Source organism: Nerophis ophidion, linkage group LG12, assembly GCF_033978795.1.
Source record: "Nerophis ophidion isolate RoL-2023_Sa linkage group LG12, RoL_Noph_v1.0, whole genome shotgun sequence".
NCBI classification, from domain to species: Eukaryota; Metazoa; Chordata; class Actinopteri; order Syngnathiformes; family Syngnathidae; genus Nerophis; species Nerophis ophidion.
In genome coordinates, this window is record NC_084622.1 from 14,945,950 (window position 1) to 15,018,038 (window position 72,089).

Genomic DNA, 72,089 nt, shown 5'->3' on the forward strand with positions numbered 1-72,089 from the left:
CCATGCGCGTAACCACTTACTTACGGAAGAAATACACTAATGTAAAGCATATCACCTAGGAACTCCAAATTTATCATCAGCTCAGTTTTGACCAAAATTGAGTTACTGGGTTTTCCCTTTGGACGGGAGACCTGTGCACACCTGTGCTCTTTTGACTTGACCAAGTGTGTTCCCAGGCTCAGACCCAACATGTTCTCCTACATGGGCACCAAGGACAAGCGAGCCATCACGGTGCAGGAGATCGCTGTGCTCAAGTGAGTGTGTTTGTATTTGAGGCATCTGGCAGGGGAAAACCTTCTCTGTCACTGCAGGATCACAGCAGAGAGGCTGGCCCACCTCAACAAGTGCCTCATGAACCTCAAGCTGGGCAATTTCAGCTACAAGAATCACCCTCTGAAGCTGGGGGAGCTGCAGGGCAACCACTTCACTGTGATCATCAGGTATGTAGGATTGTCAACCACCAGCTTTAGTTCAACCCCAGCACTTCCAATGCGAGGTCTGTGCGTCAGGAACATCTCAGGAACCGACAACCAGGTGCACCAAGCCGTGACGTCCCTCAAACAGACGGGCTTCATCAACTACTACGGCATGCAGCGCTTCGGCACCACAGCGGTGCCCACGCAACAAGTTGGCAGGTACAGGCGTTGCATGGACGCTGCTCACGCTTCGTGCTAAACGCCCTTCCTCTCACTCCCAGGGCCATTCTGAAGAACGACTGGAACCAAGTGGTGGATTTGATTCTGAAGCCTCGACCCGGAGGTACTGAGTCCTCGTCCGTCCACCCGTGACGGGAGTTTTTGTCGCCTCGCTTAGCATTTGGTGTCGTACGCAGCGGAAAAGGAGTTCCTGGTCCGCTGCAGGGAGGAGTGGGCCAAGACTCAGGATCCAGAGGCGGCCCTGAAGAAGCTTCCCAACAAGCGCTGCGTGGAGGGCCAGCTGCTGCGAGGCCTCTCCAAGTTCGGCAAAAAGAACATCGTCACTGCGTTTGGACTGGTTAGTTTTTCGTTGTAGCCCAAGTGTCTATCATGTTGGCAAGCAATAGGTGTCTGTAGGGCAGGGGTGTCAAACGACCACCCCGCCAATTGATTTAATACAAACCCCGTTTCCATATGAGTTGGGAAATTGTGTTAGATGTAAATATAAACAGAATACAATGATTTGCAAATCCTTTTCAACCCATATTCAATTGAATGCACTTCAAAGACAAGATATTTTGATGTTCACATTTTTTGCAACTAATAATTAACTTAGAATTATATGGCTGCAACACGTGCCAAAGTAGTTGGGAAAGGGCATGTTCACCACTGTGTTACATCACCTTTTCTTTTAACAACACTCAACAAACATTTGGGAACTCAGGAAACTAATTGTTGAAGCTTTGAAAGTGGAATTCTTTCCCATTCTTCTTTTATGTAGAGCTTTAGTCGTTCAACAGTCTTGTTGTCGTATTTTACACTTCATAATAATGGTAGACATGTCTGGACTGCAGGCGGGCCAGGAAAGTACCCGCACTCTTTTACTACGAAGCCACGCTGTTGTAACACGTGGCTTGGCATTGTTTGGCTGAAATAAGCAGGGGCGTCCATGATAACGTTGCTTGGATGACAACATATTTTGTTCCAAAACCTGTATATACCTTTCAGCATTAATGGTGCCTTCACAGATGTGTAAGTTACCCATGCCTTGGGCACTAATACACCTCCATACCATCACAGATGCTGGCTTTTGAACTCTGCGCCTATAACAATCCGGATGGTGATTTTCCTCTTTGTTCTGGAGGACACCACGTCCACAGTTTCCAAATATAATTTGAAATGTGGACTCGTCAGACCACAGAACACCTTTCCACTTTGCCTCAGTCCATCATAGATGATTTCGGGACCCAGCCAAGCCGGCGGTATTTCAGGATATTGTTGATAAATGGGTTTGGCTTTGCATAGTAGAGTTTTAAATTGCACGTACAGATGTAGCGACCAACTGTAGTTACTGACAGTGGTTTTAGGAAGTGTTCCTGAGCCCATGTGGTGATATCCTTTACACACCGATGTCGGTTTTTGACACAGTACTGCCTGAGGGATCAAAATTCCGTAATATCGCTTACGTGCAGTGATTTCTCCAGATTCTCAGAAATTTTTGATGATTTTACGGACCGTAGATGGTAAAATCCCTAAATCCCTTGCAATAGCTCGTTGAGAAATGTTGTTCTAAAACTGTTCGACAATTTGCATACAAATTGGTGACCCTCGCCATATCTTTGTTTGTGAATTACTTAGCATTTCAAGGAAGCTGCTTTCATACCCAATCATGGCACCCACCTGTTCCCGATTAGCCTGCACACCTGTGGGATGTTCCAAATAAATAAATAAATGGGTTGTACTTGTATAGCGCTTTTCTACCTTCAAGTTACTCAAAGCGCTTTGACACTACTTCCACAATTACCCATTCACACACTGATGGAGGGAGCTGCCATGCAAGGCGCTAACCAGCACCCATCAGGAGCAAGGGTGAAGTGTCTTGCTCAGGACGGGGTTGGTACTAGGTGGGGATTGAACCAGGGACCCTCAGGCTGCGCACAGCCACTCTCCCACTGCGCCACGCCCGTCCCTGATAAGTGTTTGATGAGCATTCCTCAACTTTATCAGTATTTATTGCCACCTTTACCAACTTCTTTGTCACTTGTTGCTGGCATCAAATTCTAAAGTTAATGATTATTTGCAACAAAAAATGTTTATCAGTTTGAACATCAAATATGTTGTCTTTGTAGCATATTCAACTGAATATGGGTTGAAAAGGATTTGCAAATCATTGTATCCCGTTTATATTTACATCTAACACAATTTCCCAACTCATATGGAAACGGGGTTTGTATATTATTAAGTTGAATTTAATTTAAACAGTCTGAATGTTTTGCATCTATGTTTTCTGTTCTTTTGTGCAGATCCCGCGAAACAACCGCTTGATGTACATCCACAGCTACCAGAGTGTGGTGTGGAACACCATGGTGAGCCGCAGGATCGACGCTTTTGGACTCAAAGCCGTGGAAGGTGACCTGGTGCTTCGAGGAAGTTAGTATTTTTTTATTACTCAAGATGCGTGCCAACTCCTGGAAATATCCACTAATGTGATGCTCCCCTGAAGCCAAAGCCCACATTCTGTCAGAGGAGGAGGCAGAGAGCCACTCCATCCATGACATCGTCATGCCACTTCCTGGATATGACGTAATCTACCCCTCTCATCACGGTGAGAATGACACTCGGGCCAGCACATCTCAGTGCCAGTGTTTGTTGGATGAGTGTTTTCAAAATATGGCTTTAAAGGCCTACTGAAATGAGATTTTTTTATTTAAACGGGGATAGCAGGTCCATTCTATGTGTCATACTTGATCATTTCGCGATATTGCCATATTTTTGCTGAAAAGATTTAGTAGAGAACATCGACGATAAAGTTCGCAACTTTTGGTTGCTAATAAAAAAGCCTTGTCTGTATCGGAAGTAGCAGACGATGTGTGCGTGACGTCACGGGTTGTGGAGCTCCTCACATCTGAACATTGTTTACAATCATGGCCACCAGCAGCAAGTGCAATTCGGACCAAGAAAGCGACGAGTTCCCCATTTATTTGAGCGAGGATGAAATATTCGTGGATGAGGAAAGTGAGAGAGAAGGACTAGAAAGAAAAAAAAAAAAAATTTACAGTGGGAGCGATTCAGATGTTTTTAGACACATTTACTAGGATAATTCTGGAAAATCCTTTATCTGCTTATTGTGTTACTAGTGTTTTAGTGAGATTATAAAGTCATACCTGTACAACCTGAAGGTCGGCCCCGCACTTTTCTTCAGCACCAGTCGACGCTCATCTCTGCCCTTCGTTAGGGACCTCTCTTCGAAACACGATCTTTTGAAATGATCGCTGCATAATACACTGTACTTTGTGTGTGTGGTCCAATCCAACAGTGTTCGCTTGACCGCTCTGTTCCATAGTAAAGCTTCACCGTCATCTTTCGGGAATGTAAACAATGAAACACCGGCTGTGTTTGTGTTGCTCAAGGCGGCCGCAATACATCGCTTCCCACCTACAGCTTTCTTCTTTGATGTCTCCATTATTCATTGAACAAATTGCAAAAGATTAACCAACACAGATGTCCAGAATACTCTGGAATTTTGCAATGTAAACAGACGATTAATAGCTTGCCACGACGCTAGAACAAAATGTCCTCTACAATCCGTGACGTCACACGCACGTGTCATCATACGAGACATTTTCAGCAAGATATTTCGGCGCAAATTTTAAAACTGCAATTTAATAAAATAATCCGGCCGTATTGGCATGTGTTGCAATGTTAATATTTCATCATTGATGTATAAACTATCAGACTGCGTTGCGTGGTCGGTGGTAGTGGGTTTCAGTAGGCCCTTAGGCTTCCTTTTTATTGTCATTCAAATTTGAACTCTACTGTACAAATGAGAACGAAATTTAGTTGCATTAGCTCATGGTAGTGCAGGATAAAAAAGCAATAAGGTGCATATAAAAATAAATTACTGTACAGATAAATATATCACACTTTTTCATATGCATCCAGGTTAATGGATGTATGTCACATTGTGTCTTTATATATTCCAGCTAGTTAATCCATTTTGGGGAGAATTGAGGGGATAATTATGATGCGTTCAAGAGTCTTACAGCCAGAGGGAAAAAGCTGTTACTGAATTTGTTCAGTGTCTTCAAGAATTGCTGTTGTGTGCACTAGACTGTAACTCTGCCATCTCTCACTTTCTACAATGGGACAGGAAGACACCAATGTTAGCAACACTAGCATACTATTACACTACACTCACATTTGGACAGCAACATCATGCTAGCTTAGCATATTTACCAGGCATGGGATTTTTCCGTCTATAGCCGGAAAGCCATCTTTTTACCTCTGTAGAAATATATAAAAATATATTTTAAGTTTTTCTTCATTTTTTCCCAACTACAATGTGTGGTAATATCTCCATCCGTCTCTTTGCCATACCTGCCAACGACTACGGTTTTCTGGTAGTGAGTAGGGTTTTTGATCGTCCATTGGTAAAAAGTATGGTTTTTTTTTACTAAATGAAGTTAAAAATGGAAGTTTCATAGCGAAGCAACTCCACGGGCAGAGCACAAAATATACATCAATGATGACTGGTTGGTTTACCTATAAGAACATCCATGATTGGTTAGTTGTTTAAAATAAATAGTGTAAAATTCACCTACTACCCAAGGATCTGGAACATAAGCTCTGTGATAATCGAAGGAACTGTGTGTGTGTGTGTGTGTGTGTGTGTGTGTGTGTGTGTGTGTGTGTGTGTGTGTGTGTGTGTGTGTGTGTGTGTGTGTGTGTGTGTGTGTGTGTGTGTGTGTGTGTGTGTGTGTCAGTGGGCAAGGGCTACAAGGAGTTGCTGAGTGCAGACGGGCTGGACGTGGACAACATGCGACATCAAATCAAGGACTACTCTCTGGCGGGAGCTTACAGACGTGTCCTGATCAGACCTAGTGATGTCAGCTGGTGGGTGTTCCTTCTTCTTCACTTCACATGTGTTTCTTCTTCACTTCACATTTGTGTTCTCTTCTTCACTTCACATGTGTGTTCTCTTCTTCACTTCACATGTGTGTTCCTGCTTCACCTCACATTAGTGTTCCTTCTTCACTTCACGTTTGTGTTCCTTCTTCACTTCACATGTGTGTTCCTTCTTCACTTCACATGTGTGTTCCTGCTTCACCTCACATTAGTGTTCCTTCTTCACTTCACATTTGTGTTCCTTCTTCACTTCACGTTTGTGTTCCTTCTTCACTTCACATGTGTGTTCCTTCTTCACTTCACATTTTTTTCCCTGCTTCCCTTCACATTTGCGTTCCATCTTCACTTCACGTGTGTTCCCTGCTTCACTTCACATTTGTGTTCCTGCTTCACTTCTCCTTTGTGTTCCTTCTTCACTTCACATGTGTGTTCCTTCTTCACTTCACATGTGTTCCTGCTTCACTTCACATGTGTGTTCCTGCTTCACTTCACATGTGTGTTCCTGCTTCACTTCACATGTGTGTTCCTGCTTCACTTCACGTGTGTTCCTGCTTCACTTCACATGTGTGTTCCTTTTTTCACTTCACATGTGTGTTCATTCTTCACTTCACATGTTTCTTTTTCACTTCACATGTGTATTCCTTCTTCACTTCACGTGTGTTCCTTCTTCACTTCACATTTTAGTTCCTTCTTCACTTCACATGTGTGTTCCTTCTTCACTTCACATTTGTGTTCCTTCTTCACTTTACATTTGTGTTCGTTCTTCACTTCACATTTGTGTTCCTTCTTCACTTCACATGTGTTCCTATTTCACTTCACGTTTGTGTTTCTTCTTCTTCACTTCACATGTGTTCCTTCTTCTTCACTTCACGTGTGTTCCTTCTTCTTCACTTCACGTGTGTTCCTTCTTAACTTCACGTTTGTGTTTCTTCTTCACTTCACATGTGTGTTCCTTCTTCACTTCACATTTGGGTTCCTTCTTCACTTCACATGTGTGTTCCTTCTTTACTTCACATTTGGGTTCCTTCTTCACTTCACATGTGTGTTCCTGCTTCACTTCACATGTGTGTTCCTTCTTCACTTCACATGTGTGTTCCTTCTTTACTGCACATGTGTGTTCCTTCTTCACGTCACATTTTTTTTCCCTGCTTCACTTCTCCTTTGTGTTCCTTCTTCACTTCACATGTGTCTTCCTTCACTTCACGTGTCTTCCTTCTTCACTTCACGTGTCTTCCTTCTTCACTTCACATGTGTCTTCCTTCTTCACTTCACATGTGTGTTCCTTCTTCACTTCACATGACATGTTTGTTCCTTCTTCACTTCATTTTGTGTTCCTTCATTTTGTGTTCCTTCTTCACTTCACATGTTTTCCTTCTTCACTTCACGTGTGTTCCTTCTTCACTTCACATTTGTGTTCCTTCTTCACTTCACATTTGTGTTCCTTCTTCATTTCACATTTGTGTTCCTTCTTCATTTCACGTGTGTGTTCCTTCTTAACTTCACATGTGTGTTCCTTCTTCACTTCACATTTGTGTTCCTTTTTCACTTCACGTGTGTTCCTGCTTCACTTCACATTTGTGTTCCTTCTTCACTTAACATGTGTGTTCCTTCTTCACTTCACACGTGTGTTCCTTCTTCACTTCACACGTGTGTTCCTTCTTCACTTCACGTGTGTTCCTGCTTCACTTGACATTTGTGTTTCTTCTTCACTTGACATTTGTGTTTCTTCTTCACTTCACATGTGTTCCTTCTTCACTTCACATTTGTGTTCCTTCTTCACTTCACGTGTGTTCCTGCTTCACTTGACATTTGTGTTTCTTCTTCACTTGACATTTGTGTTTCTTCTTCACTTCACATGTGTGTTCCTTCTTCACTTCACGTGTGTTCCTGCTTCACTTGACATTTGTGTTTCTTCTTCACTTGACATTTGTGTTTCTTCTTCACTTCACATGTGTTCCTTCTTCACTTCACATTTGTGTTCCTTCTTCACTTCACATTTGTGTTCCTAATTCACTGCACATGTGTGTTCCTTCTTCACTTCACATGTGTGTTCCTTCTTCACTTCACATGTGTGTTCCTTCTTCACTTGACATGTGTTCCTTCTTCACTTGACATGTGTTCCTTCTTCACATCACGTGTGTTCCTTCTTCACTTAACATTTGTGTTCCTTCTTCACTTCACATGTATGTTCCTTCTTCACTTCACATGTGTGTTCCTTCTTCACTTCACATGTATGTTCCTTCTTCACTTCACATGTATGTTCCTTCTTCACTTCACTTGACATGTGTGTTCCTTCTTCAATACATTTTGTGTTCCTACTTCACTTCACATTTGTTTTCCTGTTTCACTTCACATTTGTGTTCCTGCTTCACTTCACATGTTTTCCTTCTTCACTTCACGTGTGTTCCTTCTTCACTTCACATTTGTGTTCCTTCTTCACTTCACGTGTGTTCCTTCTTCACTTCACATGTGTGTTCCTTCTTCACTTCACGTGTGTGTTCCTTCTTCACTTCACATGTGTGTTCCTTCTTCACTTCACATGTGTTCCTTCTTCACTTCACATGTGTGTTCCTTCTTCACTTCACTAGTGTTCCTGCTTCACTTAACATTTGTGTTTCTTCTTCACTTGACATGTGTTTCTTCTTCACTTCACATTTGTGTTCCTTCTTCACTTCACATGTGTGTTTCTTCTTCACTTGACATGTGTTCCTTCTTCACTTGACATGTGTGTTCCTTCTTCACTTCACATTTGTGTTCCTTCTTCACTTGACATGTGTTCCTTCTTCACATCACGTGTGTTCCTTCTTCACATCACGTGTGTTCCTTCTTCACTTCACATTTGTGTTCCTTCTTCACTTCACATGTGTGTTTCTTCTTCACTTGACATGTGTGTTCCTTCTTAACTTGACATGTGTGTTCCTTCTTCACTTCACATTTGTGTTCCTTCTTCACTTCACATTTGTGTTCCTTCTTCACTTCACATGTGTGTTCCTTCTTCACTTGACATGTGTGTTCCTTCTTCACTTGACATGTGTGTTCCTTCTTCACTTCACATTTGTGTTCCTGCTTCACTTCACACGTGTGTTCCTTCTTCACTTCACACGTGTTTTCCTTCTTCACTTCACACGTGTGTTCCTTCTTCACTTCACACGTGTGTTCCTTCTTCACTTCACATGTGTGTTCCTTCTTCACTTCACATGTGTTCCTTCTTCACATCACGTGTGTTCCTTCTTCACTTCACATTTGTGTTCCTTTTTCACTTTACATGTGTGTTCCTTCTTCACTTAACATGTGTGTTTCTTCTTCACTTGACATGTGTGTTTCTTCTTCACTTGACATGTGTGTTCCTTTTTCACTTGACATGTGTGTTCCTTTTTCACTTCACATTTGTGTTTCTTCTTCACTTGACGTGTGTTCTTTCTTCACATCACGTGTGTTCCTTCTTCACTTCACATTTGTGTTCCTTCTTCACTTCACATGTATGTTCCTTCTTCACTTCACATGTGTTCCTTCTTCACTTCACATGTATGTTCCTTCTTCACTTCACATGTGTGTTCCTTCTTCACTTCACATGTGTTCCTTCTTCACTTCACATGTATGTTCCTTCTTCACTTCACGTGTGTTCCTTCTTCACTTCACATGTGTGTTCCTTCTTCACTTCACATGTGTGTTCCTTCTTCACTTCACATGTGTGTTCCTTCTTCACTTGACATGTGTTCCTTCTTCACTTGACATGTGTTCCTTCTTCACTTCACATTTGTGTTGCTTCTTCACTTGACATGTGTGTTCTTTCTTCACTTCACATGTGTGTTCCTTTTTCACTTCACATGTGTGTTCCTTTTTCACTTCACATGTGTGTTCCTTTTTCACTTCACATGTGTGTTCCTTTTTCACTTCACATGTGTGTTCCTTTTTCACTTCACATGTGGGTTCCTTCTTCACTTCACATGTGGGTTCCTTCTTCACTTCACATTTGGGTTCCTTCTTCACTTCACATGTGTGTTTCTTCTTCACATCACATTTGTGTTCCTTCTTCACATCACGTTTGTGTTCCTTCCTCACTTCACATGTGTGTTCCTTCTTCACTTCATTTTGTGTTCCTGTTTCACTTGACATGTGTGTTCCTTCTTCACTTGACATGTGTGTTCGTTCTTCACTTCATGTGTGTTCCTTTTTCACTTCATGTGTTTTCCTGCTTCACTTCACATGTGTGTTCCTTCTTCACTTCACATTTGTGTTCCTTCTTCACTTCACTTGACATGTTTGTTCCTTCTTCACTTCATTTTGTGTTCCTGTTTCACTTGACATGTGTGTTCCTTCTTCACTTGATATGTGTGTTCCTTCTTCACTTCATGTGTTTTCCTGCTTCACTTCATGTGTTTTCCTGCTTCACTTCACGTGTGTTCCTTCTTCACTTCACATGTGTGTTCCTTCTTCACTTCACATGTGTGTTCCTGCTTCACTTCACATGTGTGTTCCTTCTTCACTTTATATTTGTGTTTCTTCTTCACTTGACATTTGTGTTTCTTCTTCACTTCACATTTGTGTTTCTTCTTCACTTCACATGTGTGTTCCTTCTTCACTTCACATGTGTGTTCCTTCTTCACTTCACATGCGTGTTTCTTCTTCACTTCACATGCGTGTTCCTTCTTCACTTGACATTTGTGTTCCTTCTTCACTTGACATGTGTGTTCCTTCTTCACTTCACATTTGTTCCTTCTTCACATCACGTGTGTTCCTTCTTCACTTCACATGTGTGTTCCTTCTTCACTTCACATGACATGTTTGTTCCTTCTTCACTTCATTTTGTGTTCCTTCATTTTGTGTTCCTTCTTCACTTCACATTTGTGTTCCTGTTTCACTTCACATTTGTGTTCCTGCTTCACTTCACATGTTTTCCTTCTTCACTTCACGTGTGTTCCTTCTTCACTTCACATTTGTGTTCCTTCTTCACTTCACATTTGTGTTCCTTCTGCACTTCACATTTGTGTTCCTTCTTCATTTCACATTTGTGTTCCTTCTTCATTTCACATGTGTGTTCCTTCTTCACTTCACATGTGTGTTCCTTCTTCACTTCACATGTGTGTTCCTTCTTCACTTCACATTTGTGTTCCTTTTTCACTTCACGTGTGTTCCTGCTTCACTTCACATTTGTGTTCCTTCTTCACTTCACACGTGTGTTCCTTCTTCACTTCACACGTGTGTTCCTACTTCACTTCACATGTGTGTTCCTTCTTCACTTCACGTGTGTTCCTGCTTCACTTGACATTTGTGTTTCTTCTTCACTTGACATGTGTTCCTTCTTCACTTCACATTTGTGTTCCTTTTTCACTTCACATTTGTGTTCCTAATTCACTGCACATGTGTGTTCCTTCTTCACATCATGTGTGTTCCTTCTTCACTTCACATGTGTGTTCCTTCTTCACTTGACATGTGTTCCTTCTTCACATCACGTGTGTTCCTTCTTCATTTCACATTTGTGTTCCTTCTTCACTTCACATGTATGTTCCTTCTTCACTTCACATGTGTGTTCCTTCTTCACTTCACATGTATGTTCCTTCTTCACTTCACATGTATGTTCCTTCTTCACTTCACATTTGTGTTCCTTCTTCACTTCACTTGACATGTTTGTTCCTTCTTCAATGCATTTTGTGTTCCTTCTTCACTTCACATTTGTTTTCCTGTTTCACTTCACATTTGTGGTCCTGCTTCACTTCACATGTTTTCCTTCTTCACTTCACGTGTGTTCCTTCTTCACTTCACATTTGTGTTCCTTCTTCACTTCACGTGTGTTCCTTCTTCACTTCACGTGTGTGTTCCTTCTTCACTTCACATGTGTGTTCCTTCTTCACTTCACATTTGTGTTCCTTCTTCACTTCACATGTGTGTTCCTTCTTCACTTGACATGTGTGTTCCTTCTTCACTTGACATGTGTGTTCCTGCTTCACTTCACACGTGTGTTCCTTCCTCACGTCACACGTGTTTTCCTTCTTCACTTCACACGTGTGTTCCTTCTTCACTTCACAAGTGTGTTCCTTCTTCACTTGACATGTGTGTTCCTTCTTCACTTGACATGTGTGTTCCTTCTTCACTTGACATGTGTGTTCCTGCTTCACTTCACACTTCACATTTGTGTTCCTGCTTCACTTCACACGTGTGTTCCTTCTTCACTTCACACGTGTTTTCCTTCTTCACTTCACACGTGTGTTCCTTCTTCACTTCACACGTGTGTTCCTTCTTCACTTCACACGTGTGTTCCTTCTTCACTTCACATGTGTGTTCCTTCTTCACTTCACATTTGTGTTCCTTCTTCACTTCACATGTGTGTTCCTTCTTCACTTGACATGTGTTCCTTCTTCACTTCACATTTGTGTTCATTCTTCACTTCACATTTGTGTTCCTTCTTCACTTCACATGTGTGTTCCTTCTTCACTTCACATGTGTGTTTCTTCTTCACTTGACATGTGTGTTTCTTCTTCATTTGACATGTGTGTTTCTTCTTCACTTGACATGTGTGTTCCTTCTTCAATTCACATTTGTGTTCCTTCTTCACTTCACATGTGTGTTCCTTCTTCAATTCACATTTGTGTTCATTCTTCACTTCACATGTGTGTTCCTTCTTCACTTGACATTTGTGTTTCTTCTTCACTTGACATGTGTTCCTTCTTCACATCACGTGTGTTCCTTCTTCACTTCACATTTGTGTTCCTTTTTCACTTCACATGTGTGTTCCTTCTTCACTTGACATGTGTGTTCCTTCTTCACTTGACATGTGTGTTCCTTTTTCACTTCACATTTGTGTTTCTTCTTCACTTGACATGTGTGTTTCTTCTTCACTTGACATGTGTGTTCCTTCTTCACTTGACATGTGTGTTCCTTTTTCACTTCACATTTGTGTTTCTTCTTCACTTGACGTGTGTTCTTTCTTCACATCACGTGTGTTCCTTCTTCACTTCACATTTGTGTTCCTTCTTCACTTCACATGTATGTTCCTTCTTCACTTGACATGTGTTCCTTCTTCACTTGACATGTGTGTTCCTTCTTCACTTGACATGTGTGTTCCTTCTTCACTTGACATGTGTGTTCCTTCTTCACTTCACATGTGTGTTCCTTCTTCACTTCACATGTGTGTTCCTTCTTCACTTGACATGTGTTCCTTCTTCACTTGACATGTGTGTTCCTTCTTCACTTCACATTTGTGTTGCTTCTTCACTTGACATGTGTGTTCCTTCTTCACTTGACATGTGTGTTCCTTCTTCACTTCACATTTGTGTTCCTTTTTCACTTCACGTGTGTTCCTGCTTCACTTCACATGTGTGTTCCTTCTTCACTTCACATGTGTGTTCCTTCTTCACTTCACATGTGTCTTCCTTCTTCACTTCACATGTGTCTTCCTTCTTCACTTCACATGTGTCTTCCTTCTTCACTTCAAATGTTGCTTCCTTCTTCACTTCACATGTGTCTTCCTTTTTCACTTCACATGTGTCTTCCTTTTTCACTTCACATGTGTGTTCCTTTTTCACTTCACATGTGTGTTCCTTTTTCACTTCACATGTGTGTTCCTTGTTCACTTCACATGTGTGTTCCTTCTTCACTTCACATGTGTGTTCCTTCTTCACTTCACATGTGGGTTCCTTCTTCACTTCACATTTGGGTTCCTTCTTCACTTCACATGTGTGTTCCTTCTTCACATCACATTTGTGTTCCTTCTTCACATCACGTTTGTGTTCCTTCCTCACTTCACATGTGTGTTCCTTCTTCACTTCACTTGACATGTTTGTTCCTTCTTCACTTCATTTTGTGTTCCTGTTTCACTTGACATGTGTGTTCCTTCTTCACTTGACATCTGTGTTCGTTCTTCACTTCATTTGTGTTCCTTTTTCACTTCATGTGTTTTCCTGCTTCACTTGACGTGTGTGTTCCTTCTTCACTTCACATGTGTGTTCCTTCTTCACTTCACATTTGTGTTCCTTCTTCACTTCACATGTGTGTTCCTTCTTCACTTCACATGTGTGTTCCTTCTTCACTTGACATGTGTGTTCCTGCTTCACTTCACACGTGTGTTCCTTCTTCACTTCACACGTGTTTTCCTTCTTCACTTCACACGTGTGTTCCTTCTTCACTTCACACGTGTGTTCCTTCTTCACTTCACATGTGTGTTCCTTCTTCACTTGACATGTGTGTTCCTTCTTCACTTGACATGTGTGTTCCTTCTTCACTTCACATTTGTGTTCCTGCTTCACTTCACATGTGTGTTCCTTCTTCACTTCACACGTGTTTTCCTTCTTCACTTCACACGTGTGTTCCTTCTTCACTTCACACGTGTGTTCCTTCTTCACTTCACATGTGTGTTCCTTCTTCACTTCACATGTGTGTTCCTTCTTCACTTGACATGTGTGTTCATTCTTCACTTGACATGTGTGTTCATTCTTCACTTCACATTTGTGTTCATTCTTCACTTCACATTTGTGTTCCTTCTTCACTTCACATGTGTGTTTCTTCTTCACTTCACATGTGTGTTCCTTCTTCACTTGACATGTGTGTTTCTTCTTCATTTGACATGTGTGTTCCTTCTTCAATTCACATTTGTTCCTTCTTCACTTCACATGTGTGTTCCTTCTTCAATTCACATTTGTGTTCCTTCTTCACTTCACGTGTGTTCCTTCTTCACTTGACATTTGTGTTTCTTCTTCACTTGACATGTGTTCCTTCTTCACATCACGTGTGTTCCTTCTTCACTTCACATTTGTGTTCCTTTTTCACTTCACATGTGTGTTCCTTCTTCACTTAACATGTGTGTTTCTTCTTCACTTGACATGTGTGTTCCTTCTTCACTTGACATGTGTGTTCCTTTTTCACTTCACATTTGTGTTTCTTCTTCACTTGACATGTGTGTTTCTTCTTCACTTGACATGTGTGTTCCTTCTTCACTTGACATGTGTGTTCCTTTTTCACTTCACATTTGTGTTTCTTCTTCACTTGACGTGTGTTCTTTCTTCACATCACGTGTGTTCCTTCTTCACTTCACATTTGTGTTCCTTCTTCACTTCACATGTATGTGCCTTCTTCACTTGACATGTGTTCCTTCTTCACTTGACATGTGTGTTCCTTCTTCACTTCACATGTGTGTTCCTTCTTCACTTCACATGTGTGTTCCTTCTTCACTTGACATGTGTGTTCCTTCTTCACTTGACATGTGTGTTCCTTCTTCACTTCACGTGTGTTCCTGCTTCACTTCACATGTGTGTTCCTTCTTCACTTCACATGTGTCTTCCTTCTTCACTTCACATGTGTCTTCCTTCTTCACTTCACATGTGTCTTCCTTCTTCACTTCACATGTGTCTTCCTTCTTCACTTCAAATGTTGCTTCCTTCTTCACTTCACATGTGTCTTCCTTTTTCACTTCACATGTGTCTTCCTTTTTCACTTCACATGTGTCTTCCTTTTTCACTTCACATGTGTCTTCCTTTTTCACTTCACATGTGTGTTCCTTTTTCACTTCACATGTGTGTTCCTTTTTCACTTCACATGTGTGTTCCTTCTTCACTTCACATGTGTGTTCCTTTTTCACTTCACATGTGGGTTCCTTCTTCACTTCACATTTGGGTTCCTTCTTCACTTCACATGTGTGTTCCTTCTTCACATCACATTTGTGTTCCTTCTTCACATCACGTTTGTGTTCCTTCCTCACTTCACATGTGTGTTCCTTCTTCACTTCACTTGACATGTTTGTTCCTTCTTCACTTCATTTTGTGTTCCTGTTTCACTTGACATGTGTGTTCCTTCTTCACTTGACATGTGTGTTCGTTCTTCACTTCATTTGTGTTCCTTTTTCACTTCATGTGTTTTCCTGCTTCACTTCACATGTGTGTTCCTTCTTCACTTCACATTTGTGTTCCTTCTTCACTTCATTTTGTGTTCCTGTTTCACTTGACATGTGTGTTCCTTCTTCACTTGATATGTGTGTTCCTTCTTCACTTCATGTGTTTTCCTGCTTCACTTCACATGTGTGTTCCTTCTTCACTTCACATGTGTGTTCCTTCTTCACTTCACATGTGTGTTCCTGCTTCACTTGACATTTGTGTTTCTTCTTCACTTGACATTTGTGTTTCTTCTTCACTTCACATTTGTGTTTCTTCTTCACTTCACATGTGTGTTCCTTCTTCACTTCACATGTGTGTTCCTTCTTCACTTCACATGTGTGTTTCTTCTTCACTTCACATGTGTGTTCCTTCTTCACTTGACATGTGTGTTCCTTCTTCACTTCACATTCGTTCCTTCTTCACATCACGTGTGTTCCTTCTTCACTTCACATGTGTGTTCCTTCTTCACCTCACATGTGTGTTCCTTCTTCACTTCACATGTGTGTTCCTTCTTCACTTCACATGACGTGTTTGTTCCTTCTTCACTTCATTTTGTGTTCCTTCTTCACTTCACATGTGTGTTCCTTCTTCACTTCACGTGTCTTCCTGCTTCAATTGACATTTGTGTTTCTTCTTCACTTGACATGTGTTCCTTCTTCACTTCACATTTGTGTTCCTTCTTCACTCACATTTGTGTTCCTTCTTCACTCACATTTGTGTTCCTTCTTCACTTCACATTTGTGTTCCTTCTTCACATCACGTGTGTTCCTTCTTCACTTCACATGTGTGTTCCTTCTTCACTTCACATTTGTGTTCCTTCTTCACATCACGTGTGTTCCTTCTTCACTTCACATTTGTGTTCCTTCTTCACTTCACATGTATGTTCCTTCTTCACTTCACATGTGTGTTCCTTCTTCACTTCACATTTGTGTACCTTCTTCACTTCACTTGACATGTTTGTTCCTTCTTCACTTCATTTTGTGTTCCTTCTTCACTTCACATTTGTGTTCCTGTTTCACTTCACATTTGTGTTCCTTCTTCATTTCACATGTGTGTTCCTTCTTCACTTCACATTTGTGTTCCTTCTTCACTTCACATTTGTGTTCCTTTTTCACTTCACATTTGTGTTCCTTCTTCACTTCACACGTGTGTTCCTTCTTCACTTCACATGTGTGTTCCTTCTTCACTTCACGTGTGTTCCTGCTTCACTTGACATTTGTGTTCCTTCTTCACTTGGCATTTGTGTTTCTTCTTCATTTGACATGTGTTCCTTCTTCACATCACATTTGTGTTCCTTCTTCACATCACATTTGTGTTCCTTCTTCACTTCACATTTGTGTTCCTTCTTCACTTCACATGTGTGTTCCTTCTTCACTTCACATGTGTGTTCCTTCACTTCACATGTGTGTTCCTTCTTCACTTCACATGTGTGTTCCTTCTTCACTTCACATTTGTGTTCCTTCTTCACTTCACATTTGTGTTCCTTCTTCACTTCACATTTGTGTTCCTTCTTTACTTGACATGTGTTCCTTCTTCACATCACGTGTGTTCCTTCTTCACTTCACATTTGTGTTCCTTCTTCACTTCACATGTATGTTCCTTCTTCACTTCACATGTGTGTTCTTTCTTCACTTCACATGTATGTTCCTTCTTCACTTCACATTTTTGTTCCTTCTTCATTTCACATGTGTGTTCCTTCTTCACTTGACATGTGTGTTCCTTCTTCACTTCACATTTGTGTTCCTTTTTCACTTCACATTTGTGTTCCTTTTTCACTTCACGTGTGTTCCTTCTTCACTTCACATGTGTGTTCCTTCTTCACTTCACATGTGTTCCTGCTTCACTTGACATTTGTGTTACTTCTTCACTTGACATTTGTGTTTCTTCTTCACTTGACATCTGTTCCTTCTTCACTTCACATTTGTGTTCCTTCTTCACTTCACATGTGTGTTTATTCTTCACTTGACATGTGTGTTCCTTCTTCACTTGACATGTGTGTTCCTTCTTCACTTGACATGTGTGTTTCTTCTTCACTTGACATGTGTGTTCCTTCTTCACTTGACATGTGAATTTCTTCCTCACTTCACATTTGTGTTCCTTCTTCACTTGACATGTGTTCCTTCTTCACATCACGTGTGTTCCTTCTTCACATCACGTGTGTTCCTTCTTCACTTCACATTTGTGTTCCTTCTTCACTTCACATGTGTGTTCCTTCTTCACTTCACATGTGTGTTCCTTCTTCACTTCACATGTGTGTTTCTTCTTCACTTGACATGTGTGTAACTTCTTCACTTCACATGTGTGTTCCTTCTTCACTTCACGTGTGTTCCTTCTTCACTTCACACGTGTGTTCCTTCTTCACTTCACACGTGTGTTCCTTCTTCACTTCACACATGTGTTCCTTCTTCACTTCACACGTGTGTTCCTTCTTCACTTCACATGTGTGTTCCTTCTTCACTTCACATTTGTGTTCCTTCTTCACTTCACGTGTGTTCCTGCTTCACTTGACATTTGTGTTTCTTCTTCACTTGACATGTGTTCCTTCTTCACATCACGTGTGTTCCTTCTTCACTTCACATGTGTGTTCTTTCTTCACTTCACATGTGTGTTCTTTCTTCACTTCACATGTGTGTTCCTTCTTCACTTCACGTGTGTTCCTGCTTCACTTGACATTTGTGTTCCTTCTTCACTTGGCATTTGTGTTTCTTCTTCATTTGACATGTGTTCCTTCTTCACATCACATTTGTGTTCCTTCTTCACATCACATTTGTGTTCCTTCTTCACTTCACATTTGTGTTCCTTCTTCACTTCACATGTGTGTTCCTTCTTCACTTCACATGTGTGTTCCTTCACTTCACATGTGTGTTCCTTCTTCACTTCACATGTGTGTTCCTTCTTCACTTCACATTTGTGTTCCTTCTTCACTTCACATTTGTGTTCCTTCTTCACTTCACATTTGTGTTCCTTCTTTACTTGACATGTGTTCCTTCTTCACATCACGTGTGTTCCTTCTTCACTTCACATTTGTGTTCCTTCTTCACTTCACATGTATGTTCCTTCTTCACTTCACATGTGTGTTCTTTCTTCACTTCACATGTATGTTCCTTCTTCACTTCACATTTTTGTTCCTTCTTCATTTCCCATGTGTGTTCCTTCTTCACTTGACATGTGTGTTCCTTCTTCACTTCACATTTGTGTTCCTTTTTCACTTCACATTTGTGTTCCTTTTTCACTTCACGTGTGTTCCTTCTTCACTTCACATGTGTGTTCCTTCTTCACTTCACATGTGTTCCTGCTTCACTTGACATTTGTGTTACTTCTTCACTTGACATTTGTGTTTCTTCTTCACTTGACATCTGTTCCTTCTTCACTTCACATTTGTGTTCCTTCTTCACTTCACATGTGTGTTTATTCTTCACTTGACATGTGTGTTCCTTCTTCACTTGACATGTGTGTTCCTTCTTCACTTGACATGTGTGTTTCTTCTTCACTTGACATGTGTGTTCCTTCTTCACTTGACATGTGAATTTCTTCCTCACTTCACATTTGTGTTCCTTCTTCACTTGACATGTGTTCCTTCTTCACATCACGTGTGTTCCTTCTTCACATCACGTGTGTTCCTTCTTCACTTCACATTTGTGTTCCTTCTTCACTTCACATGTGTGTTCCTTCTTCACTTCACATGTGTGTTCCTTCTTCACTTCACATGTGTGTTTCTTCTTCACTTGACATGTGTGTAACTTCTTCACTTCACATGTGTGTTCCTTCTTCACTTCACGTGTGTTCCTTCTTCACTTCACACGTGTGTTCCTTCTTCACTTCACACGTGTGTTCCTTCTTCACTTCACACATGTGTTCCTTCTTCACTTCACACGTGTGTTCCTTCTTCACTTCACATGTGTGTTCCTTCTTCACTTCACATTTGTGTTCCTTCTTCACTTCACGTGTGTTCCTGCTTCACTTGACATTTGTGTTTCTTCTTCACTTGACATGTGTTCCTTCTTCACATCACGTGTGTTCCTTCTTCACTTCACATGTGTGTTCTTTCTTCACTTCACATGTGTGTTCTTTCTTCACTTCACATGTGTGTTCCTTCTTCACTTGACATTTGTGTTCTTTTTCACTTCACATTTGTGTTTCTTCTTCACTTGACATGTGTTCCTTCTTCACATCACGTGTGTTCCTTCTTCACTTCACGTTTGTGTTCCTTCTTCACTTCACGTTTGTGTTCCTTCTTCACTTCACATGTGTGTTCCTTCTTCACTTCACATTTTAGTTCCTTCTTCACTTCACGTGTGTTCCTTCTTCACTTAACATGTGTGTTTCTTCTTCACTTCATGTTTGTGTTCCTTCTTCACATGACATGTGCGATTGATGTGTCAGGGAGGTGATCCAGTACGACGACCCCAAGATCTCTCTGGTGCACACTGACTTTGAGAAGATGGAGAATAAGCCGCCTCCGGTGTTTAACACAGGTGAGTGGCGGCCATGTTTGTGTATGAGCCAGCAGACACGCCTCTTTCTCTTGCAGAGGGCAAGTACCGAGCCCTGCGGCTTGATTTCTCCCTGCCTCCCTCCACCTACGCCACCATGGCCATCAGAGAGGTGCTGAAGTTGGACACCAGCATCAAGAAACAGACGCAGCTCAACACCACCTGGCTCAACTGACGGGAGACAAGGCCAGGTGACCAAGATAATTACATCTCAATTCAAGCAGAAAGTCTACTGTGCAGCGGTACCTAATGAACTGGACATTTTTCTTCTTTTAACCAATTTTATATTTTGTTTTTTTCAAACAACTTTTAATTAATAACATCAGTGTTTGACCTGCTTATACAGTCATTTAAGAGCTTTTTTTCAAAGTAACATTCAGTTGAATGTAAGTAAGTGTTCCTCCTTGAGAGAAATTAAAATCCTTATCATGTCTGTTTTTCTGTTTTTACTATAAAATGATGATAACTTTCTTGAATGATTATGACTTTATTACTGCTAAATAGTATTTATTTTATTGTCATTATTGTAAAATTTTGGTTTGGTCTTACAAAGCCCGTTTCCATATGAGTTGGGAAATTGTGTTAGATGTAAATATAAACGGAATACAATGATTTGCAAATCATTTTCAACCCATATTCAGTTGAATATGCTACAAAGACAACATATTTGATGTAAAAACATAAAAACATTTTTTTTTTGTTGCAAATAATTATTAACTTTAGAATTTGATGCCAGCAACTTGGACAAAGAAGTTGGGAAAGGTGGCAATAAATACTGATAAAGTTGAGGGATGCCCAGCAAACACTTATTTGGAACATCCCACAGGTGTGCAGGCTAATTGGGAACAGGTGGGTGCCATGATTGGGGATAAAAACAGCTTCCATGAAATGATAAGTAATTTCCAAACAAGGATGGGGCGAGGGTCACCAATTTGTAAGCAAATTGTCGAACAGTTTTAGAACAACATTTCTCAACGAGCTATTGCAAGGAATTTAGGGATTTTACCATCTACGGTCCATAAAATCATCACAAAGTTCAGAGAATCTGGAGAAATCACTGCACGTTAGCGATGATATTACGGACTTTTGATCCCTCAGGCGGTACTGCATCAAAACAGACAGTGTGTAAAGGATATCACCACATGGGCTCAGGAACACTTCATAAAACTACTGTCAGTGACTACAGTTGGTCGCTACATCTGTAAGTGCAAGTTAAAACTCTACTATGCAAAGCCAAACCCATTTGTCAACAAGACCCTGAAACGCCGCCGGCTTGGCTGGGCTCGAGATCATCTAAGATGGACTGATGCAAAGTGGAAAAGTGTTCTGTGGTCTGACGAGTCCACATTTCAAATTATATTTGGAAACAGAGGACGTGGTGTCCTCCAGAACAAAGAGGAAAATAACCATTTGGATTGTTATAGGCGCAATGTGTAAAAGGCGGCATCTGTGATGGTATGGGGGTGTATTAGTGCCCAAGGCATGGGTAACTTACACATCTGTGAAAACACCATTAATTCTGAAAGGTCCATACAGGTTTTGGAGCAACATATGTTGTCATCCAAGCAACGTTATCATGGACGCCCCTGCTTATTTCAGCAAGACAAGTGTTACAACAGCGTGGCTTCGTAAAAAAGGAGTGCGGGTACTTTCCTGGCTCGTCTGCAGTCCAGACCTGTCTCCCATCGAAAATGTGTGGCGCATTATGAAGCGTAAAATACGACAGCGGAGACCCCGGACTGTTGAACGACTGAAGCTCTACATAAAACAAGAATGGGAAAGAATTCCACTTTCAAAGCTTCAACAATTAGTTCCCTCAGTTCCCAAACGTTTATTAAGTGTTAAAAGAAAAAGTGATGTAACATGCCCTTTCCCAACTACTTTGTCACGTGTTGCAGCTATGAAATTTTAAGTTAATTATTATTTGCAAAAAAACATTAAGTTGAGTTTGAACATCAAATATCTTGTCTATGTAGTGCATTCAATTGAATATGGGTTGAAAAGGATTTGCAAATCATTGTATTTTGTTTATATTTACATCTAACACAATTTATCAACTCATATGGAAACGGGGTTTGTATATGATAGCTTTATTCCTGTAATTATGTGACTTTATTTTCATCCCTTTTCGACATAGCCTTGATATTCCATTGTTTAAAACCACAATGATGAGATCAGGGGTTGATGAAACTGGGATTCATCAACTTGCCCATCAGACCCAGCAATTAAACTCATCAATGAGTTGCATGTTAGAACACATCAGCAACCATGGCAGTTGTCTGGTGGGATACGTGGCGGTTGTCTCAAAAGGTTTCCCAAATGTTCATCACTAATTTCAAATTCCAGTGGATCTCTGCTGTGTTGAGTCGCCATTATTTGTTCTACCTTTATTGCCTTTTACACTCTGTGTGTCTAGGGGTGTGTGTGTGTGTGTGTGTGTTTGTGTGTTCACTAGAAAGAGAAAAGACTGGAATGTATCTGGAAACATCTGTTGCCATGAGAACAGCTTGATGGCAGCATGACCTCTTCCCCCAGCGTGGAAACAAACACTTCCTGTTTATATTATGTTTACACTGTGAGCCCATGCTGGCCTACAGTACCTAGTACTCATTCATTCATCCACCATCCTTCCTTCACTTCATGCTGGCCTACAGTACCTAGTACTCATTCATTCATCCATCATCCTTCCTTCACTTCATGCTGGCCTACAGTACCTAGTAGTCATTTATTCATCCACTATCCTTCCTTCATTTTATGTTGCCCTACAGAACCTAGTAGTCATTCATTCATCAAACATCCTTCCTTTACTTCATCCTGGCCTACAGTACCTAGCTCTCATTCATTCATCCACTATCCTTCCTTCACTTTATGCTGGCCTACAGTACCTAGTATTCATTCATCCACCATCCTTCCTTCACTTTATGCTGGCCTACAGTACCTAGTACTCATTCATTCATCCACCATCCTTCCTTCACTTTATGTTGGCCTACAGTACTTAGTACTCATTCATTCATCCACCATCCTTCCTTCACTTCATGCTGGCCTACAGTACCTAGTAGTCATTCATTCATCCACCATCCTTCCTTCACTTCATGCTGGCCTACAGTACCTAGTAGTCATTCATTCATCCACCATCCTTCCTTCACTTCATGCTGGCCTACAGAACCTAGAAGTCATTCATTCATCCACCATCCTTCCTTCACTTCATGCTGGCCTACAGTACCGAGAAGTCATTCATTCATCCACCATCCTTCCTTCACTTCATGCTGGCCCTACAGTAGCTAGTAGTCATTCATTCATCCACCATCCTTCCTTCACTTCATGCTGGCCTACAGTACCTAGTAGTCATTCATTCATCCACCATCCTTCCTTCACTTAATGCTGGCCTACAGTACCTAGTAGTCATTAATTCATCCACCATCCTTCCTTTACTTCATGCTGGCCTACAGTACCTAGTAGTCATTAATTCATCCACCATCCTTCCTTCACTTCATGCTGGCGTACAGTACCTAGTAGTCATTCATTCATCCACCTTCCTGTCTTCACTACATGCAGGCCTACAGTACCTAGTGGTTATTCATTCATCCACCATCCTTCCTTCACTTCATGTTGGCCTACAGTACCTAGAAGTCATTCATTCATCCACCTTCCTGTCTTCACTACATGCTGGCCTACAGTACCTAGTAGTCATTCATTCATCCACCATCCGTCCTTCACTTCATGCTGGCCTATAGTAGTCATTCATTCATCCACCATCCTTCCTTCACTTCATGCTGGCCTATAGTAGTCATTCATTCATCCACCATCCTTCCTTCACTTACAAATAAAATCACATTTCACTGAAGTTAAATTGCCACACTTTTCTTTGACTTTTCAGCCTCGCCTTATTTCTATCAAGGAAAATGAGCTTACAACATTTTTTAAAGCTTGCACATTTGTATTATTGTAATTTTTTAATCATCATTGATGACTTTTTAATTTAATTTTTTTTGACAACATTGCATCTTTTTCAATATTTATTAAGTTTTTGTAAATAAAAATGCCCCAAAAATTTAATTATATGTGATCATTTAAAACATTTTTTAAATGATTGTATATTTTTAGTTCAGTGTTTTTTTTTGTTTTGTTTTTTTTGTGTTTGGAGTTCTAGTTAAATAGAGGTTAGTCAAAAAATATATGTTAAAATAACCGGGGGAAAAAAAGAAAAAATAACTGTCTTGGTTTCATAAAGTGGTGCACATTTATAAAACTTTTTTTTTTTGGTCAAATGTTTTTTAATTTTTTTTTTTTTAACAAGTGACCATTTCAATCAAAACATGTATGCAATTTAAGTTGCTTTTGTTTTAAAATAAATATCTATTTTTTTAAACATTAAGTAATAATAAATAAGTCTGCATTTCAGTGTATTTTTAATCCTGGTTAAATGTCAATTAAATACAATAAAAATTGGATAAAGGTCAAACAAAAAAAGTCAAAATATTAATGCTAGTGATAAAATGACAGCTTTTAAAGCTGGTGTGCACAATTATGTTTAATTCTAGTTGAATAAAGGCTATATTAAGAGTTCCAAAATATCATTAAAAAAATGTACAAATTTATAAAAATGGTCTTGTTTTTTTACATATTTTTTTTTAATCTCTGTACTTTTGTTTTAATTTCCTAGTTAAAAATAACGCCACATACTCTCTCAAACGAGGTGCAGCTTAAGTATGTATACTTAATATGATTCAAACCGCAAGTGTATTTTCAGTTTTTGCATGGTCGGGGAGTGTTTGTGTGTCTGTGTGTGGTTGCTTGACTTGTGTTTGTGTCATCTTGTGTGTTTGGGCGAGGCAAACAAAAGGTCTTTACAAACCTTTGTATGCGTGTACATGCACCTCGACTATAGTCTTTAGCATCTGTGTGTGAGGGGAGGCCATTGTGTCTCCTGGGAGGTGTGAGTGTGTCTTTAGATATGTGTGTTTGCAGGTCTCGTAATGGTCTACCGGTGTGGTCTGCTGTGAGAGGAGGGCAGGGGGTGTATCGCTTATATATAACCAAGAAGACACTTTGTATCAGCAAGCAGATTGAAGAGTGAAAACTACACACAGACACACACACAAGTAAGGCTCACTGCGGTGGATTGTGATTGGTTTGCATTCAAGCTGACTGCAGGTAAGTGATTTAATCCAATGTGCATATTTTGTGGTTTCAGTGCTACGTCTTATTGTGCTTTCTATTGTATTGTACATTTCTCTTTGATATCTTTACGTGCAGCGTATGTTCAGGGGTCACCAACGCGGTGCCTGCGGGCACCAGGTAGCCCGTAAGGACCAGATGAGTCGCCCGCTGGCCTGTTCTAAAAATAGCTCAAATAGCAGCACTTACCAGTGAGCTGTCGCTATTTTTGAAATAGTATTTATTTACTAGTAAGCTGGTCTCGCTTTGCTCGACATTTTTAATTCTAAGAGAGACAAAACTCAAATAGAATTTGAAAATCCAAGAAAATATTTTAAAGATTTGGTCTTCACTCGTTTAAATAAATTCATTTATTTTTTTACTTTGCGTCTTATAACTTTCAGAAAGACAATTTTAGAGAAAAAATACAACCTTAAAAATACACCTTTTTACTTTTTAAGTTCCTTCCTCTTCTTTCCTGACAATTTAAATCAATGTTCATGTATTTTTTTTATTGTAAAGAATAATAAGTACATTTTAATTTCATTCTTCATTTTAGCTTCTGTTTTTTCGACAAAGAATATTTGTGAAATATTTCTTCAAAGTTATTATGATTAAAATTCAAAAACATTATTCTGGCAAATCTAGAAAATCTGTAAAATCAAATTTAAATCTTATTTCAAAGTCTTGAATTTAAAAATGTTTGTTCTGGAAAATCTAGAAGAAATAACGAGATGTCTTTTAGAAATATAGCTTGGTCCAATTTGTTATATTTTATTAAAAAAAAAAAGTGCAGATTGGATTTTAAACTATTTAAAACATGTCATCAAAATATTAAAATTAATCTTAATCAGGAAAAATTACAAATGATGTTCCATAAATTATTTTTTAAATTTTTTCAAAAACATTTGAATTAGCTAGTTTTTCTCTTCATTTTTTCCGGTTGAATTTTCAATTTCAAGGAGTCGAAATTGAAGATAAACTATGTTTCAAAATTTAATTTTCATTTTTTTCGTGTTTTCTCCTCTTTTAAACCGTCCAATTAAGTGTTTTTTTTCATCATTTATTCTCTACAAAAAAAACCTTCTGTAAAAGGAAAAAAAAAGTGTGACGGAATGACAGACAGAAATACCCATTTTATTATATATATAGATTTATTTATTAAAAGGTAAATGAGCAAATTGTCTATTTCTGGCAATTTATGTAAGTGTGTATCAAACTGGTAGCCCTTCGCATTAATTAGTACCCAAGAAGTGGCTCTTGGTTTCAAAAAGGTTGGTGACCCCGGTTCTGGGGTGTCCGCGCTCAAACAAGGCCCTAATAATAATGTATATATCCATCTAAAAGTGTGTTCTCTGTTATTATCCAAGATAATTGTAACAATGTACATCATATGTTTACAGCAGAGGAGTTTTCACATCGCACTTAAAGAAATTATGAATATAAATGTCACCTCCTGATATTATTAAGCGATTTACTCCGCATTTATTTTTTAGATACACTGTAAAAAATGTAGTAAAAACTGGCTGCCACAATTTTACTGAGTGTTTTTTACAGCAACTTACGTTTTTTTTCAAGTCAAATTCTGGCAACTGAGCTGTAATATTTAATGTCTTTTTACAGAGTACCATTTGATGGACAACTTGCTTTGAAGTCAGAAGTCAAGCAGTATTCATTATTATTTGTATTTCAACCCCAAAAAAGTTTGAAATATCTGATAGTGTAACATTTGTTGCATTATTTCATAATAAGAATGTGTAAAAGATATGCAATAACATTCATTTCTTCTGTCCAAATTTAGTAAGAAATTACTTTGACGCATATTATTTCAAGGCCTTCGCGGGGCTCATTAAATGCAAGGTGGGCAAGATTTGGCCCCCGGGCCCTAGGTTTCCCACCTGTGGCATACATCTTGTGTTACATATAACCAGGTTTGATGAGGCAGATTTAGGCATGTGTAACATATTTTAGTCTATTTTAATGGCGTATCAACATTCACAATAAAGATGAATGAGTGGGGATTACGTAGCATCATAGCTGCGGATTAATGCCATTAAAGCACTTCCTATTTAAATAAACATGAAGAAACACAAAAAGCTGGGAATAGAATTCCGACCGGCAACCAGGGGAGGATTTACTGCACCATAGTATTGTGTATTTTGAGCCTACTTTCCAACCTTGAGACCTCTGATTTCGGGAGGTGGCGCGTGGGGGGCGGGGCAGGGGGCGTGGTTAAGAGGGGAGGAGTAATATATATAAGAAATACTTGAATTTCAGTGAATTCTAGCTATATATATATTTTATTATATATATATATATATATAAGAAATACTTGAATTTCAGTTTTTCATTTATTTACAGATATACACACACATAACACTCATCTACTCCTTGTTGAGTTAGGGGTTGAATTGTCCATCCTTGTTCTAGTCTCTGTCACAATTTTTCTAACCATATGCATGTACAGTAGATGGCAGTATTGTCCTGTTTAAGAGTGTCACAACATTGCTGTTTACGGCAGACGAACTGCTTTACGGTAGACGAAAACGTGACTGCTGTTGTTGTGTGTTGTTACCGCGCTGGGAGGACGTTAATGAAACTGCCTAAAAATAAACCCACATAAACCAAGAACTCGCCCTAAATCATTCTACAGTTATAACGTCATTGGTCCGATACGCTATTTATATTGTGGGAAAGCGGACGTGAAAACAGGCTGTCGACACGTCACTCAGGTCCGCATGGAGCTGGATGGGACGTGGCCTCCAGCTCCGCCTGAATTTCGGGAGAAAATTTGTCCCTGGTGTTTTTCGGGAGAGGCGCTGAATTTTGGGAGTCTCCCGGAAAATCCGGGAGGGTTGGCAAGTAGGATTTTGGAGAAATATTTTCATACCGAGCTTTTCCTTGCCTCTCCAGATCAGCACATCAAAGCAGAAGATGAATGAGATGGTGGAACTTCCATGGCTGTGCTGAGAGGTGAAGTCGAGGCCGACTTGTCAGACATAATGACCTCTTCTTCACCCGCTCTCTTCCAATGTGATTACACCGACTGGTCTCCCTCCTTGTCCATCATCCCGTCCGTCTACCTGGCAGCCTTCGCGGTGGGTTGCCTGGGCAACGGGCTGGTGCTCTGGGCCTACCTGGACCGAGCCGAGGGCAGGCTATGTCGCAGCCAGCAGGCCGGCGTTGTGTCAGCACGGCGTGTCCTGCAGAAGAAGTGCGGAAGAAGCCGCAGATTCTGGTCCAGCGCCTCCGTGCCACGCCCATCCCCTTCCCTAACGGACACCCTTATAGCTAGCTTAGCGTTAGCTGACATCTGCTTCCTGGTGACCCTGCCCCTGTGGGCGGCGTACACGGCTCTCGGCTACCATTGGACGTTCGGGCAAGGCCTCTGCCAGCTGAGCAGCTTCCTCACCGCCCTCAACATGTACGCCAGCGTGTTTAGTCTGAGCATGCTCAGTGTGGAGCGCTACTGGGTCCTGACGGGACGCTGGCACTCCGCCACCCCACCGGCCCCTGCAGGGCGATGCCCCAGTCGGGCAGTGCGGGTGCTCGGGGGGATGTGGGCGCTGGCGGGGGTGCTGGCGCTTCCCGCTTTGCTTTTGCGGTCCGTCCAGGAGGTGGAGCTGGAACCCGAGGAAGGTTCTGTGGTGTACTCGTGCCAGATGGACTACTCCATGCTGATTGGCTCAGAGCTGGGCGAGGAGGAAAGGGATGCAGCCGAGTTGTGGTGGGCGGCGGCCCTGAGCCTCAAGTCCACGCTCATCGGCTTCCTGCTCCCTCTCCTGGTCTTACTGGTGTGCTACTGCTCGCTGGCCCGCCTCCTTAGCGGACACTTCGGACGGGGGCCTCGACCTGACCGCCGGCGCCAACGCAGACTCCTCCGGGTCATCGTTACTCTGGTGATGGCCTTCTTCCTCTGCTGGCTGCCCCTGCATGTCAACAAGACATTAGCCCTGCTGCTGGAGTTTGGACTGCTCCCATACTCCTGCACCTTAGACCAGATCCTCCTGGCAGCCCACCCCTACGTCACCTGTGTTGCCTACCTCAACTCATGCCTCAACCCGCTCCTCTACGCCGCATGTGACCCCGCATTCCGCAAGAAATGCAAGGCCACTCTTTTGTGCGGGATGAGCTGCAGGAAGGACGAGAGGGGCAATGAGGCAAGGAAGGAGGAAGGCAGCGTGGACTTGCATATGAGGACACGGGAGGCGAGGACACAGGAGGCTGACATGGTCACTGAGGGGTGCGAGGGCTAGAGCCTAAACCTAATTACAATTGCAATTCAGTGGGGTCACTCTTCACAAGAGGCACTCCCAACTGCATGCAAACAAATAATATACGTATATGTAAAGGTGTGTATATATTTATACATACATATATATATACATATGTATACTGTATATATATGTATGTATACATATATACTGTGTGTGTATATATATATATATATATATATATACACACACTTACAGTATACATGTATGTATATGTGTATATATATATAAATACAAATATATATACATATGTATGTATATACATATACGCATACATATTTCTTAATATTTGTATACATAAATATCTATATGTATGAATATATATACACATGTAGATACATACATAGATACATATAAATATACACTTATATATATACAGTATATATATACATATATATATATACACAGTATATATATATATATATACAGTATATATATATATATATACACACAGTATATATATATATATTCATCCATTCATTTTCTACCGCTTATTCCCTTTGGCGTCGTGGGGGGCGCTGGTGCCTATCTCAGCTACAATCGGGCGGAAGGCGGTGTACACCCTGGACAAGTCACCACCTCATCGCAGGGCCAAGACAGATAGACAGACAACATTCATACTCACATTCACACACTAGGGCCAATTTGGTGTGTGTGTATATATATATATATATATATATATCTCCATCCATCCATCCATTTCCTACCGCTTATTCCCTTTCGGGGTCGCGGGGGGCGCTGGCGCCTATCTCAGCTACAATCGGGCAGAAGGCGGGGTACACCCTGGACAAGTCGCCACCTCATCACAGGGCCAACACAGATAGACAGACAACATTCACACTCACATTCACACACTAGGGCCAATTTAGTGTTGCCAATCAACCTATCCCCAGGTGCATGTCTTTGGAAGTGGGAGGAAGCCGGAGTACCCGGAGGGAACCCACGCATTCACGGGGAGAACATGCAAACTCCACACAGAAAGATCCCGAGCCTAGATTTGAACCCAGGACTTCAGGACCTTCGTATTGTGAGGCAGACGCACTAACCCCTCTGCCAGGAATGAAATAGCCTCTGTGTTTTTTCCTGCCCTAACATATATTCCGCTCTACTGTATAACGGATAAACCACAGTAACCTTGGCTATATATATATATATACACTGTAACAGAATATATATATATATATATACACACACATATGTACATATATACACATACATATATATATACATACATATATATATATATATGAAACCCCTCATGAAACAGTTCTGTAGAGATGAAGTAGTCTTGTGATTTTTCCCACACATACACACACACATGATATATATATATATATATATATATATATATATATATATATATATATATATATATATATATATACAGTATATATATATAAAATGCAATCAGGAAGATAAGATGGAGCTAGACTGTTTAGTATTTTGCCCTGCGATGAGGTGGCGACTTGTCCAGGGTGTACCCTGCCTTTCCGCCTGATTGTAGCTGAGATAGGCGCCAGCGCCCCCCGCGACCCCGAAAGGGAATAAGCGGTAGAAAATGGATGGATGTTTAGTATTTTATACGCAAGTAGGAAAACCTTAAAGCCAGTATAGACGTAATATAATCAATCTTTCTTGTTCTTATTAAAAGTCCAGCAGCCGCATTTTGTACCAACTGTAATCTTTTTATGCTGGCCATGGGGAGACCCGAAAAGAATATGTAACAGTAATGGAGATGGAACATACATATACAGTATATATACACATTCATACATACACATACTGTATCTGCATTAGGGCTGCACCTCAACATTTGCCCAAAAATCGAATAGTCAGCGATTGTTTTTTTTAGATAGTCAAACAATTTTTGCCTATGATCTGCTGTGCACCCTTAAATTTGATGTTGGGCTCACAGCTTGATTTAAACTCATTTTTAAAACCTATTATAGCACATTCATTTCCAACAAATGGAAAGTAAATGACTGGGGAATAAATGGTTTGACTTTATTACACAAATTAATAACCACCGGGAAAGTGCAAAATGTCCTGTAAACAGGACATTTTGCAAAATACATGTTCATGCAGTCCTGTTACTCAACTGCAATTATTTAACTCAAGGAATGAAAGTGTAAACATGAACATTCCTGGCAGTCTAGCCATAAAAACCATAATAACTGGCAAGAACAAATCAATTAATTGTTATAATCAACAATGTCGATGAGGTTAAACAATCGTTGCAGCCCTACATATAATATATTTAGGTTTTTCTCACAATCTCTAAAACAACACAATTAATTTTGTTGTTGTTTTTGAATAAAGTGTATACTGTTAACTTGGCGCAAATATATTCCCAAGAAACAGAACAATTGCAAATGTTTTTTTGCAGTAAATTTTGGGTAAAAAATCCATCTGTCCATTTCCTACCGCTTGTATCTGTGTTGGGTCAAAAAAGCTACTATATTTTTGTTGTTGTTAAAAATGTGTTTGTTTTTATTTTTCATGAAACACGATATCTAGTGCCAACTGAATTATTCTTTGACCATAACATGTTCTGTTTTGATGAGACAAATAAAATGTTTTGAACAAAACAAAGTAAAGTAGCTCATAGCTCTACTTGACGATATGTTTTATATTCTATTTTTTACAGTAATATGATATTTGTATGTAAAAAAAATAAAAAAATAAAAACTTTGCCTGACCTCAAACTTTTCTTGGTTTTGGCATTTTATCCTTATGTCCTCCCTGTTTTAAAAATAACCAAATATTACCAAAACCACACCAAACTATGGGATCCCTTTAATAACACAACACAATAACATTCATTTATTTTATTTTATTTTCGAAAAAAAACATCTCATTCACCTGGAGTGGGTAACCATTTGCAAATAAATTTTTACTGATGCATATCTGTCAGTCACTTTTTTTTCAGTCTGTGGTCTGGGAACATAACACCTGCAAAACTATAACTGAATAAATGTGACAACTTACTTCTCCTGCGCATATCCAACATTCGGCTTGTTATGGAAGACATTTAGGTCCAGACAGATCTTCAACTCCATTAGATACAGAATACCCCCAAAAGACTTCAGGGGAGTCGCAGCAACTTGAGAACAATAAAGAAAAATAGATATGTCACACCTGTTGAGTTGCTGTAACTTCAGTTGAGTTTAAAGTCTCAATGAACAGATTGTGGTTCACTCAGTGAGCAAAGAAATACAGCATAGGGCAGGGTGTCCAAAGTGCGGCCCGGGCCCATTTGCGGCCCACAGCTAATTGTTTACCGGCCCGCCGCACATTCTGGAAATGCTATTGCAAAAATAAAAAAACATTAAAAAAAGTGGAATGGAGGTGAAATCTAACTAAAAAAAGTTGCAATGTTGACATAAAGCTGCCATTCAGGCAGTTTTTTTTCTTCTTTTGTCTATTTTTATTTTTTTGCCGTTGCTCAAAAAACAACATAAGAAACAAAGTTATAATGAATTATTCACTTATTCAAAGCTCCAATTATTTCAAATATTTCAATTTAAAATGTTTTCTGTGGAAAACATTGTATATATTGTGTGTTTGCCATACAAACACATCAACATTTTCTTTGACAAAAGAGCATAAGACAAGCAAAATTATAGTTCAAACGTAAAATCGACAGATATATCTGAAGTTGATCTCGTCTCTTAAGTGTTGAAAGTAAAAAATAAAAAAAAATAAAAAAAACCTAATAAAAATGTATCACTTTATGAGTGGGGCACCTTTTGGATCCCAAATATATTTAATGGGATTTTATTTATCTTTTCACTGTAGTACCTCAAAAATAATAATAAATTAAAACAAGTGGTGTCCTGCATTATTGATCTTTTGAAGGCTCTACTTCACATCAAAGATTGCTTTCTGAATACTTTGGGCAGTGGGGGGAACACTGCATATCTCAGTTTTATTATAAAAATCAATCAATCAGTGTTTAGTTATATAGCCCTAAATAACTAGTGTCTCAAAAGGCTGCACAAGCCACAACGACATCCTCGGCTCAGATCTAAAACAAAGTTGTCTTTGACAGAAAAGGCATAAAACATTTAGAAATTTACTGTAAGCGTTAAACCAAAAAAACAAAAAAAATTTGACTTGTTTTTAACATTTTAATGACTTAGACCCTTTATGGTTCCCCGGACCCCTTAAGGTAAAACAACAAACAAAATCCATATATTTTGTTATGGTTTGAAAAAAGGAAAAATATGAAAACGGCCCCAGCATGCTTTAAAGGCCTACTGAAATGAGATTTTATTATTTAAGCAGGGATAGCAGGTCCATTCTATGTGTCAAACTTGATCATTTCGCGATATTGCCCTATTTTTGCTGAAAGGATTTAGTAGAGAACATCCACGATAGAGTTCGCAACTTTTGGTCGCTAATAAAAAAGCCCTGCCTTTACCGGAAGTCGCAGACGATGTGCGCGTGACGTCACGGGTTGTGGAGCTCCTCACATCTGAACATTGTTCACAATCATGGCCACCAGCAGCGAGAGCGATTTGGACCGAGAAAGCGACGATTCCCCCATTAATTTGTGTGAGGGCTCCTCACATCCTCACATTGTTTACAATGGGAGCCTCCAACAAAAAGAGCTATTCGAACTGAGAAAACGACAATTTCCCCATTAATTTGAGCGAGGATGAAAGATCCGTGGCTGAGGATATTGATAGCGAAGGATTAGAAAAAAAAAAAAAAAGTTAAAAAAAAAAAGGCGATTGCATTGTGAGCGATTCAGATGTTTTTAGACACATTTACTAGGATAATTCTGGGAAATCCCTTATCTTTATATTGTGTTGCTAGTGTTTTAGTGAGATTATATAGTACCTGATAGTCGGAGGGGTGTTTCTACGGGTGACTTGAAACCAGTCTCTGAGGGAATTATTCACGGCAGCAACAGCACGACAGAAGTTCCGCTGATCTCCGGTAAGAGGCGACTTTTTACCACAATTTTCTCACCGAAACCTGCCGGTTGACAAGTGCTCGGGATCCATGTTCGCTTGATCGCTCCTGTACCGCTTCGCGGTGCACTTGCTGCGCGGAGTTGCATCATCGTGGATGCACACACGACCAGTCAGCAGGATTGCAGGTAGGAATAAGTTTTAATATAATAAAACAAAAGAACCCTGGTGCAAAAATGGGGAAAAACAAAGCGCGTGCCAATGCACGGAAAGCTAATGCTAAAACGTAACAGGAAACAGAAAACATTAAACGACGTGCCACACGCACGTGAAGCTAAGGCGGAACTTAGCACAAAATAATCGAGGACACAGGATACAAAACGTGACGTGTTGCGAAAAGCAAGTAATGAGCCGAGGACGAACTGAGGAATCAGGTGGGCTTGAATACACAAATAATAATCAAAAACAGGTGTGTGACAGGAGCCCGTGAGGAGGAGCACACTACGTTGCCATGGTGACTAAACAAACGGGGAAGTGCTCAAACACAAGGAATCGGCAGAGTCCAGAACTAAACATGAACAAAGACATATAAATGGCAAAACAATAAACAATCCGCTTAGCGCAGGGGTAGGGAACCTATGGCTCTAGAGCCAGATGTGGCTCTTTTGATGACTGCATCTGGCTCTCAGATAAATCTTAGCTGACATTGCTTAACACGATAAGTAATGAATAATTTTACTGGTAATCACAGTGTTAAAAACAACGTTCAAAATATAAATCATTCTCATTCATTTTAATCCATCCATCCATCCATTTCTACCACACCTGTTCAAGAAGTCGCATTATTGGTAAGAAGTATTTAATTTATTATTGGTTAGCTTCAGAATAAAAATGTTATTAAAAATAATAAGAGACTTATTGTACTCTAAAAATGTTGTTATTAATTATAATTGCATGCATTTAATTGTATTCAGTGTTAAAAAATATTATATGGCTCTCACGGAAATACATTTTAAAATCTTTGGCTTTCATGGCTCGCTCAGCCAAAAAGGTTCCCGACTCCTGGCTTAGCGGATCGTGACAGCTCCAAACCATAGTAAAGCTTCACCTCCGGGAATTTTAAACAAGGAAATACCGTGTGTTTGTGTGGCTAAAGGCTAAAGCTTCCCACCTCCATCTTGCTACTTTGACTTCTCCATTATTAATTGAACAAATTGCAAAAGATTCAGCAACACAGATGTCCAAAATATTGTGTGATTATGCGATTAAAGCAGACTACTTGTAGCTTGGATCGGGCTGGAAAATAATGTCCGCTACAACCGGTGACGTCATCATACGAGTCATCATACCGCGACGTTTTCAACACGACACTTCGCGGGAAACTTAAAATTGCAATTTAGTAAACTAAAAAGGCCGTATTGGTATGTGTTGCAATGTTAATATTTCATCATTGATATATAAACTATCACACTGCGTGGTCGATAGTAGTGGCTTTCAGTAGGCATTTAAGTTTTCCTTGTTTAGCCCTCAGTGGAAAAAGTTTGGACACCCCTGGCATAGGGAGATGACATTTACTTACCACTACTGTCCAGATGGAGGCGCTGTACGCCTGACTTTTCTCCCGCTGCTTCATTCCAACGTGCAGTCTTCTCACCGCCGGCTGCAGGAAGAAAATGGGCACAGCTTTAGTGTTCGACGAAGAGATGACTCGCTACAAACTGCTGTGGTTTGAGTAAGTAAGACGAGGGACGAAGAGAATGGGCGGGAATGTAGCTAACAGGAAGACGAGGATTGGCGGGAATGTTTTGGCAGCGAATCTTTAGCTTCCTTCCACTAATTTTACCAATCTATTTTGAAGTAACCTTTACTCAAATGACGCCACAAGCAACTAGTTCGCTTCTAAAGTCCCACAAAAACAGACGGGAAAAACTGCCGTCGTATTAGCTGTGTTGTGTTGAATGAACCGCTGTTTGTTTACAATACTGCCACGCTAGGCACCCCAGTGCTAATCAAACATGGTACTTTAGATATAAAAAATACTTTAGATATAAAAAATCTTCCTTTTACGGAAGATTTTTTGTAGAGAATAAATGATGAAAAAAACACTTAATTGAACGGTTTAAAAGAGGAGAAAAGACGAAAAAAAGGAACATTTAATTTTGAAACAGAGTTAATCTTCAATTTCGACTCTTTAAAATTCAAAATTCAACCGAAAAAAAGAAGAGAAAAACTAGCTAATTTGAATCTATTTGAAAAAATTAAAAAAAAGAATTTATGGATCATCATTAGTATTTTTTCCCGATTAAGATTAATTTTAGAATTTTGATGACATGTTTTAATTAGGTTAAAATTGTGTTAGAATATATAACAAATTGGACCAAGCTATATTTCTAACAAAGACAAATCATTATTTTTTCTAGATTTTCTAGTACAAAATTTTTAAAAGAAGTTCAAAAGACTTTGAAATAAGATTTAAATTTGATTCTAAAGATTTTCTAGATTTGCCAGAATCATTTTTTTGAATTTTAACCATAAGTTTGAAGAAAGATTTCACAAATATTCTTCGTCGAAAAAACTGAAGCTAAAATGAAGAATTAAATTAAAATGTATTTATTATTCTTTACAACAACAACAAAAAATTGTCAGGAAAGAAGAGGAAGGAATTTAAAAGGTAAAAAGGTATATGTGTTTAAAAAATCCTAAAAGCATTTTTAAGGTTGTATTTTTTCTCTAAAATTGTCTTTCTGAAAGTTATAAGAAGCAAAGTAAAAAAATAAATGAATTTATTTAAACAAGTGAAGACCAAGTCTTAAAAATATTTTCTTGGATTTTCAAATTCTATTTGAGTTTTGTCTCTCTTAAAATTAAAAATGTCGAGCAAAGCGAGACCAGCTTGCTAGTAAATAAATAAAATGTAAAAAAATAGAGGCAGCTCACTGGTAAGTGCTGCTATTTGAGCTATTTTTAGAACAGGCCAGCGGGCGACTCATCTGGTCCTTACGGGCTACCTGGTGCCCGCGGGCACCACGTTGGTGATCCCTGCTGTAGTATAATGCCCGCAGCTAAAAGCAACTGTGTGAGAATGTATACTCCAATATCACGATATAGTCATTTTCTATATCGCACAGAGACAAATCCGCGATATATCGTGTATATCGATATATCGCCCAGCCCTAAATGATATTACAAACCCCGTTTCCATATGAGTTGGGAAATTGTGTTAGATGTAAATATAAACAGAATACAATGATTTGCAAATCCTTTTTAACCCATATTCAATTGAGTGCACTACAAAGACAAGATATTTGATGTTCAAACTCCTAAACTTTATTTTGTATTGCAAATAATAATTAACTTAGAATTTCATGGCTGCCACACATGCCAAAGTAGTTGGGAAAGGGCATGTTCACCACTGTGTTACATCACATTTTCTTTTAACAATACTATATAAACGTTTGGGAACTAAGGAAACTAATTGTTGAAGCTTTGAAAGTGGAATTATTTGCCATTCTAGCTTGATGTATGGCTTAAGTTGTTTAACAGTCCGGGGTCTTGTTGTCGTATTTTACGCTTCATAATGGGCCACACATTTTCGATGGCAGACATGACTGTACTGCAGGTGGGCCAGGAAAGTACCCGCACTGTTTTACTACAAAGACACGCTGTTGTAACACGTGGCTTGGCATTGTTTTGCTGAAATAAGCAGGGGCGTCCATGATAATGTTGCTTGGAGGACAGCACATGTTGCTCCAAAACCTGTATGGATAATTCAGCATAATAGTGCCTTCACAGATGTGTAAATTACCCATGCCTTGGGCACTAATACACCCCCATACCATCACAGATGCTGGCTTTTGAACTTTGCGCCTATAACAATCCGGATGGAGATTTTCCTCTTTGTTCCGGAGGACACCACGTCCACAGTTTCCAAATATAATTTGAAATGTGGACTCGTCAGACCACAGAACACTTTTCCACTTTGCATAAGTCAATCTTAGATGAGCTCGGGCACTTCGAAACCGGCGGCGTTCCTGCGTGTTCTTGATAAATGGCTTTCGCTTTGCATAGTAGAGTTTTAACTTGCACTTACAGATGTAGCGACCAACTGTAGTTACTGAAAGTGGTTTTATGAAGTGTTCCTGAGCCCATGTGGTGATATCCTTTACACACTGATGTCGGGTTTTGATGCACTACCGCCTGAGTGATCAAAGGTCCGTAATATCATCGCTGACGTGCAGTGATTTCTCCAGATTCTCCGAACCTTTTGATGATTTTACGGACCGTAGATGGTAAACCCCTAAATCCCTTGCAATAGCTCGTTGAGAAATGTTGTTCTAAAACTGTTCGACAATTTGCTTACAAATTGGTGACCCTCGCCCCATCTTTGTTTGTGAATTACTTAGCATTTCATGGAAGCTGCTTTCATACCCAATCATGGCACCCACCTGTTCCCTGCACACCTGTGGGATGTTCCAAATAAGTGTTTGATGAGCCTTCCTCAACTTAATCAGTATTTTGTCACGTGTTGCTGGCATCAAATTCTAAAGTTGATGATTATTTGCAAAAAAAAAAATGTTTATCAGTTTTAACATCAAATATGTTGTCTTTGTAGCATTTTCAACTGAATATGGGTTGAAAAGGATTTGCATATCATTGTATTCCGTTTATATTTACATCTAACACAATTTCCAAACTCATATGGAAACGGGGTTTGTATATTTGTTGTTGTTATAGAGTACTGCTAGTGAATGATTGTTTTGACTGATCTCTTGAATGTAAACATGTACCTCCAGTCCAGCCTGTGTGATCGAGACCCCCGAGCGTCTGACAGTGAGTCACGAAGCCTTGGTCAGGACCGGCCTGGCTGCTCGATGTGTTCCTACGCCTGTCCGAGAGGCCTCGGATGATGACATTCTATTAGTGCACAGGTGGGCCAACGTCCCAAACGCTTCCTGTACTTACTAGAGTACATGGAAGTATAATGGTGAAGTTATTTGACTTGCAGCAAGGAGTACCTGGAGGCAGTGAAGAAGACCCCCTACATGACACTAGACGACCTGAAGGAGTTCACCCTAAATTACGGGGACGTGTACTTTCACCCCGTTAGTGTTACGGTATCATTTTCTTATTCAAAGTTTTCTTCCAGAGAGTCAAGCAACTTTGTGCTCTAGAACATCTATCACTGTGCCAAATTGGCTGTGGGCGCCGCATTGCAACTGGTAGATGCCGTTATGACCGGGAAAGTGAGAAATGGAATGGCTTTGGTCAGGTGAGGAAATCATGGTACATGTATTTTTACTGTTGAAAGTCAGGGATTACTACTAGTACTACGACTATTACTACTCTCTCTTTGTCACCAGACCCCCAGGACATCACAGCATGCGCAGTGCTGCCAGTGGATTCTGTGTCTTCAACAATGTGGCCATAGCAGCCAAGTACGCCCAGCAAAAATATGCTGTTCAAAGGTAATAAGAGGTTTTTTTTTTACTTGTACGTTGGATATTTCTCACGCCTTTGTTTCTTTTGCAGAGTGCTAATAGTCGACTGGGACATACATCATGGTCAAGGGGTGCAATATGCCTTTGAGGACGATCCAAGGTATGTACATGATTGTTTGTATTGTTTTATAGAATAGAATAGAAGAATAGAATGGACTTTATTGTCATTATATCTGCATATAACGAGATTAAAGACTCCAATTTAAAGGCCTACTGAAATTAGATTTTCTTATTTAAACGGGGATAGCAGGTCCATTCTATGTGTTATACTTGATCATTTCGCGATACTGCCATATTTTTTCTGAAAGGATTTAGTAGAGAACATCGACGATAAAGTTCGCAACTTTTGGTCGCTTATAAAAAAAGCCTTGCCTGTACCGGAAGTAGCAGACGATATGCGCGTGACGTCACGGGTTGTGGAGCTCCTCACATCCTCACATTGTTTATAATCATAGCCACCAGCAGCAAGAGCGATTCGGACCGAGAAAGTGACGATTTCCCCATTAATTTGAGCGAGGATGAAAGATTCGTGGATGAGGAAAGATAGAGTGAAGCACTAGGAAAAAAAAAAAAAAAAAGGTGACGGCAGTGGGAGCGATTCAGATGTTATTAGACACATTTACAGTATAATTCTGGAAAATCCCTTATCTACTTATTGTGTTACTAGTGTTTTAGTGAGATTATAAAGTCATACCTGTAAGTCGGAGGGCTGCGGTGACCGCCAGGGTCTCTGAGGGAAGCCATATGGAGGTGCCAAGAAAGTCACAGCTGCCTTTTTGACAGCTGCTGCAGGAGGACGCGAACTCCGCTCAAGTCTCCGGTAAGGGCCGACTTAATATCACAATTTTCTCATCCAAAAACTTGCTGGTTGACATGTGGTAGAGAAACATGTCCGCTTGACCGCTCTGTTCCATATTAAAGTTTCACAAAAAACAAAGAAACACCGGCTGTGTTTTGGCAGCTGCAATCCACCGCTTTCCACCAATAGCATTCTTCTTTATAGTCTCCATTATTAATTGAACAAATTGCAAAAGATTCAGCAACAAAGATGTCCAAAATACTGTGTAATTATGCGATTAAAGCAGACAACTTTTAGCCGTAAGTGGTGCTGGGCTAAAATGTCCGCTCCAACCAATAACGTCACAAGCAAACGTCATCATTCCGCGACGTTTTCAACAAGATACCTCGCGGGAAATTTAAAATTGCAATTTAGTAAACTAAACCGGCCGTATTGGCATGTGTTGCAATGTTAAGATTTCATCATTGATATATAAACTATCAGACTGCGTGGTGGGTAGTAGTGGGTTTCAGTAGGCCTTCAGGGTGCGGTAGTGGGAACAAATATGGGGGAAAATAAATAACACAACTAACAATTGAAATAAACAGACTACTATCCAATAAAAATAATAAGCAATCCTGTACAATATACAAAACACTATAGAAATACAAAATACTGTACAATACACAGAACAAGACAAGAGTACCGAAGTAATAAATAACAATCAGTGTCAGACGTATTGCACTCGAAGGGTAGTATTGCACAGTAGGATATTGTATAGGGGTGAATTATTATTATTATAAGTTACAGTTCAACATGGTGACAGCTCTGGGAAAGAAGCTGTCTCTGAGCCTGATTGTTCTGGCTCTGATGCACCTGTAGCGTCTGCCTGATGGTAGCAGGTCGAACAGGTGGAAGCCAGGGTGTGTGCTGTCTTTGGTGATGTTTTTTGCTTTCTTAAGGCAACGGGAGTTGTGTAAAGGCTGGGTACAGTCGATGATTTTTTGTGCAGACTTCATGACCCTCTGAATCGCCTGTTTGTCTGCTTCAGTGCAGCTGGCGTACCACACTGTTATACAGCCGAGCGATAGAAAGTCATCATCAGCTGTCTCTCCAGTCTGTTCTTCCTCAGTACCCTCAGGAAGTGAGCTTATGAGCTGTAATGCATGTTTCCACTCTCTCTCCAGTGTGCTCTACTTCTCTTGGCATCGCTATGAGCACCAGGAATTCTGGCCTAAACTCAGAGACTCAGACTATGACTGTGTGGGCAAGGACAAAGGTGCTGGCTTCACTATAAATGTGCCATGGAACAAGGTTAGTGACTGTCACTCTTTTGTATTCATGAAAGCAATGAGAAATAGGCTCAATCAGGTACCAAACTTGCAGACAGGCTTTTTTTTATACGCCTGATGCAAAATGCAATATCTCAATTTTTATGATGATATTTTGTTTCATTTCTAGTTATAAACACTGTTACCATATGAGTTGGGGAATTGTGTTAGATGTAAATATAAACGGAATACAATGATTTGCAAATCATTTTCAACCCATATTCAGTGCTACAAAGACAACATATTTGATGTTCAAACTGATAAACTTTTTTTTTGTTGCAAATAATCATCAACTTTAGATTTTGATGCCAGCAACACGTGACAAAAAAGTTGGGAAGAGTGGCAATAAATACTGATAAAGTTGAGGAATGCTCATCAAACACTTATTTGGAACATCCCACAGGTGTGCAGGCTAATTGGGAACAGGAGGGCGCCATGATTGGGTATAAAAACATCTTCCCAAAAATGGCTCAGTCTTTCACAAGAAAGGATGGGGTGAGGTACACCCCTTTTTTCCACAACTGCGTGAGCAAATAGTCAAACAGTTTAAGAACAACGTTTCTCAAAGTGCAATTGCAAGAAATTTAGGGATTTCAACATCTACGGTCCATAATATCATCAAAAGTTTCAGAGAATCTGGATAAAATCACTCCACGTAAGCGGCATGGTCGGAAACTTGACCTCCCTTATTTGACTTCCAGCAACCTGTATTGTAGGTATATGACACACTATAGCTCGGTTGGTAGAGCGGCCGTGCCAGCAACTTGAGGGTTGCAGGTTCAATCCCCGCTTCAGCCATCCTAGTCACTGCCTTGGGCAAGACACTTTACCCACCTGCTTCCCAGTGCCACCCACACTGGTTTAAATGTAAAAATTGGGTTTCACTATGTAAAGCGCTTTGAGTCACTAGAGAAAAAGCGCTATATAAATATAATTCACTTCACTTCACTACAATGTTCATAAGAGGAATAAAGTTATGTCCTTGTTGAAAATGATGCAGCACTACATTTTACTATCAACACGCTGACTATGTCTGACTTTATTTCTTACTTCTTGTTTCCAGATTGGAATGCAGAACAGCGACTACTTGGCCGTGTTCTGTCACGTCCTCCTGCCGGTCGCCTACGAGGTGAGCCGGACAATTCACCTTAAATTAGTAACACATGCCAGGGAACCCATTGGCTGAACTTGGAACTGTAATTATCCTCACAGTTTTGCCCTGATCTGGTGTTGGTGTGTGCAGGCTTTGACTCCGCCATCGGCGACCCAGAGGTACTGAATGTTCCCTTGCATATTGTACAAACCCCGTTTCCATATGAGTTGGGAAATTGTGTTAGATGTAAATATAAACGGAATACAACGATTTGCAAATCCTTTTCAACCCATATTCAGTTGAATGCACTACAAAGACAAGATATTTCATGTTCAAACTCATAAACTTTATTTTTTTGCAAATAATTATTAACTTAGAATTTGGCTGCAACACGTGCCAAAGTAGTTGGGAAAGGGCATGTTCACCACTGTGTTACATCACCTTTTCTTTTAACAACACTCAATAAACGTTTGGGAACTGAGGAAACTAATTGTTGAAGCTTTGAAAGTGGAATTATTTGCCATTCTTGTTTTATGTAGAGCTTCAGTCGTTCAACAGTCCGGGGTCTCCGCTGTCGTATTTTACGCTTCATAATGCGCCACACATTTTCAATGGGAGACAGGTCTGGACTGCAGGCGGGCCAGGAAAGTACCCACACTCTTTTTTTACGAAGCCACGCTGTTGTAACACGTGCTGAATGTGGCTTGGCATTGTCTTCCTGAAATAAGCAGGGGCGTCCATGAAAAAGACGGCGCTTAGATGGCAGCATATATTGTTCCAAAACTTGTATGTACCTTTCAGCATTAATGGTGCCTTTACAGATGTGTAAGTTACCCATGCCTTGGGTACTAAAGCACCCCCATACCATCACAGATGCTGGCTTTTGAATTTTGCACCTATAACAGTCTGGATGGTTCGCTTCCCCTTTGGTCCGGATGACACGATGTCGAATATTTCCAAAAATAATTTGAAATGTGGACTCGTCAGACCACAGAACACTTTTCCACTTTACATCACTCCATCTTAGATGAGCTTAGGCCCAGCGAAGCTAGCAGCGTTTCTGGATGTTGTTGATAAATGGCTTTCGCTTTGCATAGTAGATCTTTAACTTGCACTTACAGATGTAGCGACAAACTGTATTTAGTGACAGTGGTTTTCTGAAGTGTTCCTGATCCCATGTGGTGATATCCTTTAGAGATTGATGTCGGTTTTTGATACAGTGCCGCCTGAGGGATCGAAGCTCACGTTCATTCAATGTTGGTTTCCGGCCATGCCGCTTACGTGGAGTGATTTCTCCAGATTCTCTCAACCTTTTGATGATATTATGGACCGTAGATGTTGAAATCCCTAAATTTTTTGCAATTGTACTTTGAGAAACGCTGTTCTTAAACTGTTTGATTAAGTTCTCACGCAGTTGTGGACAAAGGGGTGTACCTCCCCCCATCCTTTCTTGTGAAAGACTGAGCATTTTTTGGGAAGCTGTTTTTATACCCAATCATAGCACCCACCTGTTCCCAATTAGCCTGCACACCTGTGGGATGTTCCAAATAAGTGTTTGATGTGCATTCCTCAACTTTATCAGTACTTATTGGGCTATATAAGTAAACATTGATTGATTGATTGATTGATATTGCCATCTTTTTCAACTTTTGTGTCACGTGTTGCTGGCATCAAATTCTTAAGTTAGTGATTATTTTCAAAAAAATAATAATTATGAGTTTGAACATCAAATATGTTGTCTTTGTAGCATATTCAACTGAGTATGGGTTGAAAATGATTTGCAAATCATTGTATTCCATTTATATTTACATTCAACACAATTTCCCTACTCATCTCGAAACAGGGTTTGCATTAGTGTTTTTCTTTGCTGCTAAAATAATCAAGCAATGTTCTTTTAAAGGCACTCAAAGTGAGTACATTTTATTTATAAGGTGCTTTTCACAGATCAAATGACAAAGTGCTGTACAAAACATAGGTGAAGTAGAACAACAATTCAATTAAAAGAACAGGGGTGAAATTCTAAAAAGGATACAGAGGTGATTAAAATGATAGTTAAAATGTGCATTAACTTAAAATCTTTACTCCAAAGACTTGGAGTGACTGGACACTGTCATGTCTGTGTGATCATGTTTTGTTTTGGTCATGTTCGGTTTTGTTTTTGGACTCTTTGTGCACTTTTGTTTGTTTTGTCACCATGGCAACCCGTTAGTTTTCACCTTGTCCCCATGTCACACACCTGTTTTCACTAATCACCACAGTATTATTTAAGCCACAGTTGCAAGGTAGTCAGCCTGGCATTATCACCATCTATCACCCTCTGTCACACTCTCCACATCCATGCCAATGATCCATGCCCCTTGTCTCTTTCCAAGTACGTTTTTGTTATTCATGCCATTGTGCAGGTGTTTTGTTTTATGGTCATAGTTTTGCCTTTGCGATGGTTTTGTTTCATAGTTAAGTTTTTGTACCTCTGCTAAAAGAGCGCCTTTCGTTTGTTCCTGTATAGTGTTAAAATAAAATATGTCTTTACCTTCACGCCTTTCCTGCTCCAACTTTCGCTTTGTACCTCGAGTCGTGACGGACACAAGTCAACAGTTTTTGGTCAGCTGATGACAGAGACCCTCCAAAGACTTGGAGTGACTGGACACAAGTCCAAGGTTTGTGAGGCTGCTGTGAGAGAGCACCAAGGCAGTTCTTCATCAGTGGGATGTTTTAATGACATGATAGTACATACAGTATTGTGTAGTGTTTGGCTTACTTAACATGTTCTTGCTGTCCACTTATATTTCTGACTGTAGCTTCAATATTTTACAGGGTGAAATGTGTGCCACCCCGGACATCTTCGCCCACCTCACTCACCTGCTGATGAACCTGGCTGGGGGGAAATTATGTGCAGTTTTGGAGGTCAGATATTATTTACAGCTCTTTCTACAAACCCTGTTTCCATATGAGTTGGGAAATTGTGTTAAATGTAAATATAAACGGAATACAATGATTTGCAAATCATTTTCAACCCATATCCAGTTGAATGCACTACAAACACAAGATATTTGATGTTAAAACTCATAAACTTAATTTTTTTTTGCAAATAATAATTAACTTAGAATTTCATGGCTGCAACATGTGCCAAAGTAGTTGGGAAAGGGCATGTTCACCACTGCGTTCAGTGTTTCCCACAGGTCAGGCATCTATTTGTGGTGGTGTGGTCGGGCGGTGTGGGGGGTTGGGAGGCAGCGGCGGTGGCGATGACCAAGAAGAACGCGGAGTTGGAATATAATTACAACACTTTATGTACATATTTATAGAATATTTACATATTCATATAATATGTAACTACAAGCTCCTTTCACAGACAGAGTCCCATTGCTTTCATGAGCAGTCGAGCGAGTCAAAAGCCCCCCAAAAAAAGAAAAAAGTTTTATTTATTTATTTTATTTGTGGCGGACATAATTCTTTTGTGGCGGGCCGCCACAAATAAATGAATGTGTGGGAAACCCTGGTGTTACATCACATTTTCTTTTAACAACACTCAATAAATGTTTAGGAACTGAGGAAACTAATTGTTGAAGCTTTGAAAGTGGAATTCTTTCCTATTCTTGCTTTATGTAGAGCTTCAGTCGTTCAACAGTCCGGGGTCTCCGCTGTCGTATTTTACGCTTCATAATGCGCCACACATTTTTGATGGCAGACAGGTCTGGACTGCAGGCGGGCCAAGAAAGTACCCGCACTCTTTTTTTACGAAGCCACGCTGTTGTAACACATGCTGAATGTGGCTTGGCATTGTCTTGCTGAAATAATCAGGGGCGTCCATGATAACGTTGCTTGGATGACAACATTTGTTGCGCCAAAACCTGTATGTACCTTTCAGGATTAATAGTGCCTACACAGATGTGTAAGTTACCCATTCCTTGGGCAGTAACGCACCCCCATACCATCACAGATGCTGGCTTTTGAACTTTGCACCTATAACAGTCTGAATGGTTCGCTTCTCCTTTGGTCTGGATGACACGATGTCAAATATTTCCAAAAACAATCTGAAATGTGGACTCGTCAGACCACAGAACACTTTTCCACTTTGCATCAGTCTATCTTAGATGATCTCGGGCCCAGAGAAGCCGGCAGCGTTTCTGGATGTTGTTGATAAATGGCTTTCGCTTTGAATAGTAGAGCTTTAACTTGCACTTACAGATGTAGCGACAAACTGTATTTAGTGACAGTGGTTTTCTGAAGTGTTCCTGAGCCCATGTGGTGATATCCTTTAGAGATTGATGTCGCTTTTTGATACAGTGCCGTCTGAGGGATTGAAGGTCACGGTCATTCAATGTTGGTTTCCGGCCATGCCACTTACGTGGAGTGATTTCTCCAGATTCTCTGAACCTTTTGATGATATGAACCGTAGATGTTGAAATCCCTAAATTTCTTGCAATTGCACTTTGAGAAACGTCCTTAAACTGTTTGACTATTTGCTCACGCAGTTATTTACAAAGAGGTGTACCTCACCCCATCCTTTCTTGTGAAAGACTGAGCATTTTTGGGAAGTTCTTTTTATACCCAATCATGGCACCCACCTGTTCCCAATTAGCCTGCACACCTGTGGGATGTTCCAAATAAGTGTTTGATGAGCATTCCTCAACTTTATCAGTATTTATTGCCATCTTTCCCAACTTCTTTGTCACATGTTGCTGGCATCAAATTGTAAAGTTCATGATTATTTGCAAAAAAAAAAAAAAGTTTATCAGTTTGAACATCAAATATGTTGTCTTTGTAGCATATTCAACTGAATATGGGTTGAAAAGGATTTGCAAATCCTTTTTTTCCGTTTATATTTACATCTAACACAATTTCCCAACTCATATGGAAACGGGGTTTGTATTTATTAGATCCAGTTATTTTTCTCATTTAGGGAGGATACAACCTGACTTCACTCAGCCAGTCTGTGTGTCTCACTGTTCAAAGTCTGCTTGGCGACCCTCCGCCCCGGCCCACGGACCTCCAAGGACCCTGTCAAAGGTTGCGTCACAGCGCCATTAGAAGGACCGCTCACAGTGTACTCAAACGGCTTGTGTTTCAGTGCCCTGGAGTCCATTCAGTGCGTGCGCTCCGCTCATCGCAAGTACTGGTCCTGCCTCCAACATGCAGGTAGCACTTGGAAGATATGGGACAAATAGTGAAAGACTGAATGCAGCTGAATAGATAAGGAAATGATGTTTGTTGTGTTTGTCACCCTTCCTTAGTGCAAAGACCCCCCTCAGATGTGAGCACTAAGCTCGAAGCACATGGAGAGGCAAGAGTTAGTAAAGCTGACTTAGTGTGGCCCCAGCCTGCCAGGCACCTTCCTCCTGCCTTGTGCACCGCAGCAGTGATCCCTGAGGACCTGCTTTGTCCCCTCGGCTGCTTCAGGATCCCCCGGGAACAGTATGAGTCTTCTTCCCATCAACTGACTGCAGTTCAGTTGTGACTGATTATTTTCTCTCTCCCTCTCCAAGAAGAGATGTGGCTGTGTCTACGTGGTCCAGCCTTGCCGCACTGGTGGGGAGACTGCAGAGGAATGAGGTACAATCATTTACCTCATTTAAACCTGCTGTCACAAATTGTGTAGAAATACAGGAAAATAACTACGAACCCCGTTTCCATATTAGTTGGGAAATTGTGTAAGATATAAATATAAACGGTATACAATGACTTGCAAATCCTTTTCAACCCATATTCAGTTGAATATGCTACAAAGACAACATATTTGATGTTCAAACTGATAAACAGATAGAATTTGACGCCAGCAAGAAGTTGGGAAAGGTGACAATAAATACTGATAAAGTTGAGGGATGCTCATCAAACACTTATGTGGAACATCCCACAGGTGTGCAGGCTAATTGGGAACAGGTGGGTGCCATGATTGGGTATAAAAGAAGCTTCCATGAAATGCTAAGTAATTCACAAACAAGGATGGGGTGAGGGTCACTACTTTGTAAGCAAATTGTCGAATAGTTTTTAAACATTTCTCAACGAGCTGTTGCAAGGAATTTAGGGATTTTACCATCTACTGTCCGTGAAATCATCAAAAAGTTCAGACAATCTGGAGAAATCACTGCACGTAAGCAATGATATTACGGACTTTTGATCCCTCAGGCGGTACTGCATCAAAAACCGACATCAGTGTGTAAAGGATATCACCACTTGGGCTCAGGAACACTTCATAAAACCACTGTCAGTAACTACAGTTGGTCGCTACATCTGTAAGTGCAGGTTAAAACTCTACTATGCAAAGCCAAACAAATTTATCATTCAATATCCTGAAACGCCGCCGGCTTGGCTGGGCCCGCGCTCACCTAAGATGGACTGATGCAAAGTGTTCTGTGGTCTGACGAGTCCACATTTCAAATTGTTTTTTGGAAACGATGAACGTCGTGTCCTCAGGACCAAAGCGGAAAAGAACCATCAGGACTGTTGTAGGTGCAAATTTGAAAAGGCAGCATCTGTGACGGTATGGGGGTGTATTAGTGCCCAAGGCATGGGTAACTTACACATCTGCGAAGGCACCATTAATGCTGAATGGTACATACAGGTTTTGGAACAACATATGTTGCCATCCAAGCATACTTTCCAACCTTGAGACCTCCGATTTCGGGAGGTGGGGGGGGCGTGGTCGGGGGTGGGGCGGGGTGTGGTTAAGAGGTGAGGAGTATATTTACCGCTAGATTCATAGATTTACCAAGTATTTCTTATACATACATATATATATATATATATACATATAAGAAATACTTGATTTTCAATTAATTTGAGCTATATATTTATTTTATTTCATATATATATATATATATATATATATATAAGAAATACTTGAATTTCAGTGTTCATTTATTTACACATTGTTGAGTTGAGGGTTAAATATTCCATCCTTGTTTTTCTAACCATATGCATGTACACTAGATGGCAGTATTATCCTGTTAAAGAGTGTCACAACACATTGCTGTTTGGCAGACGAACTGCTTTAGGTAGACAAATTCAAACTGCTGTTCTGTGTTGTTTTGGTGCGCTGGGAGGACAATAATGAAACTGCCTAACAATAAATAATGTTACATTGGTTATTTTGCACTAAAAAAGTAACTATTGAATACTTTATTTCCCGTGAATTTGTTTTAGTCCAAAAAAAGCATCAAATTCAATTCACGTTTGATTAAAAATTAAAAGATTAAAAGTGTGAAAAAATGTTGAAATGGTTTGGGGAGAGGAGGGCGCTCCAAATAAAATTCTGCTTCGGCTCCCAGTTTAGCCTGAGCCTTCCTTCAGAAACTACATTCTCATTTCATTGTCTTTATGGTACTTTACTGCAGTGGTTCTCAAATGGGGGTACGTGTACCCCTGGGGGTACTTGAAGGTATGCCCAGGGGTACGTGAGATTTTTTTTTTAATATTCTAAAAATAGCAACAATTCAAAAATCCTTTATAAATATATTTATTGAATAATACTTCAACAATATATGAATTTAAGTTCATAAATGGTGAAAAGAAATGCAACAATGCAATATTTAGTGTTGACATCTCAATTTTTTCTGGACATGTTCCATAAATATTGATAAATAAATAAATAAATGGGTTGTACTTGTATAGCGCTTTTCTACCTTCAAGATACTCAAAGCGCTTTGACACTACTTCCACATTTACCCATTCACACACTGATGGAGGGAGCTGCCATGCAAGGCGCCAACCAGCACCCATCATGAGCAAGGGTGAATTGTCTTGCTCAGGACACAACGGACGTGATGAGGTTGGTTCTAGGTGGGATTTGAACCAGTGACCCTCGGGTTGCGCACGGCCACTCTCCCACTGCGCCACGCTGTCCTTTTTTGTGAAGAAATGTCTAGAATTAAGTTCATGAATCCAGATGGATCTCTGTTACAATCCCCAAAGAGGGCACTTTAAGATGATGATTACTTCTATGTGTAGAAATCTTTATTTATAATTGAATCACTTATTTATTTTTCAACAAGTTTTTAGTTATTTTTATATCTTTAGTTCAAGAAAGACCACTACAAAATTAGCAATATTTTGCACTGTTATACACTTTAAAGGGCTACTGAAATGAGATTTTCTTATTTAAACGGGGATAGCAGGTCCATTCTGTGTCTTACTTGATCATTTCCCCATATTGCCATATTTTTGTTGAAAGGATTTAGTCGAGAACATTGACAATAAAGTTCGCAACTTTTGGTCGCTAATAAAAAAGCCTTGCCTGTACCGGAAGTAGCAGATGATGTGCGCGTGACGTCACGGGTTGTGGAGCTCCTCACATCTGAACATCGTTTATAATGTGAGCCTCCCGCAGCAAGAGCTATTCGGACTGAGAAAGCGATGATTTCCCCAATAATTTCAGCGAGGATGAAAGATTCGTGGATGAGGAAAGTTAGAGTGAGGCCGGGCAGTGGTAGCGTTTCAGTTGTAATTAGACACATTTACTAGGATAATTCTGGAAAATCCCTTATCTGCTTATTGTTTTAATAGTGTTTTAGTGAGATTCTAAAGTCATACCTGAAAGTCGGATGGCTGCGGTGAACGCCAGTGTCTCAGAGAGAAGCCAATCTTTCTGAAAGATCACAGATGCCTTTTTGACAGCTACAGGAGGAGGTCCCATAATCCACTGAAGTCTCCGGTAAGATCTGACTTAATATCACAATTTTCCCATCCAAAAACTTGCTGGCCGACGTAGAGAAACATGTTCGCTTGACCGCTCTGTGTTAAAGCTTCACAACAAACAAAGAAACACCGGCTGCGTCTCGGTGCTAAAGGCAGCTGCAATCCACCGCTTTCCACCAACAGCATTCTTCTTTGACGTCTCCATTATTAATTGAACAAATTGCAAAAGATTCAGCAACACAGATGTCCAGAATACTGTGTAATTATGCGATTAAAAAGAGACGACTTTTAGACATAAGTGGTGCTGGGCTAATATAGTCGTTACAACCTGTCATCATTCCGCGACGTTTTCAACAAGAAACTCTGCGGGAAATTTAAAATTGTAATTTAGTAAACTAAAAAGGCCGTATTGGCATGTGTTGCAATGTTAAGATTTCATCATTGATATATAAACTATCAGACTGCGTGGTCGCTAGTAGTGGGTTTCAGTAGGCCTTTAATAAATCAGAAACTGATGACATAGTGCTGTATTTTACTTCCTTATCTGTTTTTTTCAACCAAAAATGCTTTGCTCTAATTAGGAGGTACTTGAATAAAAAAAATGTTCAGAGGGGGTACATCACTGAAAAAAGGTTGAGAACCACTGCTTTACTGTACAAACACTTTTTAAGCAAAAATCATTACACGAGCCGTGTCAGCAACTTGAGGGTTGCAGGTTCGATTCCCACTTCCGCCATCCTAGTCACTGCCGTTGTGTCCTTGGGCCAGACACTTTACCCACGTGCTCCCAGTGCCACCCACACTGGTTTAGATGTAACTTAGATATTGGGTTTCACTATGTAAAGCGCTTTGAGTCACTAGAGAAAAGCGCTATATAAATATACTTCACAAAGTGTAAAAATAAGTTAGCCTGTCAGTCGAAAGCTAACATTAGCAAGCTTTACTTGCTGCCTTTTTGGGGAATTTCCTTCTGTGTGACCTCCACATTTTCATTGAAGATCAGAAATGGCTTGGCCTTGGTGAGTGACGTCTCCATGGCGATGGCGCATGTCTTTGGGCACACTCCCAAACAACGGTACGTACAAACAAAAGGACTCTTATTTTTTTAAATTATTGGATTGACACTCACAGTGGTTGAAAAATGCTTGTGCAGAGTTTTGGCAGTGTGTGTCGGAGACACTGAAGCCCTGCCTGGCCTACCAGAAGATGGGTGACTATCATTGATGGTTCATCATTTCATGAAGCGATGAAGTGAGCAGACATGTTCCACTTTTAGGAAAACACTTACAGTGCACTTCAGCAAGGAGGCGCTAGACAAGCCCAGGTGCAAATATTACATCCCGGTGTGTCTGAAGAAGGGCTTGATGCAGGCCGCCTGCAGCCTCCTCCTGCCACTCAGCTACCAGTACGACCCCGACCTGGTCCTGCTGACCCGGGTGCCAGGGAGCCACATGGACCAGAGCGAGTGGCAGCAGCTTGTAGGTCTCCTGCAGGGCCTGGCTGGGGGTCACGTGCTGGTGCTCATCCAGGTCAGCATGCAAGAAGACACTCCCTCCTGGGGATGTTGCAGTTTGCTTAGAGTCCTACTGAAATGAGATTTTCTTATTTAAACGGGGATAGCAGGTCCATTCTATGTGTCATACTTGATCATTTCGTGATATTGCCATATTCTTTCTGAAAGGATTTAGTAGAGAACATCGACGATAAAGTTTGAGACTTTTGGTGCTGATAAAAAAGCCTCGCCTGTACCGGAAGTAGCAGACGATGTGCGCGTGACGTCACGGGTTGTGGAGCTCCTCACATCTGAACATTGTTTACAATCATGGCCACCAGCAGCGAGAGCGATTCGGACCGAAGAAGCGACGATTTCCCCATTAATTTGAGCGAGGATGAAAGATTCGTGGAGGAGGAAAGTGAAGGTGAAGGACTAGAAAAAAAAAAAAGACTATACAGTGGGTCCTGGGTATGACGTTAAACTACATCCAGGCATGAAATGGGAGGTTGTGTGTGGGGTTAGTGAGTCCCAACTAACGTCTATAAAATGCACACAAAGAACCGTTTGCACCTTCTCTTGTGACTGGCGGGCGGTCAGCGACATAAAACTGAGCGGGTCACTGGGTAAATGGGGCGCGGACAACCAACAGGACAGTCTAAGTTCAACAGCCCACTAAGGCAATTAGTCTCGGAGAAGGATCTCTGATATAAAATACCCCTTCCAACCCGCACCAAGCCAGCGTGGAAGGTGTAGGCTAATAACCAGCATGAAAAGTAAGCCAAGAAGACGGCCCCCAGTCCCCAGCAGTTCCAGGGGAACAGTGCAGTGGCAGGGAGCAGCTAGAGATCGTTCACTATGGCAGAAACATGCTGAGGCTTTCGTCCAGCAGTGGACTGACAACGGCTGATGATGATGATGATACAGTGGGAGCGATTCAGATGTTATTACACAAATTTACTTGGATAATTCTGGAAAATCTCTTATCTGCTTATTGTGTTACTAGTGTTTTAGTAAGATTATATGGTCGTACCTGTACAACCTGAAGGTCGGCCCCGCACCTTTCTTCAGCACCAGTCAACGGGTGGTGGCGATGCCCATCTCTGCCCTTCGCAAGGGACCCTCCTCGAAAGACGATCTTTCAAAGTGATCGCTGCATAATGCACTGTACTTTGTGTGTGTGGTCCAATCCAACCGTTTTCGCTTGACCGCTCTGTTCCATAGTAAAGCTTCACCGTCATCTTTCGGGAATGTAAACAATGAAACACCGGCTGTGTTTGTGTTGCTAAAGGCGGTCGCAATTGACCGCTTCCCACCTACAGCTTTCTTCTTTGACGTCTCCATTATTCATGGAACAAATTGCAAAAGATTCAGCAACACAGATGTCCAGAATACTGTGGAATTATGCGATGAAAACAGATGACTTATAGCTGTGAACGGTGCTGGAACAAAATGTCCTCTACAATGCGTGACGTCACGCGCACTCGTCATCATACCGTGACGTTTTAGCATGATACTTCGGCGCGAAATTTAAAATTGCAATTTAGTAAACTATACCAGCCGTATTGTCATGTGTTGCAATGTTAATATTTCATCATTGATATATAAACTATCAGACTGCGTGGTCAGTAGTAGTGGGTTTCAGGAGGCCTTTATCTAACATGGCTTACTGCACTAGACTGACATGGCTTTTGTATACAAAATCCTATAAACACCTCCTAGTATGCAACCACCTTTCACATTTCCTCTCATACCAGGAAGGTGAGAAGGCTCTTGTGGGGCCCACAGCGTCCTCCCTCTCTGGGAGCCCCGCCTCCTCTCCGGGGCCACTTTCTGCTCCAGGAGCCGAGGACATTGAGGCGCTGGAGAGGCTGAAATATCGGCTGACGACTGACTGGAAGCTACTGCAGACGTCAGGTGAATGCTAAGAGTTGACTGCTTGTTGTTGAAGAAAAGCAGCAACAACATGAGATGCATTAACACAAACACAGAAGCAATGACCACTTTGTCAAGTGTGAGGACATCTCTTTTACATGTATGCTAGCATGTGGACCACCACCCACAGGGGGCGCTACAAATGTCAGCTGTCCCATATGTCCTCATTTTTCTAATTGTTATGCAACTCTTTTAGAATTGCGCAGTTTCCAATAAACCAAACAATTAAAAATGATTTCATCTTTTGGGTTTTCCATTAAAACTGTGCAGAAAGTGAAGGTGAACAAGCGCTGGTCAGTTGTCCATCCATCCATTTCCTACCGCTTATTCCCTTTGGGGTCGCGAGGGGCGCTCATGCCTATCTCAGCTACAATTGGGCGGAAGGCAGCGTACACCCTGGACAAGTCACAGATAGACAGACAACATTCACACACTAGGGACCATTTAGTGATGCCAATCACCCTATCCCCAGGTGCATGTCTTTGGAGGTGGGAGGGTCATACACCCAGGTGCATGTCTTTGGAAGTGGGAGGGGCCTATCCCCAGGTGCATGTCTTTGGAAGTGGGAGTGGCCTATCCCCAGGTGCATGTCTTTGGAAGTGGGAGGGGCCTATCCCCAGGTGCATGTCTTTGGAAGTGGGAGGGGCCTATCCCCAGGTGCATGCTTTTGGAAGTGGGAGGGGCCTATCCCCAGGTGCATGTCTTTGGCGGTGGGTGGGGCCTAACCCCAGGTGCATGTCTTTGGAAGTGGGACGGGCCTATCCCCAGGTGCATGTCTTTGGAAGTGGGAGGGGCCTATCCCCAAGTGCATGTTTTTGGAAGTGGGAAGGGCCTATCCCAGGTACATGTCTTTGGAAGTGGGAGTGGCCTATCCCCAGGTGCATGCCTTTGGAAGTGGGAGGGTCCTATCCCCAGGTGCATGCCTTTGGAAGTGGGAGGGGACTATTCCCAGGTGCATGTCTTTGGAGGTGGGTGGGGCCTATCCCCAGGTGCATGTCTATATGTATGTATATATGTATTAGTGATGGGTCCGGCAGCACCGATGCATCGGTGCATGCGTCAAGCTCATAGAGCAAAACCCTGTGTCGGTGCGGGTACCGCTTTTAGAAAGTCACGTGACCGATCATAAGCTGTTTTGGTCACGTGACCGATACGCGAACTGTGTCACACTTCTGTCTTAAGTCATTTGTAATCTATCGTCGTCGGAGATAATTTCCGCTGTGTGGGAATATTTTGATCATATATCGGAAAGAAAGGTATTTGTGTTCATTTCCTTGTCGTTTCATTCACTCAAAGTTTCTACTCGATCTGTTAGTACAGGGTATCCGCGGATCCTTAAAAAGTCTTAAAAAGTCTAAATTTAACTATCTAAAATTAAGGCCCTAAAAAGTATTACATTTATTAGAAATTCCTAAAATGGTCTTAAATTCAGTACTCAATGGTCTTAAATTGTCGGGACAGTTTTTTAAATTTTTTTTTTCAGGGCACGTCTGAGTAAAAGTTACGGCACGTCTTTGAGTAAAAGTGAGTGATTTCAGTTCACTCATTTTTTTTTCTTTGTATCTCTTCAAGAGATACAAAGTTAAAATGAGTGAGCTGAAAAAAATAGAGGCAGAACTAGTGAATGAGAACAGCCAGCTGAAGATCAACTGAGGCTCATTTGAGTGTGTGTTCAGTGTTTTGTTGTTGATCTTATAATACTGTTTTGCACTATTATTGACCAAATGTAATTTATTTTTACCCTCACCTCGGTTATAATGTTTTTACTGGCGTTGGTGTTGGTTTGTTTGTTTTGGATGTCAAAGTTTTTGAATCTCTCAAGATTTTTGATAAGCTGTTTGGCAGAGTGGTGCTTATCAGTTTGTTTCTTAATAAAAATACAAAAAGTAAACTTGACTGATTGTCATTGAGGTTGTGGTACAGTGGGATCCCCAACCATCGCTTATATTTATAGATTTTTTTATTATTTTTTTCGGTCTTAAATTTCATTCAAGGTGGCATGAAAAAGGTCTTAAAAAGTCTTAAATTTGACTTGCTGAAACCTGCAGATACCCTGTAGTAGGGCTGTAACGGTACGTGTATTTGTATTGAACAGTTTCGGTATGGGGGGTTTTCAAAGCTAACGTCCTAACAAGCTACTTTGCTTCTTCTGCCTCATCATCACCCAGCATTGTCCCACCCACACAAGCACCTGGTTACATTAATAACTTTCAGCAAACTCTTCCATAGCTCAGTTGGTAGAGTGGAGGGCTGTAGTTACTTATGCTGAGTTCCTTAGGGCAGTGGTTCTCGACCTTTTTTCAGTGATGTACCCCCAGTGCACATCTTTTTAATTCAAGTACCCCCTAATCAGAGCATTTTTAGTTGGAAAAAATGAGATAAATAAGTAAAATACAGCACTATGTCATCAGTTTCTGATTTATTAAATTGTATAACAGTGCAAAATATTGCTCATTTGTAGTGGTCTTTCTTGAACTATTTGGAAAAAAAGATATAAAACTTGTTGAAAAATAAACAAGTGGTTCAATTATAAATAAAGATGTCCACACATAGAAGTAATCATCAACTTAAAGTGCCCTCTTTGGGGATTGTAATAGAGATCCATCTGGATTCATCAACTTCATTCTAAACATTTCTTCACAAAAAAAGAAATATTTAACATCAATATTTATGGAACATGTCCACAAAAAAATCTAGCTGTCAACACTGAATATTGCATTGTTGCATTTCTTTTTACAATTGATGAACTTACATTCATATTTTGATGAAGTATTATTCAATAAATATATTATAAAGGATTTTTGAATTGTTGCTATTTTTACAATATTTTTTAAAAATCTCACGTACCCCTTGGCATACCTTCAAGTACCCCCATTTGAGAACCACTGCCTTAGGGCGCTGGTTCCAATCCAGCTCATTCCTTTTTTAACCATGAATTGATTAACGTGGACTTAAACAAGTTGAAAAACTTATTCGGGTGTCACCATTTAGTGGTCAATTGTACGGAATATGTACTGTACTGTGCAGTCTACTAATAAAAGGTTTAATCAATCAATCAACTGTGCGTATTCAGAGCGCATGTAAAAAATAAAAAACAATTCCCAGTCCACAAGCATCCTCATTCACAACACGTTCTCTTAGATTTCCATGTTATGATACATGTTCACATTATTTATTGACTGTATATAAAAAAGATAAAAATGTATTTTTATTTAAATGAAGATATGAAATATTCCTAAATGAAGTACAATGACTTGGTTTATATTATTGTATATACTAGGTTAGTGGTTCTCAAATGGGGGTACTTGAAGGTATGCCAAAGGGTATGTGAGATTTTCTTTAAATATTCAAAAATCCTTTATAAATATATTTATTGAATAATACTTCAACAAAATATGAATGTAAGTTCATAAACTGTGAAAAGAAATGCAACAATGCAATATTCAGTGTTGACAGCTAGATTTTTTGTGGACATGTTCTATAAAAATTGATTTCTTTTTTTTGTGAAGAAATGTTTAGAATGAAGTTCATGAATCCAGATGGATTTCTATTAAAATCCCTAAAGAGGGCACTTTAAGTTGATGATTACTTCTACGTGTAGAAATCTTTATTTATAATTGAATCACTTGTTTATTTTTCAACACGTTTTTAGTTATTTTGATATCTTTTTTCCAAATAGTTCAAAAAAGACCACTACAAATGAGCAATATTTTGCACTGTTATACAATTTAATACATCAGAAACTGATGACATAGTGCTGTATTTTACTTCTTTATCTCTTTTTTTCAACCAAAAATGCTTTGCTCTGATTAGGGGGTACTAGAATTAAAAAATGTCCACAGGGGGTACATCACTGAAAAAAAAGTTGAGAACCACTGCACTTGGTCATAAAATCAGTGTCAGTTGAGTTGGTACATAGGTTACCTGCAGTGATTTTTAATGTCCAGCAGATGTCAGTATTTAGTGACACTATCAATACAGTTTTGCAATGTGTTGAAACGCTACATGACGCCTCATCTACCCATCACTATTATGTATGTATGTATATATATTAGGGGTGTGGGAATAAATCGATTTGAATACGAATCGAATCGTTTATGTCATGGGTGTCAAACTCTGGCCCGTCGGCCAAATCTGGCCCGCCGTGTAATTTAATTTGGCCCTTGAGGCAATATTAATTTAGCATTAGAGCTGGACCGCCTGTGTTATACAGCGTCGGTGCCGCAGTAACACCGCATTCACCGCTAATACTCATACTTGCCAACCCTCCTAATTTTCCCGGTAGACTCCCGAAGTTCAGTGCCCCTCCCAAAATATCCCGGGGCAACCATTCTTCCGAATTTCTACCGATTTCCACCTGGACAACTATATTGGGGGCGTGCATTTAAGGCACTGCCTTTAGCGTTCTCTACAACCTGTCGTCACGTCCGCTTTTCCTCCATACTAACAGCGTGTCACTTAATATTTGTGGCTTTTACACACACAAACACACACGCACAAGTGAATCCAATGCATACTTGGTCAACAGCCAGACAGGTCACACTGAGGGTAACCGTATAAACAACTTTAGCACTGTTACAAATATGTGCCACACTGTGAACCCACACCAAACAAGAATGACAAACACATTTTGGGTGACCATCCGCACCGTAACACAACAGAACAAATACCCAGAACCCCTTGCAGCACTAACTCTTCCGGGAAACTTCCAGCAAACTGACCAATAATTAACGTTTTATTCATGCATTTTCTCTTGCTACTTCAAGGCTTGAATGTTTGGTTCATTCATTATCGTTATTTTATTTTCAAATTCATTATTAGCTTGTGGAAAAAATTTGATTTTTACCTCAGAAGATTGCAAATAGAAAAAAAGGCATACCATTTTTATTTAAATTTTATTTGATATGCCATTGATATTTTTTTCATTATTATTATTATTATTTGAAACTGGATTTTGCATGTCACTAAAGTTATAAAAGCCCTGCTTGTTCAATATTTAATGCAAAACTTGTTTGGGTCCCTATTAAAAGGTTAATTTGTTCAACCTTGGCCCGCGGCTTTGTTCAGTTTTACATTTTGGCCCACTCTGTATTTGAGTTTGACACCCCTGCTTTATGTGGTGCGATTCAGAATCGATTCTCATTTTTAAAAAATCGATTTTTTTTTTTTTATCAAATTTTTTTTTTTTTTATCAATCCAACAAACCACTACACAGCAATACTATAACAATGCAATCCAATTCCAAAACCAAACCTGACCCAGCAACACTCAGAACTGCAATAAACAGAGCAATTGAGAGGAGACACAAACATGACACAGAACAAACCAAAAGTAATGAAACAAAAATTATTATCAACAATAGTATCAATATTAGTTATAATTTCAGCATAGCAGTGATTAAAAATCCCTCACTGACATTATCATTAGATATTTATAAAAATTAAAAAAAGAACAATAGTGTCACAGTGGCTTACACTTGCATCGCATCTCATAAGCTTGACAACACACTGTCTCCAATGTTTTCACAAAGATAAAATAAGTCATATTTTTGGTTCGTTTAATAGTTAAAACAAATTTACATTATTGCAATCAGTTGATAAAACATTGTCCTTTACAATTATAAAAGCTTTTTATTTTTTTAATTTAAATCTACTATTTTGCTAGCATGTCAGCAGACTGGGGTTGATCCTGCTGAAATCCTATGTATTGAATGAATACACAATAGTTTTGAATCGTAAAAATATAGTTTTTGAATCGAGAATCGAATCCAAAAAAAAATCGATATATTATCGAATCGTGACCCCAAGAATTGATATTGAATCGAATCGTGGGACACCCAAAGATTCACAGCCCTAATATATATATATATATATATATATATGTATATATATATATATATATATATATATAACCTTTTAACTGTAACAAAATCAACAAAATAATGCTTTAATCACTTCTGTCTTGCTTGAAGTTGATAGTGAGTGACATTGACTACAAAGCAGTGATATATTTAGAGCAGTGGTCCCCAACCTTATTGTATCTGCAGACCGGTCAACGCTTAATACTTGGTCCCGCGGCCCGGTGGGGTGTCCTTTTTTTTTTTTTTTTTTCTTTGTCATGAAAAAGGGACGTTTTTGTCATGAAAAGGGGAGGTTTTTGTGGTTGGTGCACTAATTGTAAGTGTATATTGTGTTTTTTATGTTGATTTAATAAAAAAAAAAATATATATATATTTTTTTTTATTTCATTTTTTTTTTTTATTTACTTGTTTTTAAATAAAAATTCTTCTGCGCGTGGCCCGAATGGTACCGGGCCGCAGAATAATTTTTATTTAAAAAAAAAATAATAATAATAATTAAATAATGATTTAGAGCACCATGATGACAAGCAAGGGCGTAGTTCCGCAATCTGACGCTGGGGTCGCGGTGACGTCATCCACATGTGCTCCATGTGATTCAGACGTGCGTCGACCTGTGTGTGCGTGTGCGTGTGCGTGTGCGTGTGCGTGTGTGTGTGTGAGATGTACAGCACACACACACGCACACACATAGAGTCAGCGCCCCACGAAAGATGTCTGCCAGCTCGGCCAAAGGCAAAAAGGACGAGTCTTTCCTCGGCCGACTCGGAGGCTCGCTGGTCCGCAGGAAGAAAGCCAAAGAAGGTGAGGATACACAAATGTTGTATTTATTCATCTTGTTCATTCATTTGCAAATACCTCGTCTGTTTGGTATTTGCTGTGTTTACATCAGTCACGTGCTTAGCGATCAATGACCTTATCATTGATGATGATGACTGTAATATTCTTTTCAAGGTCGCACACACTCACTGCTAACATGACTCTAGTCATGTTTACTTTCAGACACAATACTCACTTCAGCTCGTGTTTGTGTGTGTGTGCGTGTGTGTGTGTGTGCGTGTGTGTGCGTGTGTGTGTGTGTGTGTGTGTGTGTGTGTGTGTGTGTGTGTGTGTGTGTGGGTGGGTGGTAAAAGACAGCTGCAAGCTTTAAGACCTCACTGAGCAAATGTGTGTGTTTGTGTTTGTTTGGTGTCCACCATGCAGTCCACGTACTAATTCTACAAACCCCGTTTCCATATGAGTTGGGAAATTGTGTTAGATGTAAATATAAACGGAATACAATGATTTTCAAATCCTTTTCAACCCATATTCAGTTGAATGCACTACAAAGACAACATATTTGATGTTCAAACTCATAAACTTTATTTTTTTTGCAAATAATAATTAACTTAGAATTTCATGGCTGCAACACGTGACAAAGTAGTTGGGAAAGGGCATGTTCACCACAGTGTTACATCACCTTTTCTTTTAACAACACTCAATAAACGTTTGGGAACTGAGGAAACTATTTGTTGAAGCTTTGAAAGTGGAATTATTTCCCAAATAATAGTTAACTTAGAATTTCATAGCTGCAACACGTGACAAAGTAGTTGTCACTTTTTCTTTTGACAACACTCAATAAACGTTTGGGAACTGAGGAAACTAATTGTTGAAGCTTTGAAAGTGGAATTCTTTCCCGTTCTTGTTTTATGGAGAGCTTCAGTCGTTCCACAGTCCGGGGTCTCCGCTGTCGTATTTTACGCTTCATAATGCGCCACACATTTTCCATGGGAGACAGGTCTGGACTGCAGGCGGGCCAGGAAACTACCCTCACTCTTTCACTACGAAGCCACGCTGTTGTAACACTTGTCTTGCTGAAATAAGCAGGGGCGTCCATGATAACGTTGCTTGGATGACAACATATGTTGTTCCAAAACCTGTATGTACCTTTCAGCATTAATGGTGCCTTTACAGATGTGTAAGTTACCCATGCCTTGGGCATTAATACACCCCCATACCATCACTGATGCTGGGATTTCAACTTTGCGCCTATAACAATCCGGATGGTTATTTTCCTCTTTGTTCCGGAGGACACCACGTCCACAATTTCCAAATATAATTTGAAATGTGGACTTGTGAGACCACAGAACACCTTTCCACTTTCCATCAGTCCATCTTAGATGAGCTCGGGCCCAGCCAAGCCGGCGGCATTTCAGGATATTGTTGATAAATGGGTTTGGCTTTGCATAGTAGAGTTTTAACTTGCACTTACAGATGTAGCGACCAACTGTATTTACTGTCAGTCGTTTTATGAAGTGTTCCTGAGCCAATGTGGTGATATCCTTGACACACTGATGTCGGTTTTTGATGCAGTACCGCCTGAGGGACCAAAGGTCCGTAATATCATCGCTTAAGTGCAGTGATTTCTCCAGATTCTCTGAACCTTTTGATGATTTTACGGACCGTAGATGGTAAAATCCCTAAATTCCTTGCAATAGTTCGTTGAGAAATGTTGTTCTAAAACTGTTCGACAATTTGCTTAAAAATTGGTGACCCTCACTCCATCCTTGTTTGTGAATTACTTAGCATTTCATGGAAGCTGCTTTTATACCCAATCATGGCACCCACCTGTTCCCAATTAGCCTGCACACCTGTGGGATGTTCCATATAAGTGTTTGATGAGCATTCCTCAACTTTATCAGTACGGTAACACTCCAATAAGTTTTTTAACTTGTTTATGTCGGGGGCCTTGTTAATCAATTCATGGTACTGTATATATTCCCTGCATACACCACTACTGTATATATTCCCTGCATTCACTACTACTGTATATATTCCCTGCATACACTACTACTGTATATATTCCCTGCATACACTACTACTGTATATATTCCCTGTATACACCACTATTGTATATATTCCCTGCATAAACTACTACTGTATATATTCCCTGCATACACCACTACTGTATTTACTGTATATATTCCCTGCATACATTACTGCTGTATATATTCCCAACATACACCACTACTGTATATATTCCCTGCATAGACTACTACTGTATATATTCCCTGCATACACTACTACTGTATATATTCTCTGCATACACTACTACTGTATATATTCCCTGCATACACTACTTCTGTATATATTCCCTGCATAAACTACTACTGTATATATTTCCTGCATACACCACTACTGTATATATTCCCTGTATACACCACTACTGTATATATTCCCTGCATAAACTATTACTGTATATATTCCCTGCATACATCACTACTGTATATATTCCTTGAATACACCACTATTGTATGTACTGTATTTATTCCCTGCATACACCACTACTGTATATATTCCCTGTATACACCACTACTGTATATATTCCCTGCATAAACTACTACTCTATATATTCAGTGCATAAACTACTACTGTATATATTCCCTGCATACACTACTACTATATATATTCCCTGCATACACTACTACTGTATATATTCCCTGCATACACTACTACTGTATATATTCCCTGCATAAACTACTACTGTATACATTCCCTGCATACACTACTTCTGTATATATTCCCTGCATAAACTACTACTGTATTCATTCCCTGCATACACCACTACTGTATATATTCCCTGCATAAACTACTACTGTATATATTCCCTGCATACACCACTACTGTATATATTCCCTGCATACACCACTATTGTATGTACTGTATTTATTCCCTGCATACACCACTACTGTATATATTCCCTGCATAAACTACTACTGTATATATTCCCTGCATACACCACTACTGTATATATTCCCTGCATATACCACTATTGTATGTACTGTATTTATTCCCTGCATACACCACGACTGTATATATTCCCTGTATACACCACTACTGTATATATTCCCTGCATAAACTACTACTGTATATATTCCCTGCATACACTACTACTGTATACATTCCCTGCATAAACTACTACTGTATATATTCCCTGCATACACTACTTCTGTATATATTCCCTGCATAAACTACTACTGTATATATTCCCTGCATACACCACTACTGTATATATTCCCTGCATAAACTACTACTGTATATATTCCCTGTATACACCACTACTGTATTTATTCCCTGCATACACCACTACTGTATATATTCCCTGTATACACCACTACTGTATATATTCCCTGCATACACTACTACTGTATATATTCCCTGTATACACCACTACTGTATATATTCCCTGCATACACTACTACTGTATATATTCCCTGCATACACTACTACTGTATATATTCCCTGCATACACTACTGATGTATATATTCCCTGCATAAACTACTACTGTATATATTCCCTGCATACACTACTACTGTATATATTCCCTGCATAAACTACTACTGTATATATTCCCTGCATAAACTACTACTGTATATATTCCCTGCATACACTACTACTGTATATATTCCCTGCATAAACTACTACTGTATATATTCCCTGCATACACCACTACTGTATGTACTGTATATATTCCCTGTATACACCACTACTGTATATATTTTCTGTATACAGCACTACTGTATATATTCCCTGCATACTGTATGGGCCTATGCTATTGTGGATGCTACACTATGTATGTACTGTATATAAATGTACAGTGTGGACTACAGCTGAAGCAATGGAATATTTTAGTTATCAAGTAATTCTACCGAATATCCCGATCGATTAATCGAGTAATCAAATAAATCGTATTTTTCGCCTAATTGTATATATACATTTTTTTTGTCCTGTCCAGCTTCTCAGAAAAATCACATAGTAGATGTAGATGTAGGTGATCTATATCTGCTGTACAAATGTAATTTCCATAAGAGAAGTGTAGGATATTTCTCTTGTTGCCTTATTTGTATTTTGACTTTATTAAATGGATTTATATTATTATTTGGAGCTGCCGGGCTGTAGCAATATTTTTGCCTAATTAAGCTTTAATTATACATGTTAAGATCTGCCCTCAATTATTGCGTTTGGCCTAATTGTCTTTTATTTCCTAAACACCTGATTTCATTATTGAAGGCTGACACGCACAGCTGAAATGCGTCCGTGGTTGATTGTGCCGATTTGTGTGTGCTAATTCAAACAGGTGCGCTCACAGCCCTATGTTAAAGTTCAAGTGCCATTGATTGTCACACACACACACACACACACACAAACACACACACACACACACTAGTTATTGTCTCTCGTGCGTTTTTGAGGATTATTATACGCTGCAGTTTAAATGCTGGTTTCGCCACTCAAATCCTCTGAGCTGTTTTCAAGCCGCCAACAATACATAAACAATACAACAAGACAAAACACTTCATAATGACGACAACAGTTTTACATTTTAAGAATGCAATATAGTTCATTGCATTCTTTCTTGCAAAATAGTCATCAATGTTCATTTTGCCATCATGATAAATATATCATATTTACTAGTTCAAAATTACCATTAACATAAAACTATATTCTTAGTATCAAAAATAAAACAGTTTTCATGATATCAAAAATAAAAACTGGATTAAGTAGTGCCTCTAATACTGCATTTGAAATGTGCAACCAGTGGTGAGTCACCACCAAGTAGTCTCTCAGATTTACCCCCCGTCTGAGCACCCACTGGCAGGAATGTAGAGCAGTGCCTATGCTATAGAGAAGTGGTCTAAATTTTTTGTATTTTTTGTATTTTTTTATTAAATCAACATAAAAAACACAAGATACACTTACAATTAGTGAACCAACCCCCAAAAAACCTCCCTTTTTCATTAATGTGGCTTGGCATTGTCTTGCTGAAATAAGCAGGGGCGTCCATGAAAAACACGGCGCTTAGATGGCAGCATATGTTGTTCCAAAACCTGTATGTACCTTTCAGCATTAATGGTGCCTTCACAGATGTGTAAGTTAGCCATGCCTTGGGCACTAATGCACCCCCATACCATCACAGATGCTGGCTTTTGAACTTTGCGTCGATAACAGTCTGGATGGTTCGCTTCCCCTTAGGTCCGGATGACACGATGTCGAATATTTCCAAAAACAATTTGAAAGGTGGACTCGTCAGACCACAGAACACTTTTCCACTTTGTATCAGTCCATCTGAGATGATCTCGGGCCCAGAGAAGCCGGCGGTGTTTCTGGATGTTGTTGATAAATGGATTTCGCTTTGCATAGTAGAGCTTTAACTTGCACTTGCTTACTTGCTTATGGTAGTCCATCGTATCCGATGATGACTTCCACTTCTTTTATTGGTGGGTTTTGAGGTGACTAAAAGTCCAATCCGAGAGCCACATGGTCTATTGCAATGGGGGCATATGAAGATAGTGTTTGTTGTGGTCTTGGCTGCAAGGCCCATCTTCCTCCTCTGGCATTTCCCTTCCTTTGCTGCTCTTTTCTCCTCTTCAAAATGTTGAAGTCCTTCATGACAAAGTTGCCTCCAGAGAGGGCGATCTGAGGCAGAGCTTTCCAGCTGTGTGTGTTGTATTCCACACCTCTTGAGAGTTATTTTCAATTGGTCCTTATATCTCCGCTTTTGGCCTCCTGCAGATCTCTGGCCACGATGAAGTTGACCATACAGTAGTTGTCGCGGAAGTCTATCAACAGGCATTCTGATGGTGTGGCCGGTCCATCGCAATTGGTACTTGAGTAAAGTGGCCTCCATGCTCTTGGTACCAGTTTTGCTAAGGACTTCCGTGTGTGGCACACGATCACGCCATGTCAGCCCAAGGATCCGCTGGAGACACTTGATGTGAAAGTTCTCCAGCTGTTGGATGTGGCGGCGATACAGGGTCCAAGCAGGGTCCAAACAATTTGAAATGTGGACTCGTCAGACCACAGAACACTTTTCCACTTTGCATCAGTCCATCTTGGATGATCTCGGGCCCAGAGAAGCCGGTGGTGTTTCTGGATGTTGTTGATAAATGGCTTTCGCTTTGCATAGTAGAGCTTTAACTTGCACTTACAGATGTAGCGACGAACTGTATTTAGTGACAGTGGTTTTCTGAAGTGTTCCTGAGCCCATGTGGCGATATCCTTTAGAGATTGATGTCGGTTTTTGATACAATGCCGTCTGAGGGATCGAAGGTCACGGTCATTCAATGTTGGTTTTCGGCCATGCCGCTTACGTGGAGTGATTTCTCCAGATTCTCTGAACCTTTTGATGATATTATGGACCGTAGATGTTGAAATCCCTAAATTTCTTGCAATTGCACTTTGAGAAACGTTGTTCTTAAACTGTTTGACTATTTGCTCACGCATTTGTGGACAAAGGGGTGTACCTCGCCCCATCCTTTCTTGTGAAATACTGAGCATTTTTTGGGAAGCTGCTTTTTATACCCAATCATGGCACCCACCTGTTCCCAGTTAGCCTGCACACCTGTGGGATGTTCCATATAAGTGTTTGATGAGCTTTCCTCAACTTTATCAGTATTTGTTGCCACCTTTCCCAACTTCTTTGTCACGTGTTGCTGGCATTAAATTCTAAAGTTAATGATTATTTGCATTAATGGTGCCTTCACAGATGTGTAAGTTACCCATGCCTTGGGCACTAATGCACCCCCATACCATCACAGATGCTGGCTTTTGAACTTTGCGTCGATAACAGTCTGGATGGTTCGCTTCCCCTTAGGTCCGGATGACACGATGTCGAATATTTCCAAAAACGATTTGAAATGTGGACTCGTCAGACCACAGAACACTTTTTCACTTTGCATCAGTCAGTCTTAGATGATCTCGGGCCCAGAGAAGCCGGCGGCGTTTCTGGATGTTGTTGATAAATGGCTTTCGCTTCGCATAGTAGAGCTTTAACTTGCACTTACAGATGTAGTGACGAACTGTATTTAGTGACAGTGGTTTTCTGAAGTATTCCTGAGCCCATGTGGCGATATCCTTTAGAGATTGATGTCGGTTTTTGATACAGTGCCATCTGAGGGATCGAATGTCACGGTCATTCAATGTTGGTTTCCGGCCATGCCGCTTACGTGGAGTGATTTCTCCAGATTTTCTGAACATTTTGATAATATTATGGAGCGTAGATGTTGAAATCCCTAAATTTCTTGCAATTGCACTTTGAGAAACGTTGTTCTTAAACTGTTTGACTATTTGCTCACGCAGTTGTGGACAAAGGGGTGTACCTCGCCCCATCCTTTCTTGTGAAAGACTGAGCTTTTTTTGGGAAGCTGTTTTTATACCCAATCAAGTGTTTGATGAGCATTCCTAAACTTTCTCAGTATTTATTGCCACCTTTGCCAACTTCTTTGTCACGTGTTGCTGGCATTAAATGATAAAGTTAATGATTATTTGCACATAAAATAAATGTTTATCAGTTTGAACATCAAATATGTTGTCTTTGTAGCATATTCAACTGAATATGAGTTGAAATTGATTTGCAAATCATTGTATTCCGTTTATATTTGCATCGAACACAATTCCCCAACTCATATGGAAACAGGGTTTGTACATGTAAGGATTATTAATAGGAAGTAGGCTGCTGCTGTTGTGGTTTCACATCGGGTGTGGTGACTTGCTTCTGGAGAGGAAACACCCTGAAAAGATGAGTTGCATTAGGATATATTGCATAACTTTATTCTGAAATATTGTCATGTTATTCTTTCGGCCTCTACTTCAAGTTGTCTGCAGGACCACAGATAGCTGCCAAGTCCTTCTCTCGCTCGCACACTTCACATGCTTGGCCATGCAGAGAAGTGACAGGAAGTGTGCGTATCTCAGAATGACGCCCAAGAGATGCTTCACATCCTATCAGATAGTGCACAACATGTAACTTCTACTTACAGTACTTACATTACTTCCACATATCCAGTACACATGCTGCATGCTGGGAGCAGTAAGTAGTATTTTCATGTTGCTATTTTTTTTTTTTTTCGTCCTTTCCAGCTTCTCAGGCAAATCATTTAGTTGATGTAAATGACCATATCGGCTGTTCAGATTTACTTTACAAAAGAGAAGTGTAAGATACTTCTCTTGTTGTCTTATTTGAATGTGACTTTATTAAATGTATTTATATTATCATTTGGTGCAGCCGGGCCGGAGCAGGAGGGGATAGAAAGAGAAAAAAAGGAAGACAGAGGGGGAAATTGTGGGGATAAGAGGGGGATTAGACAGAGAGACAAAAACAACAACAGCAAATACAACAATAACAACAACAACAATAGAACAACACCAGCACATACATAATATGTACAAATATGATCGTAAAAGTGATAGCAAATAAGCAGTTAGTGAAATAAATAATATAGTAATGACAATGAGCATTTTTACACTGAAACTGGAGCAATACAAATACCAATAGAAAAAGTGCCATTGATCATGAACAAAACCAATAGATTACCTCTATTATCAACAATAAAGTTGTTCAAATGCAACGATACGTATACATAATGATAGCTAGAAAGATAATTTAAAAAAATAAATGAATAAAAAAAAGAAAAGAAAAAAGAAAAAAGAAGAAGGAATACCGAAAGATGAAAGAGAAGAGAGAGAGGCAACCTACATTAATGTTGTAGATTGTTATAGTAACTGTCAATATGCCTTGTGTTACCCAGTTTACCCTAGGGCAATATATGTTTGATGAAACATGATTATGTGCATGAGTGTATGTATGTATATGTACTTGTATATCAATCAATCAATCAATGTTTACTTATATAGCCCTAAATCACTAGTGTCTCAAAGGGCTCCACAAACCACTACGACATCCTCGGTAGGCCCACATAAGGGCAAGGAAAACTCACACCCAGTGGGACATCGGTGACAATAATGACCCAGTGGGACGTCGGTGACAATGATGACTATGAGAACCTTGGAGAAGAGGAAAGCAATGGATGTCGAGCGGATCTAACTTGATACTGTGAAAGTTCAATCCATAATGGATCCAACACAGTCGCGAGAGTCCAGGTCAAAGCGGATCCAACACAGCAGCGAGAGTCCCATTCACAGCGGAGCCAGCAGGAAACCATCCCAAGCGGAGGTGGATCAGCAGCGCAGAGATGTCCGCAGCCGATACACAGGCAAGCAGTACATGGCCACCGGATCGGACCGGACCCCCTCCACAAGGGAGAGTCGGACCGCACCCCCTCCACAAGGGAGAGTGGGACATGGAAGAAAAAGAAAGGAAACGGCAGATCAACTGGTCTAAAAAGGGAGTCTATTTAAAGGCTAGAGTATACAATGAGTTTTAAGGTGAGACTTAAATGCTTCTACTGAGGTGGCATCTCGATCTGTTACCGGGAGGGCATTCCAAAGTACTGGAGCCCGAACGGAAAACGCTCTATATCCCGCAGACTTTTTTTGGGCTTTGGGAATCACTAATAAGCCGGAGTCCTTTGAACGCAGATTTCTTGCCGGGACATATGGTACAATACAATCGGCAAGATAGGATGGAGCTAGACCGTGTAGTATTTTATACGTAAGTAGTAAAACCTTAAAGTCACATCTTAAGTGCACAGGAAGCCAGTGCAGGTGAGCCAGTACAGGCGTAATGTGATCAAACTTTCTTGTTCTTGTCAAAAGTCTAGCAGCCGCATTCTGTACCAACTGTAATCTTTTAATGCTAGACATGGGGAGACCCGAAAATAATATGTTACAGTAGTCGAGGCGAGACGTAACAAACACATGGATAATGATCTCAGCGTCTTTAGTGGACAAAATGGAGCGAATTTTAGCGATATTACGGAGATGAAAGAAGGCCGTTTTAGTAACGCTTTTAATGTGTGCCTCAAAGGAGAGAGTTGGGTCAAAGATAATACCCAGATTCTTTACCGTGTCGCCTTGTTTAATTGTTTGGTTGCCAAATGTTAGAGTTGTATTATTAAATAGAGTTCGGTGTCTAGCAGGACCGATAATCAGCATTTCCGTTTTTTGGGCGTTGAGTTGCAAAAAGTTAGCGGACATCCATTGTTTAATTTCATTAAGACACGCCTCCAGCTGACTACAATCCGGCGTGCTGGTCAGCTTTAGGGGCATGTAGAGTTGGGTGTCATCAGCATAACAGTGAAAGCTAACACCGTATTTGGGTATGATGTCACCTAGCGGCAGCATGTAGATGCTGAAGAGTGCAGGGCCAAGGACCGAACCCTGGGGAACTCCACACGTTACCTTAACATAGTCCGAGGTCACATTGTTATGGGAGACACACTGCATCCTATCAGTAAGATAAGAGTTAAACCAAGACAGGGCTAAGTCTGACATACCAATTCGTGTT

At 40.2% G+C, this 72,089-nt stretch overlaps 4 protein-coding genes across 12 annotated transcripts in view; all 4 read left to right on the plus strand.

Moving 5' to 3' along the window:
* Positions 1-20,329, plus strand: part of pus7 (pseudouridine synthase 7) — a 42,962-nt gene extending 22,633 nt beyond the window's left edge. For all 6 annotated transcript variants that reach the window (XM_061916877.1, XM_061916878.1, XM_061916881.1 and 3 more), the window contains exons 7-16: positions 177-254; positions 312-440; positions 510-635; positions 698-759; positions 833-993; positions 2,939-3,065; positions 3,139-3,240; positions 5,399-5,528; positions 19,787-19,878; positions 19,935-20,329. In XM_061916877.1, coding sequence (XP_061772861.1) covers positions 177-254; positions 312-440; positions 510-635; positions 698-759; positions 833-993; positions 2,939-3,065; positions 3,139-3,240; positions 5,399-5,528; positions 19,787-19,878; positions 19,935-20,071 — 1,144 coding nt within the window. In that variant the 3' untranslated portion in view covers positions 20,072-20,329. The remainder of the gene's footprint in view (positions 1-176; positions 255-311; positions 441-509; positions 636-697; positions 760-832; positions 994-2,938; positions 3,066-3,138; positions 3,241-5,398; positions 5,529-19,786; positions 19,879-19,934) is intronic.
* Positions 20,330-27,729: 7,400 nt separating this feature from the next.
* Positions 27,730-29,309, plus strand: aplnr2 (apelin receptor 2). The gene has a single exon (XM_061918041.1). It carries the CDS (start codon positions 28,011-28,013, stop codon positions 29,307-29,309), a length of 1,299 nt encoding a protein of 432 aa, XP_061774025.1. The 5' UTR covers positions 27,730-28,010.
* A 6,510-nt stretch (positions 29,310-35,819) lies between these two features.
* Positions 35,820-55,242, plus strand: hdac10 (histone deacetylase 10). Of its 3 annotated transcripts, none has more exons than XM_061918062.1 (18): positions 35,820-35,978; positions 39,040-39,174; positions 39,252-39,348; positions 39,418-39,515; positions 39,607-39,711; positions 39,776-39,844; positions 41,710-41,836; positions 42,917-42,982; positions 43,066-43,125; positions 45,761-45,850; positions 47,850-47,956; positions 48,018-48,085; positions 48,181-48,361; positions 48,433-48,499; positions 52,579-52,655; positions 52,734-52,790; positions 52,857-53,109; positions 54,830-55,242. In XM_061918062.1, exons 1-18 carry the CDS (start codon positions 35,920-35,922, stop codon positions 54,998-55,000), a joined length of 1,887 nt encoding a protein of 628 aa, XP_061774046.1. In that variant the 5' UTR covers positions 35,820-35,919; the 3' UTR covers positions 55,001-55,242. The 3 variants fall into 3 exon arrangements, with proteins under 3 accessions (XP_061774046.1, XP_061774047.1, XP_061774048.1); XM_061918063.1 differs by having other exon boundaries at positions 48,436-48,499; XM_061918064.1 differs by lacking the exons at positions 47,850-47,956; positions 48,018-48,085; positions 48,181-48,361; positions 48,433-48,499.
* Positions 55,243-61,505: 6,263 nt separating this feature from the next.
* The window catches only part of parvb (parvin, beta), a 50,761-nt gene continuing 40,177 nt past the window's right edge, over positions 61,506-72,089 (plus strand). The window contains exon 1 of one of the 2 annotated variants that reach the window (XM_061916884.1): positions 61,506-61,668. In XM_061916884.1, coding sequence (XP_061772868.1) covers positions 61,578-61,668 — 91 coding nt within the window. In that variant the 5' untranslated portion in view covers positions 61,506-61,577. Of the gene's footprint in view, positions 61,669-69,654; positions 69,714-72,089 lie in introns of those variants that run through there. The other variant, XM_061916886.1, reaches the window with a different exon arrangement.

What these genes read in the sequence shown, in the direction of transcription:
- aplnr2 (XM_061918041.1), top strand. Translation starts at nt 28,011, where the DNA reads ATGGCTGTGCTGAGAGGTGAAGTCGAGGCCGACTTGTCAGACATAATG.
- hdac10 (XM_061918062.1), top strand. Translation starts at nt 35,920, where the DNA reads ATGGGCACAGCTTTAGTGTTCGACGAAGAGATGACTCGCTACAAACTG. An exon ending in TAAATGTGCCATGGAACAAG is followed by an intron (nt 41,837 to 42,916) that starts GTTAGTGACTGT and finishes TCTTGTTTCCAG; the next exon opens with ATTGGAATGCAGAACAGCGA. An exon ending in AATTATGTGCAGTTTTGGAG is followed by an intron (nt 45,851 to 47,849) that starts GTCAGATATTAT and finishes TTTCTCATTTAG; the next exon opens with GGAGGATACAACCTGACTTC.